Genomic DNA, 72,089 nt, shown 5'->3' with positions numbered 1-72,089 from the left:
TTGACTTAGCGACCTCACTCACCTCCGTTTGGCTACCTACTTGAGGCGGGCCTTCGCTTGGCACACGGGTCGGACGGTCCTCGGACGGTCAACGGACGAAGTCGTGGTGGAATACCACGAACGGAATCTCGATGAGATGATGAATGCCGCCGATTAGCGACAGAAAATCCAGCCGTACGAAAAAAGCGCAGGGCGCTGCGTGTCCAACACGAAATCACATTAAATTTAAGGAATTGCTCAACATAATTAGATTTAATTACCTTTTTTCGTATCAATTCACTTTAATAAAATTATCTGAGCAGAAAACGCAATCGATTGGACCTCGGTCCACTAAACTAGGAAGAAAAACACAGAACATTTAACACCACTTATTTTTTTAAAACTCACTCACTAATTTTACCTTCAAATTAAACTAAAACTACTCAAGCAAAATCTTAAACTTTCAAGAACTGAACGTAAGTATTTATTTCGCGCACTTCTGCTCTCCAGCCGATTCGTAGACGAAATGAGCGAGTCTGAGTCGTACTTGCGTCAAGAAATTTTGAATCTTTTGAAATTATTTTACTATTCAACTATTCAAACCTGAGCCATCATTCAATTTGATTGTAAAGCATATTCAAATAAAATTGCGCCAACCGATTGGCATGGCGATCGGAGGCATGGCGCCTGTTTGCCGCCTATTTGCAGCTCACATGCGTGCCATAATGAGTTGAGCTTTTATAACAAATACTATAAACTTGAAATTGATACAGGAACGAACAGATTTTACGAACGCAAACGAAACACGACACACGATCATAAATTTAAACTAAATTCAAAATTTATATTTGTTTTATCGGTTCTAATTGAATATTTTTATTTTTATTTTAATCGAAATAAACGTAAAACGTTACAAGAGTATACTGTTAGGTTTCATTCTGGTACAGTGTAAATACTAACCATTGCATGTATATATGCACAAGAATATTTGTATGATTCCAGATATAGATGCATTACTGATAAACATTTTAACGTTAGAAAAATAAATTATTTACTGGTACCAGTTGTGATGTTATTTTCCAGTTTTTAGAATGGATTCGGTCCGAAGAATTAAACCATTTGAAATGGTAGCCGATAGATCGAAGTTGCCAACGGAATGGCAGAAGTGGAAGAGGGAACTGGAGCGTTACTTCGACGCGACTGGAGTGTTTACTCAGTGGGAAAAACGTTCGATGCTGCTTCATCTAGCAGGACCGGATATCCAAGAAATTTTTGACCACTTGCCTGGAGTCGATGATATTCCGCAAGTATTAATTGATCCTCCATATTATGAAGTGGCGTTGAGGAAGTTGGACGAACACTTCGAGCACCGTTTAGCCTGGATGCGCAATTGCAGAACAAAATCAGCAAATCTTTCATCAGATTTTTGCAATATTTGTCTGAAAAGGTGTCTCTCATAGTTTTTCCTACGCATTGGCTCGAAGTGTTCGTCCAACTTCCTCAACGCCACTTTATAATATGGAGGATCAATTAATACTTGCGGAATATCATCGACTCCAGGCAAGTGGTCAAAAATTTCTTGGATATCCGGTCCTGCTAGATGAAGCAGCATCGATCGTTTTTCCCACTGTGCCGAGATCTACTGTGGCGTTCTGCAGCCAGAATCCACACAGAATCTATTTTTAGATTTTTCCATTATTCATTGTTGTTGTCGTTGCTGGTCCATCTCGTTGTGAGTCCATTGTGTTCGTTTTGTCCATGTCGTGTATCCAATGATCGTTGCATTGTCCGGTTGCGTTGGAGGAATGCCTCCGAGAAGAACAAGTTGTCAGTCGTCATCAGGCAGCCGTGACGGTGAGGCGTGCACCCCAATACGCCACCGCATAGGCTGCGCATCCGGCGACTGACGAGGGTTTTGGTGGAGGGGCTGGGAATCGAACCCATGACCATTCGCTTATAAGGCGAACGTGTAGCCAACTACGCTACGGGACCCCTCAAATAAAAGGAGTTCTCGTCGAAATTCCGATCGACACAAAAGTTCAACTGGTACAACAGGCTTATCGCCGAGCACCAATATCGTTGGAAGAGCGTATATTCGAGAAGTTACAGTATCTCTTGGACAGGGACATTATCGAAAAAGTCGAAGGACCTTCACCATGGGTATCTCCTCTTGTACCTGTACTGAAGGAGTCAGGCGATGTAATACTTTGTGTGGACATGCGTCAAGCGAATCGCGGAGTTCTACGAGAATATCATCCGTTTCCATTGATTGAAGAGTTACTCGGAAGCGTGAATGGAGCAGTCAAAGATGTAAAAGATGCATATCACCAGCTGGAGTTATCGGAAGGGTCCAGGGTTATAACAACGTTTATAACAAAATATGGCTTGTTTTGATATAAACGCCTAATGTTCGGTATTAGTTGTGCCCCTGAGATTTTTCAAAGGGTTATGGATACAATATTAGCAGGACTCGAAGGAGTAATCGTTTACTTGGATGATGTTATGGTTCACGGGAAAACACAAGAGGAACATGATAGAAGACTGGCGGCTTTACTAAATCGGCTAGATGAATATGGCGTCTTATTGAACAAAGACAAGTGCTTGTTCAATGTTGATAGTTTGGAGTTCCTTGGTCATTTACTAACTACCGAAGGTATCAAACCAACTGATAATCGAGTGTCAGCAATCAAGACCTTTAGGGAACCACGGAACGTGTCTGAACTAAGAAGTTTCTTGGGGCTTATAACTTACGTTGGTAGGTTCATCCCTCACTTGGCTACAAAAACAGAACCGCTCAGAGTGCTTTTGAGAACAGGGAAACAGTTTGATTGGACAGAAAAAGAACAAGCAGCTTTTGATGCGATAAAATCGGCCGTTTCCGAGATAAATTATCTTGGGTTTTTCAACCCTCGGGATGTCAGCATTCTCATTACTGATGCTAGTCCAACCGGCCTAGGTGCCATTTTGCTTCAGGAGGACGTTAATGGTGAACGACGAATTATCGCATACGCAAGCAAGTCTTTATCTGATCTGGAAAGAAAATACTTTCAAACGGAACGAGAAGCATTAGGACTTGTTTGAGGAGTGGAACATTTTGAGCTATATTTGCTCGGGACTAAGTTCAAATTAGTAACAGATTGTAAGCCTTTGCAATTTCTGTTTGACCACCGATCAAAACCTTGCGCACGGATAGAACGATGGGTTCTCCGCCTTCAGTCCTTTAACTATGAAGTGATTTACAAGCCAGGGATAACAAATTTAGCCGATGCATTATCCAGGCTTTCGACATCGGAGTCACAGTTATTTGATGTAGGGGGGAGGAGTATATTCAAATGTTAATCAAAGCACCAGCTCCTGTAGCAGTTCCTCAGGAAGAAATCATATCAGAATCTCATAAAGTCGATCAAATCAAAGAGGTTATCGAAGCATTGAACAGGATGCTGGACAGATATATCTAAAGTATTCAAACCATACTCAGCAGAACTTTATCAATGTGAAGGAGTACTATTGAGAGGTGATAGGATCATCATTCCTAAAGTATTGCGTCCACGGGTTTTGGAGTTGGGCCATGAGAGTCATCCTGGTATAGTAGTCATGAAACGCCGGCTGAGACAGAAGGTATGGTGGCCGGGAATGGATTCAGAGGTGGAGAATTTCGTAAAAAGCTGCAAGGAATGTATTCTTGTATCATCAACTGAACCACCAGAACCGTTGATACGAACAAAGATGCCTGACAAGCCTTGGACTCACAACGCCGTAGATTTTATGGGACCACTTCCTTCAGGTCACAACTTGTTTGTAATGGTAGATTATTTCAGCCGGTTTGTTGAGGTAGCTATAATGAAGGAAATTACAGCTAAATTAACGGTGCAAGCATTGCATGAGAGTTGCTGTAGGTATGGCATTCCAGAGTCTATAAAATCTGACAATGGCCCCCAGTTTGTGAGTGAATCGTTACAAAGTTTTTGTAAGGAGCATGGAATTGAACTACGGAGAACCACTCCTTACTGGCCGCAAGCAAATGGGGAAGTTGAGAGGACCAATCGGGCATTGAAAAAGCGACTTCAGATAAGCCAGGAGACCCCAGGAGCGGATTGGAAATGGGACCTTAGAATGTATACGCTCATGTATAATTCCACGCCCCATTCAACAACTGGAGTAGCGCCATCGCTGCTAATGTTCGGGAGAGTCTTCGTGATAAATTGCCTGCAGTGCTCCAGTCTGGCATGAAATTGATTGAAGAAATTCAAGATCGTGACCGTGAGAAAAAGGGAAAGGAAGCTGAATACGCCGATTCGCGGAGATATGCAAAACCTAACTTAATCAGAGAAGGTGATGTAGTTCTAGCCAAGAGGATGATTAAGGACAACAAACTGGCTAGTAACTTCAGCCCTGAAGAGTTAGTTGTGCTCAAACGCTATAGGGCAGATGTTAAACTTTACTCGAGAGAAACTGATAGAATATTCAACCGTAATGTATCTCACTTGAAGCTTATGGCAGCTGGAAAATACAACGATTCACTTGTTGCCGAATTACCACGAGTGCAAACAGAAAACATGTGGGAGATAACCAATGACCACCTTCTATTATTATCTTGGTAGGGTAAGTTGTAACACATAGATGTGTAAATTCCTATGAACTTGTAACTCGCGCGCAAATGGAGCGGCAGACATTTTGTGTTTAACACATCACAAGTTAAATTTGGTCGATACGGACGTAAATAAAGTTTGTTACTCTTTTAATCGAAAGTGCGCGTTCTTTATTCCGAAGTTCCTTTTTCATCTCTATCTGCAAGTACTTTCTGTTGGTAGGCGTTTCCGTCCACAGGTTATGGACCCGGCGCAGATAAAGTGACGAAAAGTGCTGAACCTGAAAAAGAACCGGTTTGTCGGGAAAAGTTTTGCGAGCGATTTTTTTTTCTCTACCGGACTCGCGTGTTCGTCGGTGCATCACAAAATGGCGGACGGTGCAAAAATTTCTTTCCCCAAGTTAAGCCAAGCAAATTGGGCTTCGTGGAAGCAACGTATGGAATGGTTGCTCGAGAAGGAGGATTTGTGGGAAGTGATAAGGGATGCAAAGCCGGAACCGGTTACCGACGAGTGGAAGTGACGAGTTCGGAAAGCTCGTGCGAACATTGGACTTTTTCTCGACGAAAGCCAATTTAAATTGGTGAAAAGTGCAAACAGTGCTCGTGATATGTGGAATGCTTTGCAGCAGCATCATGAAAAAGCAACCATGTCTACTGTAGTGCATTATTTGAACCAACTGTGCAGTGCAAATATGGCCGAAAACGGGAATATGGAAGAGCATTTGAATGCAATGGAAGATTTATTTGACAAGTTGATTGCTGCTGGACAAAACTTAGACGAGTCGTTGCAGATAGCAATGATTTTCCGTAGTGTTCCTCCCTCATACCGGAGCCTAGTGCAGAGTTTGCAGTGTCGGCCGGACGCTGATTGGACGGTTGTATTGGTAAAGGCTCGTTTTTTGGATGAGTACAGCCAGCGTCGTGAGAGAAGTGAAGTGTTGTCGAATGACATGAAAGCATTGAGGTTGGATTGTAACCCGTGAAATGGTTCCATTTGAGGTTTTGTAAATAATTAACATAAAACACTTAAATTATTTGAATATCAACTACATTTCTTGCGAATATCGAATTAATACTAAATTAAAGTTAAAACGTAGAAAAACTACTTAGAATAAAATAAATGAATAACTAGAATGAATTACAAAAAAAAAACATAAATCGAAATTGAATACGTCCCCGCACATCCCTACCTCCCTGGCAAAACTCGTTATGCATGCTGCGCACGACCCCCAACGAGCCACAGTACATCACAAACGCTATGACATTTTTTGACATCGTCATCGGCGGGTCAGCCTCGACCAAAGAAGACTAAAGGGAATAAAAACGCCTGTCATCCCTGGAACAGGTCTCTAGTAGGTGGTCCCTTTTGACGCCATCGTGCTCGTAGTTGCCGCGGGTACCGGATGAAAAAGCAGTGAATTGTAGTGCCACGTTTCGTTTGGCTTGCCCGGTGTAATCAAAAAGTGTTCAGTGTCCATCGCGCTCCCCGTCGGTCGATCACAGCAGAGGAGTCACGTTCGTTTTTGGCCAGGCCCGCTACGAGAAAAAGCTGTGTACCAACTCCGCCATCTTGGGAGTACTTTGTCCGTTCGCCGCCGGAGAGCCACGTGTTGATTTTGGCCCGGCCGCCTCGAAAAGGAAAGTGACCTGGTGAAAATCATCAGAAGCAACTCCGGGAATCTCTCCATCCAGGCCGTGGAGCCCGAACGCCTTTTCCCGAGTGCCGAAGAAGGGACACCGAGTGCTGAAGGTCTAACATCCCGTGGAATCGACCGACCGTCGTCGGCGGGTTCCGAGTCAAGGCGACTGGCAGGCTACGCCATCCCATTCCAGAGGTTTGGAAAGTTGTAAGACGAATCGCCTACGGTGTCCGAAACCAAGTCTACATTGTTTCCCGGCATCATCATGTCATCTCGACCAGTTATTCCTCGGCGGGAAGGCACGACAGGACTCACCATGAAGCACCGGAGGGGGTCGATGTTTCGGTAATGTACTGATTTTCCTATTTCCCTGTGCATTCACTTAAATTGAATGAATTGACTACAAATTATTAAAATGATGAATTGATTAAGAAATGTAAAAATTTATGTTATCAATTACAAACTCAATTCTATTCCCACTCGATTTGGTTTCTGCTTGGTCCACTTTGTTTCTTTTTTTTGGGAAGTATTTCCGCCTTAACCCGCCACCACCCCTCCAATTTCTCCAGAGAGCTACCGTGGTCCATTCTGTTCTAATAGCCAGACTCTATCAATGAGAGTTAAGTGATTTTGCGAAATAGAGCTCCTCTCATTGGAACGGAAAAATCAATTCGCCAAATCAATCTAACTCTAATTGAAAAGAGAGCTACTAGGACAGATTCCATGACTTTGACTTCCCTCAATAAAAAAAAAAAAAAAATTATTAATTTTTTTTTTACTCGAGGTGGGGGATGAATGTAACCTGCCAAATTGCTTACATTAGAAATTTACCTAAATTTACTATACATAATTAATTATTCATAAAATTCTACTTACTATTTACATAAACTACTACTTATTATTGCTCTAAAATTAGATTACTTAGAATGAACTTAAAGGTAACAGAACAGAATTAAAATAAAACTGAACATTAAAACATCGAATATTGGAATACGAAAATCATCCTGCACATCCCTAAACCCATCCCGAATCACACCCGTAACGCACCGTTGACGGCGACTGTCAACGCGACAGTTCACCAACACTGTCTCACTGGTCCATCAGCACGAACCGGAGGGAACAATTAAAAATCAACGGACGAACGAGGAGCGAGCTCTCTACTAGGTGAACCGTGAAAGAAAGAACACCTGTTGTGCGTGGCCTAACCAGTTAAAAATCTTTTTTTCTTTTGCGAATAGTGAACCGACTACTTTCATTCCCGGACAAGTGTGCGCTAATAATTGCCGGATTGTGAAGTGTGTGACCGTCGATAAAGCGCTACCGGAAAAACAGTTGACACTGACAATCGGATCGGGTGAACCCTCACGAAAGTATTAAGTGATCTACGTTTTGTGTCCGCCATTGATACTGGAAAGCCTCGTTTAGTGCCCGCAATCACCGCAAGCGTTACCGGAGTGCCACCATTGGCCCGGTGGGGCGTCTCAAGTGGAAGTTCCCGCGCCAAAAATCTCAAGCGAACCTCGTTTCTGCCCGCCATCATCGCCAGTGCCACCAGAGTGCTAACATCGGCCCGGTGGGGTGTTTCAAGCGAATTGCTGCACAAAATTCTAAGTGGACCTCGTGTTGTGCCCGCCATCATACCAAGCGTCATCGAAGAGCCGCGCTCGGCCCGGTGGAGTTTGCTTTGGGTCCGCCATCGTAAAAATCGTCTCCGGCGTGCCACTCCAGCCCGTTGGAGCGTAGCGAGGTTAGTGGAGCAAGCCAATCCGGAAGCAAGGTGTGCTCGATTAAGGTCAAGTCGGCGAACAACACATTCCCTGTGGAATCCGAGGACACCGGCGTGCCTTGCCATCCCGCTTCCTGCCATCTCCCAAAGTCCGGCGCTTGGACCCCTATTTTTGAAGAATGTTGCATGCAGGTGTGCCCGCGTCCGACCGGGACCATGCCACAGATCGATGGGCTGCACCGCTTGAATCTACGACAAAAACGGTATGTGAACCCTTTTCCCTTCAAAACCGATCTTGGTGAAACATGAATTTATAAGAAACTAATGAATCATGCAAAATTGATATAATACATAATGTAAACCTAAATTCTCCCTATTCGCTTATTATTTAAAGAAATCATTCCTTTTTTGTCATAATTTGCATTGATTGCTCCACCTCGTGCACTATATTAGGGAAGTCTTTCCGCCAGTACCCCTCCAATTTCTCCTGAGAGCTACCAGTAAAACGACCCTGAGGTCACTGATGGGCAGACAAAAGTCCCCAGCAAAAAAGTTTCACTAACAATTGGCGCTCAACGCAAAAGAAAATTAAAAGAAAAGGTTTCCACTTTAACCCTAAAGTGGAACCCTTTTCAAGTAAGCTCCGGGAGGAATTGGAATCCTTTATTCCAATTGTTCTTATAAAGTGAAAAGGTATGTATTCATTATAATCATTGCATTCATTAATTCATTTTCTGGTATGGGTTCGGATGATGAGAAATCTTTATAATTGTCGCCTTTCAATCGGCTTTAGAAATTTAATCTATTATACATTGATACATTGTAAATAATTAAGCTTTTAATAAGTGATTCTAAATAACATTCTCATTTACACAGTGCTTCAAATTGTAAATTTTATTTTTATAATTTATGCTAGGGTTTAGTTTAAGAAAACAGCATAACTTGTGCGCGTTTTCTTTATTTCGCATAATTCCTGACAGCATAGGCTTGAATTTAGCCTTCTTTTTATTTTAGCTACTTTTCTCACATTCTTTGAGAATAATAGCTAATTAGGGTAAATTTTGTAGGTTTAGATTGTTTGGTAGAATTTATTGTATATATTTTACGCATTTAATATATTTTTAAAGCATTTTCGGTTTCGAAAATGGCCGAAGCACTGATGGATTATTCCCAGGCAGTCGACAAAATTCTAGAATGGTACCACTCCTTAATGGTGGACCATTTAATGCCCTATGAGCTCGAATTTGAGCTCAATATCCGATCGATAGTGATCCGCGACGATCCCACCTATTCTCGAAGGCGGAGAAGCCTTCGAGATCATTTAAAAAACGAGAAGGAAACCCAGAAAACTATCGAGGTAGCACTTGATGTGGATTGGGAGGAAACAATCCAATTTTTGCCGACGGAACTTTGACGAAATCGTAGAAGGTCTGAAGGAGAATGATAAGATTCTCAAGGTGAGAGGACAAGCAAGGTTGCTGCATTTTGGCCACCGAATTGTCCTTCTAGTTAACAATGCTAGGGAATTGGGAGAAGCGGAAAACTTTTTAAAGGCGATGTTGATAGACGTGGTGAAACTTCTATTAAATAACTTTTATGGGAGTTCTGAGGAACCAAGAGCGGAAAACAGGGAGGATCCGGAGGACCATTCGTTGGTGGATCTGTTCAGGGCAGAGGGTTTTGCTGCACCTCCTGTTTTGCCCACTCCAGTGATTGGTACCGGGGCTATTCCTAAGGGAACCGTGCCTGCAGAAAGTAATTCTGCGGGTTCTCAACTTGAAGGTGCCGTATGTGTGAACTCGTTGATGGCGAGGATTAAAGAGCTTGAAGCAGAGCTGAATAGAAGAGATAAGCAACGGGATGAGAGTTCTGTATTGTATATATCCGGCGTTCCGAGTGGAACCCAGCCGAATATATCGAATGTACAGCCCGGAGTACCTAGTATTCCGATGATTAAACCTCCGTTCACTCCCTATCCAGCTCATCTTCAAGTCTCTGATGACTTAAACAATACCGGCGTTGCGCGCTCCGGTAAATCGGTGCCATCCACCGAGCATTATGCTTACAGTTCCGCCTATTCTACGAATTCACAAGCCCATACGGTGGCTTCTCACTCAAGACCGGCTACTAGTGTCACATTCTCGCTTCCTCAGAGCTATTCGTCAGCACTTCCTCAGTGTTCTACCTCGTGGCAGGACCATCTTCAGAAGGCTTCGAGTATTCAGCCTTTCAGTAGCTCCTCCGCTACTAGTTCGTGCCTCGGAAATCCAGCCATAGGTGCGGCGTCGGTTTCAATGCCGTGGTCAGTCCATTCGGCTGTGAATAGCACGCCGAGTTTCAATCCCTGGCTCGGAAATCCGGCACTGAGCAGTGCCTGTACGAACCCTTCGTGGTCTCAGAATCCGACTTTGAGAAATACTCAATCGACCAATCCATGGACGGGAACTGCTCCCTCGACTTCATTTCCTTATGCCAACCCATCTTTCACTCCCTACAGTGCAACGCTGTCGGGTAATCAGGGGCGTCACAGCTTACCTGTGTCCAAGTGGACAATCTCCAAATACGATGGTGAGGATCAAGGGTTGAAGTTGAACCAGTTCCTTGGAATGGTCCATGCCATGGCCGTATCTGAGCATGTCTCAGAAGTCGAGCTATTCGATTCAGCGATTCACCTTTTCAAGGGACCGGCCTTGCGGTGGTATATGACCATGCGGGCCGCCGGTCGCTTGATGAATTGGCAGCACCTGGTTCTAGAGCTCAGGAGGACATTCATGCACCCCGATCTAGATACCATGATAAAAATGAAGGTTTATCAGCGTCACCAGTTGCGGAACGAGACGTTTCTCCAGTACTACCACAGTATGGAGGAACTGTTCGGAACTATGAGTGTTCCCATTCCGGAACATGAAAAGGTCCAAATTCTGATGCAGAATGTCCGGATCGATTATAAAAACCGCTGAATTTCCTGTTTATCGCCGACCTCCAGACATTGGTGTCTGCCGGTCAGAAGATAGACGCTGTCAACTTCTCCGTGTACAATAAGGTCTTTGGACCGGAGAAGTCGGTGAATGCGATAGAATATTCTGAGACCCCTAAACCGAAAAGGAGAAGCAAGCGAGCAAGCAACGCTCGTCCCAGCCGGCGTCCCAATCCGGCCACTCCTTCTCGCTATCGAACCAGCAACAAAAGGGTTCCCAAGGCGGAACCGCTGGTCCCCGTGGGCCAACTCGGTCGCACGCGACACTCGAAGACATGATCGAGTCCCATCAGCCTCTCTCCAGTCGCCACTGCTTCAATTGCGGCAAGTTTGGGCATCGGATGGACCAATGCCGACTTCCGAAAGGAGTACTGTGCGAGAACTGTGGATTCCGAGGCTATCCGTCCAACAATTGTCCGTTCTGCGTAAAAAACGCCATCGCAGCGAGCCAAAACCGCCGGCCGCTGAACCAAAACTTCTAGGCGTAAAACCTCCCGCTTGTTTCGAGCCGGCTTCGGATGATCTTTACCAAGTATCTCCGGCTTCGTACACCATTTCATATCCATTCCCCAACGATAATCGTCCTTACACTTCTGTACAAGTTTACGGTGTAAACTTTCGCGCTCTTCTTGACAGCGGTAGTAATCTTACCCTGATCAATGACAGCGTCTTCAATTCACTCAAACCGAAGCGGTTATTTCCACTTCGGGATCCCGTCCGCCTACGCACAGCGAGCGGAGAAGCGCTCAATGTCCGCGGACGAATTTATTTACCTTTTTCATGGAACGGTACGGTCAAGGTTGTTCCGACTCTGGTAGTTCCTAACCTGGCCATCAGCTGCATCTGTGGCATGGATTTCTGGAAGACCTTCAGTATCCAGCCCACAATCACTGATTGCGCCATGCTGGAGAACTCAGAGGAAGAAAGGAGCCGCGAGTCACCACCGTCTCCGACTGTTCTGACTGCTATCGAGCAGCAGACCATAGAGCAGATCAAAACGCTGTTTATAGCAGCCCACCCCGGACGATTGTCAACCACTCCGTTGGCGGAACACAAAATCGAACTCAGTGAAGAGTGGCGGAGAAAACCGCCCGTTCGACAGTTCCCATACGTCATGTCCCCCAAGACACAAGGTCTGGTGGCTGTAGAACTACAGAGATCGTTGGACGCTGGCATAATTGAACCCAGCAACTCTGATTGGTCGCTGAACTGCGTACCAGTCGTCAAGCCTCATAAGGTTCGGCTCTGTTTGGACGCGCGTAAGATTAACGAACGTACTGTTCGTGATGCTTACCCCTTGCCGCACCCCTGTTGAATCCTAGGCCAACTTCCGAGGGCGAAATACCTATCCACCATAGACTTGTCGGAGGCCTTCCTGCAAGTTCCGCTGGAGAAGTCCTCGAGGAAGTATACGGCCTTCAGTGTGCAAGGTAAGGGGTTGTTCCAGTATACCCGGATGCCCTTTGGTCTTGTCAACAGTCCTGCTACGCTGGCAAGACTGATGGACCGAGTTTTGGGTCACGGTGTACTGGAACCCTATGTCTTCGTCTACCTCGACGATATCGTCGTGGTAACGGAGACATTTGAGCATCACGTTCAGTTGCTTCGTGAAATTGCGCGTCGACTGAACAGAGCCAACCTTATGATTAACTTGGAGAAGTCTCAGTTCGGGGTGCCGGAGATTTCCTTCCTAGGATATCTCTTGAGCTCGGAAGGTCTGCGTGGAAATCCGGACAAGATCCGTCCAATCGTCGAGTACGAGAGACCGACCACGATCACCAAGCTCAGGAGATTCCTAGGAATGGCAAATTACTACCGCCGGTTCATCCCGAACTTCAGTGAGACTTGCGGGCCCCTGTCGGACCTCCTCAAGTCCAAATCCAAGGTCATCGGCTGGAATCCAGCCGCGGAGAGCTTTCTGCCAGATAAAGAGCAGCTGATCGCCGCTCCGATTCTGGGAAGTCCTGATTTCTCTCGGGAGTTCGTCATCCAGACAGATGCCAGCGATGTCGCTGTTGCGGGAGTGCTCACTCAGCAGCAGGAGGAGGGTGAGCGGGTAATTTCCTATTTTCCTAGGAAGCTCACCACTCCTCAAAAGAACTATCACGCTGCCGAGAAGGAAGCTCTAGCCGCCTTGCTCTCCATCGCCGCGTTTCGGGGTACATTGAAGGTTACCACTTCACCTTAGTGACGGATTCGTCGGCGTTGACCCACATCCTAAAGACGAAGTGGAAGGTTGGGTCCCGGTGTAGTCGGTGGAGCTTGGACTTTCAGCAGTTCGACATGACCGTAGTGCACCGGAAAGGCAAAGAAAATGTCGTCCCGGATGCATTGTCGAGAAGCATAGCGTTAGTCCAGGATTCACCGACTTCTCCGTGGTACGCCTCCTTGATGGATAAGGTCAGCAGCCGCCCAGACGACTTCGTCGACTTCAAGGTTGAAGATGGCAGGCTGTATAAGTTCGTCACTGCCCGGGATGTACCTTTCGACTCGCGATTCGAATGGAAGCAAGTAGTTCCAGCCGATGATGTTGCGGAGATTTTGAGGCAAGCTCACGATGAGCACTTCCATCCTGGGTTTGACAAAACGATAGCTCGTGTCCAACAGCGCTATTATTGGCCCAAGATGGCCAAGGACGTCAGGGCATATATTCACGCTTGCTCCACCTGCAAGGAGGTCAAGCCGTCTTACGTCCAAACAACCCCGGAAATGGGGAAAATGCGCTGTGCGCATTTCAATGGATTTTGTTGGTCCGTTGCCACGGAGCCGGAAGGGAAATCAGCACATTCTAGTGATTTGTGACTATTTCTCGAAGTGGGTAATGATTCACCCGATGAAAAAGCTGGATAGTTCAGCCATGTGTGTGATTTTGAAGAATCAGTGGTTCTACCGGAATTCTGTCCCTGAAACCATTATCACCGACAATGGCAGTACTTTCACTTCAAAAGACTTCAAAGAATTATTAGATCACTTCAAAATCACACACTGGCTGAACTCCCGCTACCATTCGCAATCGAATCCGGTCGAGCGCGTCAACCGGACAATAAACGCGGCCATACGCACTTATGTCCAGGAAGACCAGCGTGTATGGGATATGAAAGTGCCCGAAATTGAGCTAATGCTCAACACCAGTATCCACGCCTCGACCGGGTTCACTCCGTATTTCATTACCCACGGACAAGAGCTATCGGAGCAGGGGTCCGACCACCGTCTATCTCGTCACGGAGACGAATTATCCGCGAAAGAGAAATCGGAAAGACGCAAACAGATGTTCACGAACATTCACGAGATCGTTCGTAAAAATCTCGAAAAATCCCACGACGTGTCCCGAAGCCGTTACAATCTGCGTAACCGTACGTTCGCCAAGTCCTTTGCGGTAGGACAGTTAGTCTACCGGAAGAACATGAAGCAGTCTTCGGCCGTCGAAAATTACAATGCCAAACTAGGCCGACAATATCTACCCTGCCGGGTGAAGGCTAAAATCGGCTCGTCCTCCTATGAGCTGGAGGACCTAAGTGGAAAAAACCTAGGAATCTGGCCAGCCGTTCACCTGAAGCCAGGGTAGTGCCGATTTGAACATCTGTTTTGCTTTCTCTTCCTTGCTCAAATCCCCTAGAATGATTATTGAAAATTCGGTAAATTGCCTCTCACCGGAGAAAAATAAATAGAACAAATTTAAAAAAAAAAAAAAAACTTACGTCATTCATGCTTCTCGGTTCTCGTCGTCGTCAGAGTGTCAATGGTTGTTTCCTCCTGATACACATCATATGTTGTCTCTTCCTCTCATTCATCTCGTTTTCTTCTTTAGTGACAATCGCTGGCGTTGCCAGTGTCACATTTAAGGTGATTGTTTACTAAAATAGTAACGCCTCCCAGGTGGTAAATTTCGTTGATCGAATGATACCTACGATCGAGTGGGTCTAGCAAGAACGCTAGACCTTCTCAAATTTATAATAAGGGCCCTAGAATTAACAAAATAGTCGATAACTGGTGTGTGTGCGTGTGAGTGTGTTGTTCTTGGTAGGATGGTTTTTAGCCAGACAACCGTGTGAATGGAAGGTGTGAATGGAAATTGTATGAAAGGTGGGGGGGAATGAACGAAAGAGTGAATGAGATTTTTTTAATCCCGAATTTCACTTCGGTGATGATTAAATAAAATGAAGAGGTGTCTAGAATACTTATTTCTCTCTTCTTAGCTTAAGTTAGATTTACAATAAAAGTATCATTTAACTAAATAAAAGCTTAATATTTCTAAAGATTTGATTTCGAGAGGTTGGACCTGTTTTTTTCTGACGAACCCTTATGCCGGAAGGCCATGATTCCCGGTGATGCATATTATTTTGATTCATTTCGTTCACTAGCTGAGCAGCCAGACTCTATGGTTTAGAGTTAAGTGATCTGATGGAAAAGAGCTCCTCTCATAAGCACGGTCAAATCATTCCACCAAATCTAGTCAACTCGTAACCAAAAGAGAGCTGCAACAGCGAGAACTCCTGACCAAGACCTATTTCCTTCGTAGCTAGACTCTATAATTGAACGGTTTGTGATCTGGTGGAAAAGAGTTCCTCTCGTCAGAACGGACAAATCATTCCACCAAATCAGTCCACCGCTGAATTAAAAGAGAGCTACTTGATGTAGAACCCAACATCCTTTACCAATTAGGTAACCAGACTCTATTACGAAATGGTGTGTGATTTCGCGGAAAAGAGTTCCTCTCACAAGAACGGACAAATCATTTCGCCAAATCCGTTCACCTTTCAGTAAAAAGAGAGTTATCGCCTTTCACCCATGACTTCCTTTCAGGTAGCCAGACTCTATTGTTGAATGGCGTGTGATTTTGCGGGAAAGAGTTCCTCTCATAAGAACGGACAAATCATTCCGCCAAATTTATTCACCATTCAATGAAAAGAGAGCTGCCATTATCCATTCTATCCCAGTAGCTAGACTCTATCATGGATAGTCGTGTGATTTCGCGAAATAGAGCTCCTCTCACTAGAACGGAAAAATCAATTCGCCAAATCAATCTCACTCTCCATGAAAAGAGAGCTACTGGCAAAGAATATTCCAATCTCCAGCTTTCTTAAAAAAAAAACAAGTTTTTTTTTTTATCCGGAGTGAGGGATGAATGTAACCCGTGAAATGGTTCCATTTGCGGTTTTGTAAATAATTAACATAAAACACTTAAATTATTTGAATATCAACTACATTTCTTGCGAATATCGAATTAATACTAAATTAAAGTTAAAACGTAGAAAAACTACTTAGAATAAAATAAATGAATAACTAGAATGAATTACAAAAAAAAACATAAATCGAAATTGAATACGTCCCCGCACATCCCTACCTCCCTGGCAAAACTCGTTATGCATGCTGCGCACGACCCCCAACGAGCCACAGTACATCACAAACGCTATGACATTTTTTGACATCGTCATCGGCGGGTCAGCCTCGACCAAAGAAGACGAAAGGGAATAAAAACGCCTGTCATCCCTGGAACAGGTCTCTAGTAGGTGGTCCCTTTTGACGCCATCGTGCTCGTAGTTGCCGCGGGTACCGGATGAAAAAGCAGTGAATTGTAGTGCCACGTTTCGTTTGGCTTGCCCGGTGTAATCAAAAAGTGTTCAGTGTCCATCGCGCTCCCCGTCGGCCGATCACAGCAGAGGAGTCACGTTCGTTTTTGGCCAGGCCCGCTACGAGAAAAAGCTGTGTACCAACTCCGCCATCTTGGGAGTACTTTGTCCGTTCGCCGCCGGAGAGCCACGTGTTGATTTTGGCCCGGCCGCCTCGAAAAGGAAAGTGACCTGGTGAAAATCATCAGAAGCAACTCCGGGAATCTCTCCATCCAGGCCGAGGAGCCCGAACGCCTTTTCCCGAGTGCCGAAGAAGGGACACCGAGTGCTGAAGGTCTAACATCCCGTAGAATCGACCGACCGTCGTCGGCGGGTTCCGAGTCAAGGCGACTGGCAGGCTACGCCATCCCATTCCAGAGGTTTGGAAAGTTGTAAGACGAATCGCCTACGGTGTCCGAAACCAAGTCTACATTGTTTCCCGGCATCATCATGTCATCTCGACCAGTTATTCCTCGGCGGGAAGGCACGACAGGACTCACCATGAAGCACCGGAGGGGGTCGATGTTTCGGTAATGTACTGATTTTCCTATTTCCCTGTGCATTCACTTAAATTGAATGAATTGACTACAAATTATTAAAATGATGAATTGATTAAGAAATGTAAAAATTTATGTTATCAATTACAAACTCAATTCTATTCCCACTCGATTTGGTTTCTGCTTGGTCCACTTTGTTTCTTTTTTTTGGGAAGTATTTCCGCCTTAACCCGCCACCACCCCTCCAATTTCTCCTGAGAGCTACCAGAAAAAGACCCTGAGGTCACGACAAGGGCAGATGAAAGTCCCTAGCAAAAAGAATCTCTAACAGGATGCAAGTGACAACAAGCGGGAAAAAGTGTGTTATTTTTGCAAAGAGCCGGGACATTCTCGGAAGCACTGCAAGAAGCTGCAGTCGAAGAAAAGTTTGTATGCCAATGAGAAAAAGCAGCGATATCGGAAGGATGACGACCACAAAGGTGGTAGTGCGAAAGCAAAGCAAGCCCATGACGCGCGCGGATCGGGTGGATCGGTGTGCTTTATGGTGGGAGACTCGATGCCGGACTGTTGGGTAATTGACAGTGGTGCCACACGTCACATGACGAGTAATCGGTCGTTTTTTACGTCGCTAGACAGAAGCGAAAACTCGCGGGTTACGCTCGCCGATGGGAACAAAACCAAAGTGTACGGTGTCGGCGAAGGTGTCGTGTTTGGCGAAAATGGGCGCGGTGAACGGATGGAAGTAACATTGAAAAACGTTCTATTTGTGCCGGAACTGGATGGAGGTTTGATTTCGGTGAGTCAATTGGCTGCGAAGGGATTCGTTGTAAAGTTTGGCGTAACAGTATGTGAGATTCAGAATGCAGAAGGTGAGATAGTGGTGGTCGGAGATAAAGTGTAACCTGTACCGGTTGCGGATTCACGAAAGTTCGTTGAAAGTTGGTGGCGAACATCATGAGCGGTGCCAACATACTTGGCATCGTCGGCTCGGCCATCGAGATCCTGACGTGTTGCGGCGAATTGCAGCGGAAGATCTGGTAAGTGGTTTCACTTTACATGACTGTGGGGCTCGCATTGTTTGTGAATGTTGCCTGAAGGGAAAATTTTCGAGAAAGCCATTTCCTCCTGTCACTACCCGGAAAACGTCATAGCCCTTGGAGCTGATCCACACTGATCTATGTGGACCGATGGAAAACGCTACACCATCCGGCAACCGCTACCTGATGACGCTCATAGATGACTTTAGTCGATATACCACCGTATACCTACTGAAGAAGAAATCAGAGGCGTCCAGTAAGCTCCAGCAGTTCGTCCGCTCGGTACAGAATAGCTTCGGTCGAAAGCCGCTCGTCATACGATCCGATGGAGGAGGAGAATATGTCAGCCGGGAGCTACGAGAATTTTATGAGGCTGAAGGTATAAAGGCTCAGTATACTACCCCGTATTCCCCACAGCAGAACGGCGTTGCGGAACGGAGAAACAGGTATCTACAAGAGATGGCAATATGTATGTTGACTGATGCCGGCCTTGAGAAATTGTATTGGGGCGAGGCTGTCATGACTGCGGCCTATCTGCAGAACAGGCTGCCATCCAGGGTTGTAGCGAAGAAGCCTTTTGAACTCTGGACGGGGTACAAGCCTAAATTTGATCATATCCGTGTGTTTGAGTGCGATGCTTATGTGCATGTACCAGACGTAAAGCGATCAAAATTTGATGAGAAAACTATCAAGCTAACGTTCGTTGGCTACTCCGAGGAGCATAAAGGGTATCGTTTCCTTGATCGATTAACGTGTCGTGTGATAGTTAGTAGAGATGCAAGATTCATCGAGCTAGGCAATGAATCGGAACATATGGATAACAGGAAATCTGAAATCGTACCGGAGCAAATGGACGATTCTATCGAAATAACGTTCAATTCATCGAAAATCGATAGTGTAGCAGCAGAATTTGACAACTCTTCGAGTGAATCAGCAGGCTGGGACTCTGCGGAGGATGATGATCACCAGGAGCAAGCACAGATAGAGCCAGTGGGACAGCGTGAGCAACGGAGAACGAGAAGTGTATTACCGAGCCGGTATGATGACTTCGTTGTCGGTATTGCTGAGTTTTCTTCGACCGAGCCAAAAGATTACCGGAAAGCGTTAGAGATCCAAAATGGAAGGAAGCAATGGATTCGGAAATTGAATCGCATGGTACCAATGAAACATGGAAACTCGTGAGTCTACCTGAGGGAAGAAAAGTGATTGGGTCAAAATGGGTATTTAAACTGAAACGTAGTGAAAGTGGTGAAATAGTGAAGCATAAGGCAAGACTGGTAGCCCAAGGCTACAATCAACGCTACGGAATAGACTATGTGGATGTGTTTGCTCCAGTAACACGGCAGGAAACATTGCGTGCCTTGTTGGCAGTAGCGGGAAAACGACAGTTGATACTACAACATTTGGATGTTAAAACGGCGTATCTGCACGGAACAATAGAAGAGGAGATCTACATGAGGCAACCACCCGGATATATTGTTGCGGGATCAGAGGATATGGTATGTCGCCTCAAGAAAAGTATATACGGGCTCAAGCAGTCAGCACGCTGTTGGAATCGTGCCCTACATGCAACATTGATAAAGCTGAAGTTTGAACAGTGTGAATCGGATCCCTGCTTATATGTGCGGCGAGATGGTGAAAAGACAGTATATCTTCTTGTTTACGTCGACGATATTTTGATAGCCTGAAAGGAAGTAGATGTGATAGATGCGGTATTTCAAGCTCTTCAGAAGGATTTCGACATTACGAACCTAGGAAGGGTAAAACAGTTTTTGGGACAAGAAGTTCGATGTAATGGTGGATTCTACAGTCTTCGTCTGGCAAGCTATATCGATGGCTTGATCGAGAAATTTGGTATGAAGGATTGTAATCCAGCGAAAACACCGATGGATCCAAGTTACATGAAATTGGATAACAGCAGTAACAGCAAACCGTTTGCAGACATTACTCGGTACCGCAGCCTAGTCGGTGCACTTCTGTACGTGGCGGTGAATGCTAGACCAGATGTGGCTGTAAGCGTTTCGTCGCTGGGAAGAAAAGTGAGTAGTCCCACAGAAATGGATTGGACGGCAGCAAAGCGGGTTGTCAGATACCTGAAAGGAACACGAGGCTATAAACTACAGTTTGGACCTGGAAAAGGGTGGTCACTTGAAGGCTACTCTGATGCGGACTGGGCAGGCGATCAAGCAAGCCGGAAGTCTACAAGTGGCTATATATTCTTTTTCGGAGAAGGTCCGATCGCGTGGATAAGCCACAAGCAGTCATGTGTAAGTCTGTCTTCTATGGAAGCGGAATATGTAGCCTTGAGCGAAGCATGCCAGGAACTTCTCTGGCTGCATCGATTGATGGAAGACTTGGGAGAAGTTAAGCAGTGCACAACGGTATGTGAGGATAATCAAAGCTGCCTTAGTTTCATCAACACCGAACGAACAAGCAAGAGATCAAAGCATATTGATACGAAGCGGCACTTCATCAAGGATTTGGTCGAACAACGTGTTGTGAACTTGCAGTTTTGTCCATCAGAGAATATGATAGCAGATACACTAACGAAGCCGTTGGGTACTACAATGTTTCGTAGGATGCTGGAGAATATTGGACTTAAAGGTGAATCATAAGGTGTGATCATTGAGGAGGAGTGTGGGAGATAACCAATGACCACCTTCTATTATTATCTTGGTAGGGTAAGTTGTAACACATAGATGTGTAAATTCCTATGAACTTGTAACTCGCGCGCAAATGGAGCGGCAGACATTTTGTGTTTAACACATCACAAGTTAAATTTGGTCGATACGGACGTAAATAAAGTTTGTTACTCTTTTAATCGAAAGTGCGCGTTCTTTATTCCGAAGTTCCTTTTTCATCTCTATCTGCAAGTCCTTCCTGTTGGTAGGCGTTTCCGTCCACAAAACAGTCCCACACAAGTTTCAGCAAACCCAGCTGCAACAAATTCTCAAGAATTGACAAGTGGCGAATCAACAACAGATAGACCACGCCGAGAAAGTAAGCGACCAGGGTACTTGGACGATTACACTTTGGGAGCAGTTATGGACTATTCAGAAAGAGGGGAGTTGTAGAATACACGTATGCATACGTAGAGTGCATTATATACTTAAGCATTATATACTTGTAGACATGTAGAGTAGAAGAGAAGAAGATGAAATAATGATTGTTAGCTACGAAGCGACGCGGTTGTTCTTTATTTAATCCGACACTACAGGTGGTGCGGATAGAATCGATTTGGTTGTCAAACTGAAGCCAAAATTTTCTATTGTGCCGGAGCCAAACATTGAAGATTGTGGTTATGTTCGTTTCTGATCTAATATTGAGAAGTATTGTTATTTTTGAGGAAAAAATAAAATAAAATTTGTTTGAATTTTGTATTCTTTGTAACAAGTATTCTCACATTATATTCCGAGTGGAAAATTAGTAGGAATGCAACTAAAAAGCACTAGTTACGAAATTTCTTGAGATTCAGCAGCTGATTGGAGCATGAATGTATGTAAACAATCGTAAAGTCATGTAGAATCTCCGGAGACGAGCCAGCCTCGGGCTGAAAGTCTCTTTAATAAAGACACAAAAAAATGTAGAATCTAGCGCATTTGTGCGCCCTCATGCAGCGTGGAAAGCGAAATTCGAAGAGCGGGAAATGTTTGACAGCCACGTAACTGCAAAATAATTTTGTTTATGGGAGTGATTTCAAAATATCCCTCTACTCGCTTGAGCGCAGAAAAGTGGCTTACCCAGGTTTAGGGTATTTTCATATGGCGAAACTTGGGCCATATGGCGAATTATTAACTCAAATGTTTCCGAACAAAACATGAATATTTTTTCATGGAGCATATGTATAATCGTACGAAGAATCCATATCCGCAAAAAAGTGTGTTTTGGTAATTTTGGCTTATACGTCAACTATGTGATCATGGGCAATATGCTGCTCAAGCACTTCGGCGCCAACAGCACTTTTTTCGTGGTTCTTGTGACGACCGCCAGACTTCAAAATGATCTACTATGCACTGTGATTCGAAACTATCCAAAATCAAGATAAAAAGCAGGGATGGGAAATATCAAATTTTCAAAAAATCGAGGATGATCAAAACTCACCCGCGATCTTACTTTTAAATTAGCGAATTTTTTTAGCCAGCGAATAAGAATCATTTGGAAATCGTATCTTGATTTAAAGCAATTACCGTTATATTTTGAACTCTTGTCCTTACTACCATGAAACCATAACGCCAAATAGAAGCTATAACGGGACTGTTGACAATTAGCTGATATTAGTAAAGAATAATGTTTGAATGAAAATTCTGTGTTTATTATCGTTTGAGTGCAAAGTTTGAGAAGTTGTCGCCAGCGACAACACGCCTACTGTTTTCGCGTGAAAATTTTTCGCATGAAAATTGCAATCATTATCGTCTGATAATGATTCAGCACAACACTGATAAAAAGTGCTCAAATTTAAGTACTCTCCCAACACTCACATTTTGGATACCTTTTTGTTTTGGTTGATGGGTGTTTATAACTTAATTTCGTAGTTTACCCCCAACACTCCCTATTGAGTTCTTTTGTTTATAAGAAAGTATCCAAAATGAAGTTTTGGAGCTATACCTGGTTTTGGCTGAAAATTCACTTGCAACCATAATCAACGACGCTTAATACGTTTGTAAAGATTGTAAAGTAAATATTTAACTGAATTTGATGAAATTTAAAGTTGCCTACAATGACACAGAATGGAAAGTGCTTCGCTATACGGGTGAGTTACAATTGGTTCCTCATTAATGAATGAAATATTAATTTATTCTGCATACAGTTTTAGGACGAAATAACTATATTTTCCGGCTATTGACGAGAGGGACGACACTTCTGCTTATGAGGAACATAAGGAACATAACAGTCCTACAAAAAGACATTTGATTCTGCCACACGTTCCACAACGTAAGTACAAAATTATCAATTCTTATTATATGGGGCACACACTTGTGGTATTCGTACCATGGTACAAGGCGACAAGAAAATTATTTCAAGGCTATCTTTAATGAAGACAATAATTGGTATGGCACTCATTTCAAGATTTTTGTACCATGGTACGAATACCACAAGTGTGTCATATTACATGTAAATACATATGCCGATCATTTGCTGGATTTGCTGGACAGGACAGAAAGTGTGGAAAAGCGGGCATCGAGCGGCTAACTTCTACCAAAGCTGTGGCACCACCAACGAGCTGGGAACCGGCTTCATAGTGCTGGGTAAGATGCGCCAACGCGTGATTGGGTGGCAGCCAATCAACGCAAGGATGTGCAAGCTGAGGATTAAAGGCCGTTTCTTCAACTATAGCATCATCAACGTGCACTGCCCACACGAAGGGACACCCGACGACGAAAAAGAAGCGTTCTACGCACATCTGGAGCAGACATACGATGGATGCCCACTGCGGGACGTTAAAATCGTCATCCGTGACATGAACGCACAGGTAGGAAGGGAGGAAATGTATAGACCGGTCATCGGACCGGATAGTCTGCACACCGTATCGAATGACAACGGCCAACGATGCATAAACTTCGCAGCCTCCCGCGGAATGGTAGTCCGAAGCACCTTCTTTCCCCGCAAAAATATCCACAAGGCCACATGGAGATCACCTAACCAAGAAACGGAAAACCAAATCGACCACGTTCTAATCGACGGTAAATTCTTCTCCGACATCACGAACGTCCGCACTTACCGCAGTGCGAATATTGAATCCGACCACTACCTCGTTGCAGTATGCCTGCGCTCAAAACTCTCGACGGTGTACAACACGCGTCGAAGTCGGACGCCGCGGCTTAACATTGGGCGGCTACAAGACGGTAGACTAGCCCAAGAATACGCGCAGCAGCTGGAAGTGTCACTTCCAACGGAAGAGCAGCTAGGTGCAGCATCTCTTGAAGATGGCTGGAGAGATATTCGATCCGCCATTGGTAGCACCGCAACCGCTGCACTTGGCACGGTGCCCCCGGATCAGAGAAACGACTGGTATGACGGCGAATGTGAGGTGATCCAAAGGTGGCGGCAGCACTACGAAGAACACCTGAATGGCGATGTGGCAGACGAAGATGGCGGTATGGTGATGGACCTGAGAGAACGCGCGCAGGACATAATTCTACCGGCTCCGGATCTCCAGGTAATCCAGGAGGAGATTGGCCGGCTCAAGAACAACAAAGCCCCTGGGGTTGACCAACTACCAGGAGAGCTATTTAAACACGGTGGTGAGGCACTGGCTAGAGCGCTGCACTGGGTCATTACCAAGATCTGGGAGGAGGAAGTTTTGCCGCAGGAGTGGATGGAAGGTGTCGTGTGTCCCATCTACAAAAAGGGCGATAAGCTGGATTGTAGCAACTACCGCGCAATCACATTGCTGAACGCCGCCTACAAGGTACTCTCCCAAATTTTATGCCGTTGACTAGCACCAACTGCAAGGGAGTTCGTGGGGCAGTACCAGGCGGGTTTTATGGGCGAACGCTCCACCACGGACCAGGTGTTTGTCATTCGCCAAGTACTGCAGAAATGCCGCGAATACAACGTGCCCACACATCATCTATTCATCGACTTCAAAGCCGCATATGATACAATCGATCGGGACCAGCTATGGCAGCTAATGCACGAACACGGTTTTCCGGATAAACTGACACGGTTGATCAAAGCGACGATGGATCGGGTGATGTGCATAGTTCAAGTTTCAGGGGCATTCTCGAGTCCCTTCGAAACCCGCAGAGGGTTACGGCAAGGTGATGGTCTTTCGTGTTTGCTATTCAACATCGCTTTGGAAGGTGTAATACGAAGAGCAGGGATTAACACGAGTGGTACAATTTTCAATAAGTCCGTCCAGCTATTTGGTTTCGCCGACGACATAGATATTATGGCACGTAACTTTGAGAAGATGGAGGAAGCCTACATCAGACTAAAGAGGGGAGCTAAGCGAATCGGACTAGTCATCAACACGTCGAAAACGAAGTACATGATAGGGAGAGGTTCAAGAGAAGACAATGTGAGCCACCCACCACGAGTTTGCATCGGTGGTGACGAAATCGAGGTGGTAGAAGTATTTGTGTACTTGGGCTCACTGGTGACTGCCGAAAATGACACCAGCAGAGAAATTCGGAGACGCATAGTGGCTGGAAATCGTACGTTCTTTGGACTCCGCAAGACGCTCCGATCGAATAGAGTTCGCCGCCGTACCAAACTGACAATCTACAAAACGCTAATTAGGCCGGTAGTCCTCTACGGACACGAGACCTGGACGATACTCGTGGAGGACCAACGCGCACTTGGAGTTTTCGAAAGGAAAGTGCTGCGTACCATCTATGGTGGGGTGCAGATGGCGGACGGTACGTGGAGGAGGCGAATGAACCACGAATTGCATCAGCTGTTGGGAGAACCATCCATCGTTCACACCGCGAAAATCGGACGACTGCGATGGGCCGGGCACGTAGCCAGAATGTCGGACAGTAACCCGGTGAAAATGGTTCTCGACAACGATCCGACGGGCACAAGAAGGCGAGGTGCGCAGCGGGCAAGGTGGATCGATCAGGTGGAAGATGACTTGCGGACCCTCCGTAGACTGCGTGGTTGGCGACGTGTAGCCATGGACCGAGCCGAATGGAGAAGACTCTTATATACCGCACAGGCCACTTCGGCCTTAGTCTGAATAAATAATAATAACATATGCCGATCAATGTAAGCGGCAACGCGTTATCGAAGCTCAAAATATAAAGTCATCTGTTTTCAGTGGCATAACCGAATTAACTTTGATGGTCTCTTTCATGTTTAATTCCCCAATGTTTCTTCTCTTTTACAGATCGAAAGCTTTCGTTTCAAAGTATTTCATCGTGACAGCAGCGGACACTTCACATTCTGCAGAATCATTAAAAATCACATCAAAATATAATTTACCATTATTTATGTTTTACTTATTTTATGATATTCTTCACTCAAGCAAAAAGGCCATTCAATTCATGTGCCAACCCACATGGATTTTGCAATGGGGTTGTACTCATGATAAGTATGTGTGATATTAATGAATTGTCGCCAGTATGAATTTTTATCAAATACATGGGTTAACAAAATAGAATCCATAAAAATGACCCATACTTTTGAAAAATTCAGCTTATGGAGTATATGTGTAAGGAAAATGATTCTAATCGCTGGATTTTCGTGTTCATATACTGTTTTTTTTTTGGAATATTTGATTTTTTCAATCGAAACTACAAATATAATGGACGACAGATAATTTATTGATTAAATGTTTGCTTGCATAATTTGTGAGGTTTTTGGAGTGACCTTTGCTGATCCTGTACTTTATTGCATAGATAGCGGCAGCGAGTCATCCGACGGATGAAGCAACATATTTTTGCGAAAAGAAAGCTGGTAGGCAAATGGTCAACTGAAATTAAGACGAGTTAAGTAGCCTCTATTTAATTCCAACAATTATCGTAAGTCGAGTCAAGTACGAGACACTGAAGACGACCACACAGTTGTGGTCGAAATACGTATTTGCTAAGATATCGAAATAATTGGTGGAATTAAATGAAGGTTACTTAACTCCAATGAGCTAGACTTTACTAAGGTGGCACAGATCAGCGTTGCGTGGCACTGGTTGTCTCTTTTATTCTCCCGCTGATCTTATGAAACGCAATCATCTTAGACGGTTGAATACATTCCACTGAAAAGAGCTTTAAATATTTTTTTCTGAAAAAGGCAAATGGTGCTTCCGTGTCACGTGGAAGTAAATTCAACAGTGCCTGTAGTTATCCAATGAGCTGCTCAATTCCCACATGCCCTCTGCGAGTTCCGGTTGTGTTTGGCTTTTAGATCGGCTTCTAGACGCTGCTGGATCTTGACGATGGGAAGTATACGGTTGTGTGGATCGATATTGGCATCAGTTGTCGTGTTCCGAATGGAAAACTGCTTGCTAGAGCAGGAGTGCATGGTGGTACATGAGATACAAACAATGACTCCGGTTGACTTTCTTCGACGTATGCAAATAGCGGGACCTATAATTACAAATTCTACAAATAAAACTCCAATCGTCCTATATTGAATATATTAAGTTACTTACCAAATCACACAAAAATCAATTGCAAACGATACGGAACCGCTAATCTCCTAACGCACTCAAGTGAAAATTTTCACGGGACGCCATTTTTTATCATCTTGTCATCAACTTTGATGAGCGTTTCTGATGGTTGTCGAGTTGGTCGGTGAATGCCTAGGGGACTTTTAATTAGTCATTTAATTCAGTAGTTTGTTAAATACAAGGTATGTGCCGGACGTATGGTGGTTATTAGAATCAAATAAATTTAATGAGAAGGCGTCTTTTAGAAAAGTATGAGAAATTACACATACATTTAAGGGGTCAATTTTCTTGCGTGTTCTTAACAATATAAATATAATCATATGGATATCTCTGGGTTTTGATATAAACATACGAATCAATTTCCTGCAAACTTTCGCTTAAATTTGGCTACAATGGAAAACCCGTTTTTTAGTACTTTTCACTCAAAGTCGACTCTTTGACAAAAAGTAAAAATTATAGATAGTGGAATATATAGATGAGCGAAGATAAATCCTCTGTCTCCAAACGAACTGTCAAACGTGTCTCCAAACGAGCATGACGTCACTTTCAATGGAAACGTTAAGGGCTGTGACGTCATATGCGCGTGTGCACGGGCAAAAAAATTGACTCAGCCATGCTTTCGCTCATCTATAGATTCTACTATCTATAGTAAAAATCACCCGACCAAAGGTTTTTCAAAATAAATCAAAATTGAGTTATTGCTGAAAAACTCAATTTTGAGTGGTTGCACTTAGCTGTCAAGTTGAGTGAAAAAGACTCAATTTTGAGTTGTTTCGCATCTCCGTGTGTGCTTTCTTGCCTCATTGGTATTTACCAGAGTCTATTATATATTTATAGAGTTGCGCAAAGAGTGAAGCCAAATCTACCTATTGAACTGTCAAACCGTCTACCTATCGAGCAAAGTAAACAAATGCTTGTTGGTGAGGCGAAAGTATTGTTATCGCCTAATGATTATTATTGCGAATTAAAACGCATGAATTAAAATGGATTAGATTTGATCTAGAAACAGCTTCAAAAAACATCAATATATTCCCCAATAAAGTAGCAACAAGAAATTCACGTGTTTGCACTCTGTGGGTAACTAGGTTATCGAATTAAAAAGCTTTAGAAGAGGACGCTCCCGTGAAGTCACTTGAAGGGTTGAACAAAAGTGAAAGTTAGAAATAGAATAACAAGAACAGCATTCAGAATAAGTGTAAGAAGTAGAGGCCTTGATAAGAGAAACGCGGATTGGCATAAGCCGCCAATCGAACCGTCAAAATACAGCAGCCAATCGAGCAAGAGACCTGTCAAGCAACCAAAACATCGGCTCAAATACTGAAAACGACTAAATTCGATTTAATGCCATTTATGAATGAACAAATTTTAATGCATTTTACATTTGTTATCAATAATATATGCAAATCAATGATAGGTTATGAAACGCAATTGCTTTGTTTATGGGATTTTATTGTCATGTGATGTGAACACATTAAATAGAGGTGTGTAAAAATTTACCTGGATAAACCATTTCTTCCTTTTCATGTGTTGTTCTTACATGAAGAAGTTTGGCTGCAGTGTTGGCAGAGCCATATTTTCTATCCGCGTTTCTCTTATCAAGGCCTCTAGTAAGAAGATCCTCTTTGCGTAACTCTATATAATAGACTCTGGTATTTACTTCTATCAGTGCTAAAAATAGAACAGAAGCATGCCTTGCTGTACGCGCTGTACGGGCTGTGTACAATGCGATGCCTGATGCAAGACGAAAATAAACAGTCAAAGCTTGTGTTGCTGATGCTAAAGACACTATAAACAAAGACGGGAAATGTTCCAATTGGAATTCCAAATTTACTGTCAGTGCTATTCCAATCGAGCAGAAGACCTGTCATTCCAAAAAATCACGCAGAATATTTGGCAAGGGCTAATTTAACTTCCGCAAATAAACATGTTTAAATTATTGTTGTAATATTTTTGGATCAATGTAGCCTAATAAACCCCTACAAATGGTAGAAAATGACTCTCAACTTGTTCATATTGTATTTGCTATCTGATTTGCGTGGGTATAAGCGTTACTAATCATTTTTTTTTTAAATTAGGAAAATCACTTACATCAATTTGAAAACTTTATGCAATATGAGCATTGTTGCGCATTCAGGGTTGCCTGTCGAATTATTTGCTCAGGGATCAGATTTCGCGTCTTTGTATATAGTGTCTTTAGCTGATGCTACGATGCTTAAGCCGACCGATGCGCAGTGGCGGAAACCCGTACAAAGAAAGATTCGTTTTTTCGCGTAGCTCACACATATTGTGAATGAGCTAATTCCTTAATTTATTGATTGTAGCTTGTAAATTTAATTTTTGGTGACTTGGTTAAAAAGTTGATGCTGTAAAGCATCTCCTAAAAAAATGTGTATGGGCAAATTAAATTCGAATAAATCTTTTAGTCTGACATTTATATGGGGGCCCGCCACTGTGCGACGGCACATTGCCATTCCTTCTTTCACGCGCATCCGTACGGGAAGCAGACCCTACACGACGGAAAAAGTTTGACAAACTCTTGATTATTGAAGAAAAAGATTGATCGTGTGAGTGCGAACCCAAAATATTGAAGTAAATATTGAGGGAAATCAGAAAAGTTTGATATTCTTTTCAATATTTCCCCTCATCTCCCCCCGCAGTTTGCCCACAGTAAAGACACTATATACAAAGACGCGAAATCTGATCCCTGAGCAAATAATTCGACAGGCAACCCTGAATGCGCAACAATGCTCATATTGCATAAAGTTTTCAAATTGATGTAAGTGATTTTCCTAATTTAAAAAAAAATGATTAGTAACGCTTATACCCACGCAAATCAGATAGCAAATACAATATGAACAAGTTGAGAGTCATTTTCTACCATTTGTAGGGGTTTATTAGGCTACATTGATCCAAAAATATTACAACAATAATTTAAACATGTTTATTTGCGGAAGTTAAATTAGCCCTTGCCAAATATTCTGCGTGATTTTTTGGAATGACAGGTCTTCTGCTCGATTGGAATAGCACTGACAGTAAATTTGGAATTCCAATTGGAACATTTCCCGTCTTTGTTTATAGTGTCTTTAGCCCACAGGAGTCGATGACGGTTGAGTGTGGGCGTGTTTTGTGCGTTATACCGCTATTTGATTCATATTAGTTCAAGAAAAAATTGAGTTTTTCTTCAGCTACGGCCATGCCGGCTAATCAGTGAAAATATTGAAGAAAAGTTTGATGAAAAGTTTGACGAAAAAAGTATTGTCAATATATGCCTCGTGTAAGGTCTGCTGGAGAGTGTTGAACAAAGCACGATGCATTTTGAAATGGCTATTTACATGAGTATGTGATATACACGCTTAGACTGGATTATCTAAAAGTCGGTAAAAATTACCGATAATCGAACTAAAGTGCACATACCTAAAATGTAGGTAATCATCGATTACCTAAATGTAGGTAATAGTGGTTCACAAGAATTATCGTTATAAATTACCAATCAGGGTCGTTATTTTTTACCGAAAAATAGGTTTTTATTTTTTGTTTTGGTTTTGCGAAAACGATAAAAATTACCGCTTGAAGTCGGTATATTTAACCGAAAATTAGGTTAAAATTCATTATTTTGATTTGAAAAAAAAATAAATAAAATGACATTTATTTTCCGGATAAAATTTATTGTTATCAAAAAAGGAAAAAATATTCCATTATTTGTCTCATATTGCCAGTTTCATCCTATCCAGGGAGATTTGAACAAATATGCCAAATTTTCTGGAGAGATGAAATTGTGACAGTTTGATGACAAATGGAAGCCCAACCCAATTTATATTTTATTTTTCTATAATAATTATAACATTTATCACTTCTAAAAAGGGACCGACGATATGATGCAGGTGATGGTGAATTACGGAGCACTGTATATGCATATTCATGGCTTAAAAGGTTTCCAAAAACAAAAGTTTTGTCGAAACTGCACATAAGAAAAGCCAGAAAACCTTGGGTAAAGTTGATAGGATTTCTGTAATGAAAAAAGTTCCTAAATATTGCATTTCGAAACCGACTTTGAGAATTGTCCACTCACCTTGATTTTTGGAAATCGGCAGCTGGAAAGAAGATCTTAGCATCTAGAAGGGACGGAACTAGATGATCAGATGTCACAATAAGCGGATATAAAAATATGCCGGAAAGGCCTGCAGAAAGCAAAAATGTTCTTTTATATTGTGATCCAAAAACGTCGCTATAGAATATTTGCCACTTACCTTTATATCTAATTACAAGAAATCCGGAAGCCTGAGAGCCAGAAAGAGGTGCCTGGAGAGGCCAACCGAGAAGACGCCAAGAAAATTCTCCGAATCTGGAACCTCATCTGGAACAGCAACTCAATATACCGGCAGTAGACTCGATTTTAACAAAGACAATAATAAACTATTTTTAAGTAAAAAATAGCGTCGTTACTGGAAAAGACACAATACTCTAAATTAGGTAAAAATTAGTGAAAATAATCGTTAATTTTTACCGATTATTCAAGTAAACATCCATTACCTAATTATAGGTAAAATAAAAACCTAATTTTAGGTAATCAAATCTAAGCGTGTAGGGTATTTCAAGACAAAATTTTCAAAACGACTTATCTGTTTTTGTAAATAAAGATTCAAACGACGATTTGACGAATCTGATAGCTCTCCCACGCAAACCAACACCATCAATAGGTAGATGAAGGTTTCCGCTACCTGTTGATGGTGTTGGTTTGCGTGGGAGAGCTTTCAGATTCGTCAAATCGTCGTTTGAATCTTTGTTTACAAAAGCAGATAAGTCGTTTTGAAAATTTTGTCTTGATTTGTGTTTTTCTTAGCGCATGATAGCAATAAGACATGAGAAAAGTTATGTATGCATAGGAAAGGGTTTTCAATTACTGATCGGATATCGGATAACGGATATTTTTAATTTCCATAGGGCACCCGTACCATGAGTGGGGGTAGTGGGTTCTTATTGATATTTCCCATTATTATACACATATGTTTCCTTTCGTTAGCTGAAGCGGTATGATGTAATTATGATATCCCACCAATATAATTTTTCATAACAAAATTGACTTTCTCACATCAATGGTTAAGCAACTTTTACCTCCATTAAAGGAAAAATTTATCCATAGGGTACGAAGCTATTTTGAATAATTGGTTAGGTGAAATAAATCTTAATTTACTATCAATATTTTATCTATTAGTTAATGTAATGTAACTATATATTTTCAATCACGAAACGTAAACTTCGAGAATAGTTGGTAAATCCCAACCACTATTCACTTGGATGGTAGTGCAATTTGCACCAATTCTGATCAATCACGGAGTAGCAACCATTGATATGTACAGTCAGTCTAAGCTAAGCTAAGCTGAAACTGTATATTTTCAATCACCAACGTTAAAAACAAATATTTTCTTTTCTCAATTCATTAATACTTCCAGTATAGCAACATTTACCCTAGCGGGATAAACTCTAATGCTATATATAGAGGCAATAAACATATCTCCAATTCGATGATTCATCTTAGAGTAAAATCAGCAGTGATTCAAATCGTTCGGGGCTGTCAGTTTGAATATGAATCTGAAACATTGAATTTCCCAGCAGCTGTTCTAGATTCACCCCATAAAAAATCCTCCCTACTTTCCCCCCGACTAAATCGATTCACGTCGGTAGGATCGACCGACTTTGGTCCCGACGAATTTATAGATTGTTTCACCGAGCCTTATGGGAATTTTACAGGGGAGACAACCGACGCGACGATAAACTAAATCGGTGGACTAACATCGATTAAATCGAATGAATAATAGGTCGACTTTGTTGTAAATGATATGTGACGAAACCAGACGAAATATAGTGATTAATCATATTATTACGTATAATCATGGAGCGAATTAGATTAAACCTATAGATAAATCGGTTGACCAAATAATGAAATCAGACGAAATAGGGTGTTTAATCAATTTATTAAATTTCATCAAAGAGCAGATCAGACTAAATCTATAGATAAATCGGTGTGCCAAATAATGAAATCAGACCAAATAGGGTGTTCAATCGGTTTAATAAATTTCATCCAGGAGTGGATCAGAATAAATCTATAGATAAATCGGTGGATCAAATAATGAAATAAGACGAAATAGGGTGTTTAATCGTTTTATTAGATTTCATTAAAGAGCAGGTTAGACTTAATCTGTAGATAAATCCATGTGCTAAATAATAAGATTAGATAAAATAGGGTGTTTAATAGGTTTATTAAATGGGGGCATGGCATAACCCGTAAATATTTATGGATCCAGGTCCGAGTACATGAACAATTAGTTATAGAGCGGGATCTTCTCAAACTTATCGATTCTGCAAGAAAAAGAAGCAATTAGAAAATTTTCTAGTAGTATTTATTCCATTCAATGAAATCGCGGAACAACTTTTCGATACTCAATCTCCTGAGGAAGTAATTATTGTTCGGTGCTAAATTGTGGCATAAGATAGTTTCACCATGTTTCACACTTCGCGTAGTACGCGGATTTGGTCCCCATGCATTTTCAACGGGACTGATGGGATATCGAACGGAATATAAATAATCAGGACGCTTAAATACATGGATACCCAAACTTCATGACTTTTTAAAATAAGTTCATGTAGATAGGTATTTTGTCTACTTGGTGACATTCCGAAAAATATCCCAAAGGGTTAAAGTAGTCGCTTGTATATTGTGAGGAGCGCGGTTCGCAAAATTTTGGCATGATCACCCCTTTCAAATTTTTTTTTCACTTTACGGCTCTAAACTGTGGAACTGGACATCTTCATCTGCAATTCCACCCTACGGGAAATTTTTCTCCGTATTTTGTCCTCATGTATTTCTTGAGGAAAACACAAGTAAAAAAAACCTTCTCGTTAATTCGGTAATTCAAAGTACGCCGAAATGATAAATCTTCAATGAACTTCCTCTGGGATCTTACAGACGGTAAAATCAACATGAACTAATAACTTACCTAGTTATCGGAGAACCAGTTTTTCGGATACCGAACTACAAGACGAACCAACAGCCATTATCATGATGGCGAAGGAAACGGCGGTCCACGCCAAGGCGGCCGCCTTCAACCCAGAGAGCAAAATTTCCACTCCCTGGGAGCTCCTACCCACGGACATGTTCCTCTCGACCGGGTCCGAGGAGGAGGAGTTTTTCACTGGGGTCGAGTGCAACTCACTACATTCCGGGCGGTAGCTGATGCACACTATTCTTCCGATCAACTATTCGAGCTTTCTCAAAATCTAAATACTAACAAATTAAATCATATTCAATTAATTAAAAATCAAATAAATACAAATACTCACTTTTGCTTTGTTTTGTATTTATAAGCACAAGCACCTGACTTCATCTGTTAATTAATCGGACGATCAAAATAAGCACCAAATACCACCCCAAATAATCTATCGATTATTTTACCGATGAAATCGGATACCGATTGCACCCGACTTCATTGTTCAATGAGTCTGGCGACGAAATTAAGTATGCTACGACAATCGACGTCGTCGGTGTGAAAATAGGTAGATTTGGTATGCACTCGATTTCGTCGGGGGATGGTGAAATTTCAGAACTGTCAAACTTTTTATGGGGCAGTTTTTATACCAGTCAACTGTCAAAAAAATAAAACTGGTATAACGCTCCGTTCTATTTTCTGCAGATTTGAACCACGATTGAATCACGAGATTCAAATATTTTTCAATTGTTTTGGTGTATAGATGCGTCATTTTATCTACGGATCAATCCACTTTGCAATTCTGGCGCCTTTCTTGGTAGTAACATAATGATTTCAATTAATTGAAAATTTGAAAAACATGAATAGAACACTGCTGGGGAAACCAGCGAGTTTGTTCTATTTTGCTCCAGATGCAAACTAGAATAGTGGTCGAAAATTTAGAATCAAACTGAATCACTCCTGATTTCACTCTTAGTATGTATCTTCTCTCATGTTAAGTGTATTGATGGTGCTGTGGTATAGTATGCTCTTCCCACCCCAGAGATCACAAGTTCGAATCCGGGGTGGGGCGTTTTGCTTTTTTTTTTGCACGTGAAAACAGTTTTTTGGCCATAACCATTAATCGTTTTATTAGATTTCATTAAAGAGCAGGTTAGACTTAATCTGTAGATAAATCGATGTGCCAAATAATAAGATTAGATAAAATAGGGTGTTTAATAGGTTTATTAAATGGGGGCATGGCATAACCCGTAAATATTTATGGATCCAGGTCCGAGTACATGAACAATTAGTTATCGAGCGGGATCTTCTCAAACTTATCGATTCTGCAAGAAAAAGAAGCAATTAGAAAATTTTCTAGTAGTATTTATTCCATTAAATGAAATCGCGGAACAACTTTTCGATACTCAATCTCCTGAGGAAGTAATTATTGTTCGGTGCTAAATTGTGGCATAAGATAGTTTCACCATGTTTCACACTTCGCGTAGTACGCGGATTTGGTCCCCATGCATTTTCAACGGGACTGATGGGATATCGAACGGAATATAAATAATCAGGACGCTTAAATACATGGATACCCAAACTTCATGACTTTTTAAAATAAGTTCATGTAGATAGGTATTTTGTCTACTTGGTGACATTCCGAAAAATATCCCAAAGGGTTAAAGTAGTCGCTTGTATATTGTGAGGAGCGCGGTTCGCAAAATTTTGGCATGATCACCCCTTTCAATTTTTTTTTTCACTTTACGGCTCTAAACTGTGGAACTGGACATCTTCATCTGCAATTCCACCCTACGGGAAATTTTTCTCCGTATTTTGTCCTCATGTATTTCTTGAGGAAACACAAGTAAAAAAAACCTTCTCGTTAATTCGGTAATTCAAAGTACGCCGAAATGATAAATCTTCAATGAACTTCCTCTGGGATCTTACAGACGGTAAAATCAACATGAACTAATAACTTACCTAGTTATCGGAGAACCAGTTTTTCGGATACCGAACTACAAGACGAACCAACAGCCATTATCATGATGGCGAAGGAAACGGCGGTCCACGCCAAGGCGGCCGCCTTCAACCCAGAGAGCAAAATTTCCACTCCCTGGGAGCTCCTACCCACGGACATGTTCCTCTCGACCGGGTCCGAGGAGGAGGAGTTTTTCACTGGGGTCGAGTGCAACTCACTACATTCCGGGCGGTAGCTGGTGCACACTATTCTTCCGATCAACTATTCGAGCTTTCTCAAAATCTACAAACTATCAAATTAGATAATATTTAATTAATTAAAAAATAAATAAATACGTATACTCACTTTTGCTTCGTGTTATGTTTATAAGCACAAGCACCTGACTTCATCTGTTAATTAATCGGACGATCAAAATAAGCACCAAATACCACCCCAAATAATCTATCGATTATTTTACCGATGAAATCGGATACCGATTGCACCCGACTTCATTGTTCAAAGAGTCTGGAGACGAAATTAAGTATGCTACGACAATCGACGTCGTCGGTGTGAAAATAGGTAGATTTGGTATGCACCCGATTTCGTCGGGGGATGGTGAAATTTCAGAACTGTCAAACTTTTTATGGGGCAGTTTTTATACCAGTCAACTGTCAAAAAAATAAAACTGGTATAACGCTCCGTTCTATTTTCTGCAGATTTGAACCACGATTGAATCACGAGATTCAAATATTTTTCAATTGTTTTGGTGTATAGATGCGTCATTTTATCTACGGATCAATCCACTTTGCAATTCTGGCGCCTTTCTTGGTAGTAACATAATGATTTCAATTAATTGAAAATTTGAAAAACATGAATAGAACACTGCTGGGGAAACCAGCGAGTTTGTTCTATTTTGCTCCAGATGCAAACTAGAATAGTGGTCGAAAATTTAGAATCAAACTGAATCACTCCTGATTTCACTCTTAGTATGTATCTTCTCTCATGTTAAGTGTATTGATGGTGCTGTGGTATAGTATGCTCTCCCCACCCCAGAGATCACAAGTTCGAATCCGGGGTGGGGCGTTTTGATTTTTTTTTTGCACGTGAAAACAGTTTTTTGGCCATAACTTCGGAACGCAATGTCCGATGGATCTAATTTTCAATAGCAAACAATGGGATTGAATTCTACGTCGAATGGAACTTGTTGCGAGCAAATTGGATAATGCTAAGTACCAAAAAGTGTGTCTCACATTTTTGTACACACACACATACATACACACATACAGACATCACCTCAATTCGTCGAACTGAGTCGATTGGTATATAACACTATGGGTCCCCGGGCCTTCTATCAAAAGTTCGGTTTTGGAGTGATCCTATAGCCTTTACGTATACTTAGTATACGAGAAAGGCAAAAATAAAAATAAAAATGATTATGAATAATACCATCTGGCATCTTGTTGTCGTGGAACGTGCATATTTTTGTTTACGTCGCATTTTCTACCGTCCCGAGAGAGAATGAGAGTAAAATGTTTGAGAGATTGAGTGAAATTTTGCTTTTGCCAATCGCTATGACTGAAATTAGTGCTGCACCTCGTTAATTTAAATCAAATAAAAGCTTTTTTGAACGACATTTAGCGCGAATAGCTATTTTTTAAGCAGAAATGAACCCCAATGCAGTATTATACATCCCAAAAAAATCAGGAAAAGTTGTTTCCTGTCATAAATATCAATTAAATAATGCAGTCGTACGCTTGTTAGGCCGGTAAACGATTTTAATCGTACATTCTTATGCGATGTGTGGTTGTCTGGGGCATTGATCAATCTTGATCAAATTAAATAGCATGAAATAAGTAGAGTGGCTTTACGAAATGCAACTTGTTGCGATAAAATCAGTTAAGTCTAAGTACATGAAAATCGTGTGAGTTTTTGAGGTTGAAAAAGTGACCATTCCGACCAGAAGAACCAATTCAAAAGGGCCAAAAACGACGAAAAGGAAACAAAAGGGCCAAAATTCAAAGTGACCTTATTTCAAAAAGGCCAAAAACCACGAATAGCTTAAGTTTTACAAGATTAGTATAAAAGGGCCTCATGCAGGAGCTAAAACGGCCTAAAATAGAAGGGCCAAAATTCAAAATGGCCTTAGATCAGAAGGGCCAAAATTCAAAATATATTACTTTACAAGGGCCAAAAACCAGAAATAGCTTGAATTCCGAAAGATGAGTGCGAAACGACCTTACATCAGAAGGGCCAAATTTTAAATGGACCAAAAACCACACAGAGAAAAAATAAATTGTGTTTCTAAAAGTTTCACACTTTTATTATAAAAAGATAGAAAATGTAGTTAATTTGATTAATGAAACTCTAAATGTGAGAGAAAAACTTTTTATTTGAGAAATTGTTTCTAAACAAAAAACTGTTATTTCAACAGTTGAAATTTTTCTTTTTACAGATCAAATGTCATTCTATACTTTTTGTTTTTTCATTTGTTAGTGCAAAAACAGTTTTAGCTGTGGAGAGAATTTTGAAAAATTGAAGAAATCAATGGTAAAAATTTAAGTCAGTATAACAAGAAACCGAAATACATTCCGTTTTAATTACGGATAATCTTCGAAACTTCGGTTATAACCGGTCAGCTGCGTGAAAGACGAATCTCTAGCGGGGTTTCTAAACACCAGCAGAAGATGTCCTCTCTGATGGGTCCGGAATCGGCACGGCAAATGAAAATTCTAAGGTGGGGTTTGTAAAATACTTTTGTTATCGATTGATTTATTATTTTACTATTTACATTTTAGGAAAGTATACACACACACTATAAAAAAATACACGAGAGGACCGTGTGTTCTACACATGAATTTGCGCATAGCCCTCTCCATCCCCATCAGTGTTGGTGCCGTGTTTACAAAATTTTCCTTTGTTTGCTGTTAGAACTGCCATATTTTTCTTGTTTGCTGTTAGAAAACAACAAACAATCCGTTGACACACTAAAAAAATATCGCAAAATATTTTAACTAAACATCAGGTGAAAATGAAAATTTTCATTTTGATTCAGTGTGCAGCGAAAAAAAATAATGTGTGGTAGTGTTGGTAAGATCTGTTTAGAGACCTCGATGTTGTCAATGCGAATCAATATCACGTGTAAAGCACATGACATGGCTCATTCAAAACTGAGCATTTTTTTATAAACAAACCACACGGTATTAACGTGTAAAACAAATCGAATTCGGTTGCTCGACTTGTCATAGTCGCTTGTTTGATATATGATATCTAAGAATAATTGTGTTGATTTTCATTTGAATTGTGAGTGAATTTCGTGTTTTCTTTCACATTTTAATAATGATAATGATTGCATATCCGTCCGGATTCCGATTTCCGTCATCGGATCGAAATCCATTTCAAGAAACATAGTTTTCCTATAACTTCGACGAATCAACGGTGGAAGTATAGAAAAACGTCTCGTTGGTTTTCGAACCTCTGACGGAAATTGATATCCGGACAGATAGAAAAAAAAATCAAGTTGGTAAAAATGTAATATCCACAGTGGGAGGTTGCATTTATTATTTTAAAAGAAGTTGAACCACACCAACTAATACTATTTTACGAGCTGAGGCCGGCGATTTTGTCTTCGAACAGGTAAAGTGCTTTTATTTTCCGAAATCTGCAACCGGTAAATAAGGTTTTATTATCCACACAGATCACAAAAAAATCAAGTTACCTACATCTAAAAGAGCTGCTGCCGGAGAACATGATCGGTTCGGTGCTTATTCCTGCTAGCAAGAAGCCGCCACGAAGTACATACGTCGCAAAGGATAGTCGGAAGAGGCCAGTATTGACGATGCGTCTTCGCCGTTTTGAGTATAATTCCATCTTATTTGATCCTGCTGCTGCTAAAGCAGGAAGGGAACATGCAATCAATTAGAAAAAGTACCAAATTAGTATGCTCTGATGCGATTCAACATAAACGAGGAGCCACAGCAGGTCAGCTAGGTTTTCCAGAGCAAGAAAATTTATTTTAAAATATTAATATATATGTATTAAATTAATGGGATTCAACCGTATAACGAAAGTCGTATTCCGGATAGATTAAATTAAACGAAAACAAATTATTAAAAAGAAGTAAAAAATCTACATTTCCTGTCGTTTAATTACAGTTCCGAAAAATATGGATTAATTTTTTTTGAGAGTTCCTTCCTTCCTTCCTTCCTTCCTTCCTTCCTACTATACTTCTCGGGTACTTATTCAAAAGGACGTATGTGATTTTGTAAACAAAGATTCAAACGTCGATTTGTCCAATCTGAGAACATTCCCACGCAAATCATCACCACAGACAGGAAGGGGAAGCATTCGGCTACCTGTTGGTGGTGTTTGTTTGCGTGAGATTGTCGTCAGATTGGACAAATCGACGTTTGAATCTTTGTTTACAAAATCACATACGTCCTTTTGAATAAGTACCCGAGACTTGTTTTTACTTAAGATAGCAGGTGAACTTCACTTTTTTCATTTATTTGGCAGGGTTGCATGTTCCACACATCTTCTGCCCTCCCGGTCACTCAACAATAAAAAATCCCTTCTTTTTTACCCTTCTTACACCCTAAGAAGGGTATAAAGATCGCTTGAAAAACCGACTTTTTATCCGAGGCTCGGAGACCCAAGTCGTATATACCAATCAACTCAGCTCGACGAACTGAGCACATGTATGTATGTGTGTGTGTGTGTGCGTGTGTGCGTATGTGTGTGCGTTACAAAAATCTCACATCAAGATCTCAGCCGTCCGTGGACCGATTTGCACGATTTTAACACTAAACGAAAGCTATGACTTTGTCATTGTACGAGTTCAATTTTTTTTGCAATCGGACATTTGGTTCCAGAGATATGTGAGAAATACGAACATGAAGTGTATTTTCAGAAAACTAACAAAATACTGTCACATGAATATCTCAGCCGTCTGTAAACCAATTTGCATGATTTTATCTTTAAACGAAAGCTATGACTTTGCCATTGAACCCATTGTATTTTGTTTTTGCAATTAGACATTGGGTTCCGGAGATATCTCTGAAATACGAACATAAAGCATTAGACGTATCAACTTCACACATTGGTAAAATATGTCCCATCAAGATCTCAGTCGTCCTTGGACCGATTTGTGCGATTTTATCTTTAAACGAAAGCTATGTTTTTGTCATTGGACCCATTATTTTTTTCTGCAATCGGAAATTCGGTTTCAGAGATATCTGTGAAATACGAATATGAGACATATTTTCAGACTACTAATGAAGAATTGTCACACCAATATCTCAGCCGTCTATGACCCGATTTGAACTCTTTTGGGCTTAAACAGAAGCTGTAATATTGCCATTTAAGGCGGCAAATCAAATTTACAGTCTTTTTGTATTTTTTTAAAATTGTTAAATTTCCAGAAATATCCCTTTTTTTATTTTTTTTATTTTGAAATCGATAAAAGCATGATAATATCAGTAATTTTATATACAATTGAAGGTCATATGCATAGAAATTGTAATATGCACTGGGCACACACAACCATTCAAAAGTGTAAGAAGGGTTGCGTTCACTGTAGGTGGATTAAGTCGGGTTTTTATTCATAAATTAATAAGTGCAAATTAATATAAAATCAGTTCACTATTTACCGATAATTGAAATTGAAAAATGTTGCGGCCTTTCAAAACATGCATGAACATGTCCGTTTTTATTGAAATAATGACATATGGAGGATCGTCTGAATCGTCTGAATGCATACTCAAATTCGTTTGAAGTAAAACATAACATGTTTTAGATAAACATATGACATCGTGGTGTATCAATTATACAATTTGCTATAAACATAGTCATTTGAACTGAGTTTGTGAAGAACATCTCAGTGATGTGAAATACATCAGACTTGATGGTGTAATTTGGAATGAAATATCAACATTCTGAAACACACGAGTCGAACGTGTATTTGTTATGGTTATTCATGGATGTGCATATCATATGGTAGTGTATCAATAATGAATTTGGATGTATACAATGACATTTGAACTGAGGATGTCAAGAACATCGTAGTGATGTGGATTGCACTAGAATTGATGGTGTAAGCTGATTGAAAATATCCATATTCCGAAAAACATGAATCGAACGTGTATTTTTTTATCAGTGCATGGCGAGAACATGAAAAGCTTGGCAAGAGCTGCGGTAAGAATCTCGAACCGGAACGAACAGCACTCGACTCCCGTGATCTTGTCACTGCGCAAAAACAATTGGACGCCGCGAAAGATGGCCTTCGGCGTAGGACCGTCTCCCACCGCTTACCATGAAGTACGATCTGCTGCTGCGTCCGCGGTTTAGCTGCGAGTGAATGGGATCTGGCACCGCAATTCCAGCGCTATAACATGCTACCCTAGAACCCGGATCCCTTACAAGACGCAGAACATAAACATGACGATATAATAAATAAAAGTTTTACTATAAGTCTTAAAATTTATTTTGGCATTTATTTGGAATTAAAAGTACACAAACCTTGTTGCTTTGAAAGTATCACTGTTGATTTCAATGTAATATATACAATTTGTTTTGAGAGGAAAATGTCATTTGAAAAGTAAAATACACATTTAGTTTTGAGAGAAAACTGTTATATTGAAAAGTCGGCTCTTGTTAAAGTTCTTCCCGATGTGACATTTTTGCAATTGTAGATTTAACAATTCTATACTTTCTACTGAAAATCACTAACGAATTTTCTTGTTTTTACTAACGTTTCTTTGGATTTTACCAACGATTTTTTTTTGTGTGCACGAGTAGCCTGATTTCGACAGAATTAGTGCAAAAGGGCCTTATGAAAGGAACTAAAACGACCTTAGTTCAGAAGGGCCCAAATTCAAAAGGGCCAAAAACTACGAATAGGGACTAAAACGACCTACAAACAAAAGGGCCAAAATTCAAAATGATCCTACATTAAAAGGGCCAAAAAGGACGAATAGCTTGAGTTCGAAGGGATTTGTGCAAAAGGGCCTTATGGCAGGAGCTAAAACGACCTTAGACCAGAAGGGCCATAATTCAAAAGAGCCCTACTTCAAAAGGGCCAAAAGCGATAAATAGCCTGAATTTGGAAAGATGAGCGCAAAAGGGCCTTGTGACAGGGACTAAAACGGCCTTATTACAGTAGGGCCAAAAACCGAGAATTAAGTTTAGTGCAAAAGGGCCTAAAACGAGCTTGAAACAAAAGGGCCAAAAATCAAAAAGACCTTTCTTTAAAAGGGCCAAAAACCACGAATAGCTTAAGTTTGAAAGGATTAGTACAAAAGGGCCTTATACAGGAGCTTAAAATAGAAGGGCCAAAATTCAAAATGGCCTTAGAACAGAAGGGCCAAAATTCAAAAAGGTATTGCTTTACAAGGGCCAAAAACCACAAATAGCTTGAATTCCGAAAGATGAATGCAAAACGGCCTTGCATCAGAAGGGCCAAATTTTAGAAGGGCATTACTTAAAAAGGGCAAAAAATCACGAATAGCCTGATTTCGACAGAATTAGTGCAAAAGGGCCTTATGAAAGGAAAGAAGCGCCCAAATTCAAAAGGATAAAATACCACGAATATTAAAAAAAACGCGAATAGGGACTTAAACGACCTACAAACAAAAGGGCCAAAATTCAAAATGATCCTCCATCAAAAGGGCCAAAATCGACGAACAGGAAACAAACGGGCCAAAATTCAAAGTGACCTTATTTCAAAAGGGCCAAAAACCACGAATAGCTTGAGTTTTACAATATTAGTATAAAAGGGCCTCATGCAGGAGATAAAACGGCCTAAAATAGGAGGGCCAAAATTCAAAATGGCCTTAGATCAGGAGGGCCAAAATTCAAAGGGTATTACTTCACAAGGGCCAAAAACCACAAATAGCTTGAATTCCGAAAGATGAGTGCGAAACGACCTCACACTAGAAGGGCCAAATTTTAAAAGGGCCTTACTTAAAAAGGGCTCAAAACCACGAATAGCCTGATTTCGTCAGAATTAATGCAAAAGGGCCTTATGAAAGGAACTAAAACGACCTTAGTTCAGAAGGGCCCAAATTCAAAAGGGCCAAAAACAACGAATAGGGACTAAAACGACGAATAGGGTCTAAAACGACCTACAAACAAAAGGGCCAAAATTCAAAATGATCCTACATCAAAAGGGCCAAAAACGACGAATAGCTTGAGTTCGAAGGGATTTGTGCAAAAGGGCCTTATGGCAGGAACTAAAACAACCTTAGACCAGAAGGACCATAATTCAAATGAGCACTACTTCAAAAGGGCCAAAAACGATAAATAGCCTGAGTTTGGAAAGATGAGCGCAAAAGGGCCTTGTGGCAGGGACTAAAACGGCCTTAGTACAGAAGGGCCAAAATCCGAGAATTGTTTAGTGCAAAAGGGCCTAAAACGAGCTTGAAACAAAAGGGCCAAAATTCAAAGTGATCTTACTTCAAAAAGGCCAAAAACCACGAATAGCTTAAGTTTGAAAGGATTAGTACAAAAGGGCCTCATGCAGGAGCTAAAACGGCCTAAATAGAAGGGCCAAAATTCAAAATGGCCTTAGATCAAAAGGGCCAAAATTCAAAAGGTTTAACTTTACAAGGGCCTAAAACCACAAATAGCTTGAATTCAGAAAGATGAGTGCAAAACGGCCTTACATCAAAAGGGCCAAATTTTAAAAGGGCATTACTCAAAAAGGGCCAAAAACCACGAATAGCCTGATTTCAACAGAATTAGTGCAAAAGGGCCTAATGAAAGGAAAAACCCAGATTAATCCACCTAGCAGTGATGATGCCTTTCTCGTGCATTATAAAATATATTGAAAAAATCACATTAGAAAGGTCAAAAAAGCTCTTTGGGGGAATAGATCACATTTTTCGATCATTTTAATATTTTTGCCTTGCCACCATTCAAAAAAATTGTTCTTTGAATTTTCAAGGGGACCTTTGGGGAAAAACAATGTTTTTCAATAATTCCGAAAAGCAATGATCGGGCCCATTTCCAATAGCAAACAATTCCCCGTCGAATGCAACTTGTTGCGAGTAAATCGGATAATTCTAAGTTCTAAAAGTGTGTCTACAAAATTTGTACACATACACACGCACACACACACACACACACAAACATACATCACCTCAGTTTGTCGAGCTGAGTCGATCGGTATATAACACTATGGGTCTCCGGGCCTTCTATCAAGTTTTTTTGAGCAATCATATAGCCTTTCGGTACAACTTTGTTGTACGAGAAAGGAAAAAATGCATATGTTACAAATATGCGATCGTGCGGTAGTACAATGATTAGCGATATTGTCGCGCTTATCTTTTTCTAGAATGCTGCGGCGGTCTTACACTCGCAGGCTCGACTGCGAAGGTAAACGTCAAGATAGCCGCCGTGTTAAAAGATAGGCAGAATTTTCCCGCTCAAAACAAAACCACTTGCTTTTCGCGAAATGACAGCAGTGTTCGATTGTATTAGTGAGAGGCAACCGGAGTCACTGAGTACGTGGAGAGTGTTTATCATGGCAAGTGCATATGGTGGGTGAGATTTTCATTGACTCTGTTGTGCTTAGTGACCGCTGCGATTACCTGAGAAGTAACCAGCAGGAAGCCGCAGTATTCTATTTTATCTCGAGATGCATAATACACGGTGCGAAATTTATTCACCGCATGCAGAAATGCTACACCCTTAATTTGTTTTACTCAATATTGTGCGGTTACTTGCTAAGTTTTTTTTAAACTTTATTAAGTGTTATTTTAATCTCCAGATTATGTTCAACACCGTACTTGCTAAATGGACACGGTCGGTTAAAGTAGCTGTTCCTTAAATAGTTCGTTAAAGTAGTCGCTAGATTATTCGCTGTTGGTTTGAGCGAGACAGAGTATATGTCAAAAAAAAATTAACCAGCAATCTGCGGTGTATTGTTCGAAATGAACGTTTATCAGCAATGGACTTTCTGCTGTACTATAGATCTCGCATAATTTATCAAAAGGACCTAAGTAACATTCGCTTGTAAGGTATGTAGCATATTGTCGTCCCTTTACGAAAAGATATTTTTAAGTGAAATTGTTCGAGGTTTAGTAGTTTTTTGCTTTTCTTTCGCCTGTGTTGCGTTCGGGATATTGTTTAAGTGCAATTATGTTTAATTTGTGATGTAATATTCTACACTAAAATTGAGTAAAGTACCATAATATGACACAATACCTTAGCGGCGCACAACTAAGCGAGGCAGAGGTGAATGAGCAAAATGCTATAATATCTCGAGAATCACAATATTGATTGCAGTATTCAAATTAATTCATGAAAAAAAAATGTTACTTACGTCCTTTTGAAAAGTTAAGCGAGAATTCATCAGGCTTGCCAAAAACTCCTCGCCGAGTAGAAAATGAGCAAGAGCAAGAGTTTTTTTGAGGAGCAGAAGTAAGCATCAAAACTCACAACATTGTGCATCATTAAACCCGAGCATGTGCGTCGCAAAACAAGAGCGAGTCTATCTGTTCATCTTTTTCTTGTGGTGCGTCACTCACTTACACTCACACTCAAAACAGCCTCCAAGGTTTTTTCACATACAAAGCGTCGCTCCGGAGGCTCAATGAATGCTCTTTCGCCTGACGCCTCACTCACATGTGTTTTTATTTTGCTTTTCCTCACTCTGCGTTTTTGTACCTCTGCTTTTTTACGCTTCCACTCAATTGTGAGCATGCGAAGGCAGCATTTTGCTGATGGTGATTTTATTTGACTCTAGCAAGGGTGAGGAGTTTTGTCAAGCCTGGAATTCATGAAAAAAATTTACTTAGGTCCTTTTGAAAAGTTATGCGGGAAATGTAATAAAATGCGTAAAGCCAAAATAGAACTTTTTGGGAACTTGCAAGTGTTCTGATTGTTTAAGTTGACTTTTTGTAAATTTATTGGTCAATATTTAAGAAGTGCAGTTAAAAGAAAAGTGCATACTTAGTTTATTCAAATTTGATTCAGACTATCTTTTGAAAAGGGTCAAACTTGTTTTTACTGATTTTTTCAAATGGATATAATCGAAAACGACCCTTCCTACAAAAAGAGTTGTATGGGTGACTATCGCAAAATCAGTCAAACTTTCTAGTAAAACTTTTTGAAAAACTCTAAATTGAACCCTACACTAAAAAATCGATTTTGAAAATTAAAAGTCGATCTGCAAAAAACCGCCTTTTTCGATTTGGACGAAATTTTGTCTCAAGATAGGTGGTTATGTTCCCTACCAACCGTCCATACATCGCAAGCTGGGCACTTTAAAGGGAAACAAATTTTTCTAACAAAAACTTTTTCTTGACGGAATTGATTTTTCAGTGTCTTTAAGGGTGGATTTAACATATGTATACATAATATACTCATATTGAGTATTCCTGTACAGACAGGCAGAGTACAATGTTTTGGTCGTAACTGGTCGCAACTAAAGAAGCTAATAATGGAATATAATATTTTTTTGAAGATATAAACCCCTTCTTAATATTACTCTTAATTTAAAAACAAACTATATTTAGTGATTAAATTAGACAATGTATCATAAAAATAGATTTGCTTGGGGTTCTATAACGATGGCTTTCATTGGTTTAATTTCAGATGAAAATACACTGAAAATAATTCCGACAAGAAAAAGTTTTTGTTAGAAAAACTTTTTCCTTAAGAGTGCCCAGCTTGCGATGTATGGACGGTTGGTAGGGAACATAATCACCTATCTTGAGACAAAATTTCATTTAAATAAAAAAGGTCGTTTTTTCGCAAATCGACTTTAAAATTTTGAACTGATTTTTTCAGTGTAGGGCTCAATTTGGATTGTTTCCGATATTTTCACTAGAAAGTTTGACTGATTTTGCGATGGTCACCCATACAACACTTTTTGTGGGATGCGTCGTTTTTCTATTATATCCATTTGAAAATATTAGCAAAAAATTTCAGCTCTTTTCAAAGGATAGTCTAGAATAAATTTGGAAAAACATTTTTGTTTTCATTTCGGATCATCAGTTGATTTTCATTTCTCATTTTCATTTCTTACTTCTTACTTTTCACTCCTCACTTCGCACTTCTCACGTCTCACTTTTCACTTCTCACTGCTCACATCGGCCCATAGGGAAAGAAATGGCAGAAATGACGCTTAACTTTTAAAAGAACATATGTCACCTTTTATTCATGAATTAATTTGTGTACTGCAATCAAAAGCTATCATATTGGTCTGTTGATCGCAATAGACTAACGCAAAATGAACTCCCCCAAGAAATTATGACGTTTGAGCGGGTCGCATAATGAACGCAAAATGAATTTTTGTTCGAGAAGACGACCCGCTCAAATGTCAAAATCCATCAGGTGAGTGAATTCGATGAACCCCTGCATAAGTCTATATTAAAATTCATTCATGAAAATATGTTTCTTAGGTCATTTTGAAAAAATAAACGAGAATTTTCAGTGTATACATGAAATCTTAAAATAGGTACTTTTTAACTCATTAATGGGTTTCTATGTTTCTTTGTGAAGTTTTTTCTTCCGTGCAAGCTGTGTATTCTATGCTGTCAGTGTGCCGGTTTCGAATAAATTGTGTCTTGGGAGAACATAACCTAGAAAATCGATAGCTTATTTGTTACGAAATAATGATGTCTCATAACTCTTTGAATATTTACTATTTTTTGAGAAGTGCCATCATTATGAAACTCAATAGTGAACAAGAAGAAAACATTCCCCATCGAATGCAACTTGTTGTAGCAAAATCGATTCAGGTTTAGTACTAGAAAAATTGGCTAATGTTTCAATGTGCACACACATACGCACACACACACACACGGACACACACACGGACAGACAGACATTTGCTCAGTTTGTCGAGCTGAATCGAATGGTATATAATACTATGGGTCTACAAGCGCTCTATAAAAAGTACGTTTTGGGAGTGAAATGAAAGCCTTTCTGGTACAACTTTGTTGTACGAGAAAGGCAAAAAGGTCTCAAATTCAAAAGGGCCAAAAACCACGAAGGCCAAGGGCCAAAATTCAAAATGATCCTGTTTCAAAAAGGCCAAAAACGACGAATAGCTCGAAGGGATTTGTGCAAAAGGGCCTTATGGTAGGAACTAAAACGATCTTAGACCTGAAGGGCCATAATTCAAAAGAGCCCTACTTCAAAAGGGCCAAAAACAATAAATAGCCTTTGAGAATTGAGATTAGTGCAAAAGGGCCTAAAACGGGCTTGTAACAAAAGGGCCAAAATTCAACGGGACCTTACTGTAAAAGGGCCAAAAACCACGAATAGTTTAAGTTTGAAAGGATTAGTACAAAAAGGCCTATGCAGGAGCCTAAAATAGAAGGGCCAAAATTCAAAATGGCCTTAGATCAGAAGGGCCAAAATTCAAAGGGGTATTACTTTACAAGGGCCAAAAACCACAAATAGATTGAATTCCGAAAAATGAGTGCAAAACGGCCTTGCATCAGAAGGCCCAAATTTTAAAAGGGCATTACTTAAAAAGGGCCAAAAACCACGATTAGGGACTAAAACGACCTACAAACAAAAGGGCCAAAACGAATAGCTTGAGTTCGAAAGGATTTGGGCAAAAGGGCCTTATGGCAGGAACTAAAACAACCTTAAACCAGAAGGGCCATAATTCAAAACAGCCCTACTTCAAAAGGGCCAAAAACGATAAATAGCCTGAGTTTGGAAAGATAAGCGCAAAAGGGCGCATAGGGACTAAAACGACCTACAAACAAACGGGCCAAAATTCAAAATGATCCTACATCAAAAGGGCCAAAAACGACGAAAAGGAAACAAAAGGGCCAAAATTCAAAGTGACCTTATTTCAAAAGGGCCAAAAACCACGAATAGCTTAAGTCTTACAAGATTAGTACAAAAGGGCCTCATGCAGGAGCTTGAACGGCCTAAAATGGAAGGGCCAAAATTCAAAATGGCCTTAGATCAGGAGCGCCAAAATTCAAAATATATTACTTTACAAGGGCCAAAACCACGAATAGCCTGATTTCGACAGAATTAGTGCAAAAGGGCCTTATGAGAGGAACTAAAACGATCTTAGTTCAGAAGGGCCCAAATTCAAAAATGCCAAAAACCACGAATAGGGACTAAAATGACCTACGAACAAAAGGGCCAAAATTCAAAATGATCCTGTTTCAAAAGGGCAAAAAATGACGAATAGCTTGAGTTCGAAGGATTTGTGCAAAAAGGGCCTTATGGCAGGAACTCAAACGACCTTAGACCAGAAGGGCCATAATTCAAAAGAGCCCTACTTCAAAAGGGCTACTTCAAAAGGCAAAACGATAAATAGCCTGAGTTTGGAAAGGTGAGCGCAAAACGGCCTTGTGGCAGGGACTAAAACGGCCTTAGTACAGAAGGGCCAAAAACCGAGAATTGAGTTTAGAGCAAAAGGCCTAAAACGAGCTTGAAACAAAAGGGTCTAAATTCAAAGTGACCTTAATTTAAAAGGGCCAAAAACCACGAATAGCTTAGGTTCGAAAGGATTTGTACAAAAGGGCCTTATGCAGGAGCTAAAACGGCCTAAAATAGAAGGGCCAAAATTCAAAATGGCCTTAGATCAGAAGGGCCAAATTTTAAAAGGGCCTTACATAACAAGGGCCAAAAACCACGAATAGCCTGATTTCGACAGAATTAGCGCAAAAGGGCCATATGAAAGAAAAGAAGGGCCCAAATTCAAAAGGGCCAAAAACCACGAATAGGGACTAAAACGCCCTACAAACAAAACGGGCCAAAAGAAAAATGATCCTTTTCAAAAGGGCCAAAAACGACGAATAGCTTGAATTCAAAGGGATTTGTGCAAAAGGGCCTTTTGGCAGGAAGTAAAACGACCTTAGACCAGAAGGGCCATAATTCAAAAGAGCCCTACTTCGAAAGGGCCAAAAACTATAAATAGCCTGAGTTTGGAAAGATGAGCGCAAAAGGGCCTTGTGGCAGGGACTAAAACGGCCATAAAACAGAAGGACCAAAAACCGAGAATTGAGTTTAGTGCAAAAGGGCCTAAAACGAGCTTGAAACAAAAGGGCCAAAATTCAAAGTGACCTTACTACAAAAGGGCCAAAAACCACGAATAGCTTAAGTTTGACTGGATTAGTACAAAAGGGCCTTATGCAGGAACTAAAACGGCCTAAAATAGAAGGGCCAAAATTCAAAATGGTCTTAGGTCACAAGGGCCCAAATTCAAAAGGGCCAAAAACGATAAATAGCCTGAGTTTGTAAAGATGAGCACAAAAGGGCCTTGTGGCAGGGACTAAAACGGCTTTAGTACAGAAGGGCCAAAACCGAGAATTGAGTTTAGTGCAAAGGGCCTAAAACGGGCTTGAAACAAAAGGGCCAAATTTCAAAGTGACCTTACTTTAAAAGGGCCGAAAACCACCACCAAATCATGTGCAAAAGGGCCTTATGAGAGGAACTAAAACGACCTTAGTTCAGAAGGGCCAAAAACCACGAAAAGGGACTAAAACGACCTACAAACAAAAGGGCCAAAATTCAAAGTGATCCTTTTTTAAAAGGACCAAAAACGACGAATAGCTTGAGTTCGAAGGGATTTGTGCAAAAGGGCCTTATGGCAGGAAGTAAAATGACCTTAGACCAGGAGGGCCATGATTCAAAAGAGCTCTACTTCAAAAGGGCCAAAAACAATAAATAGCCTGAGTTTGGAAAGATTAACGCAAAAGGGCCTTGTGGCAGGGTTTAAAACGGCCTTAGTACAGAAGGGCCAAAAACCGAGAACTGAGTTTAGTGCAAAAGGGCCTAAAACGAGCTTGAAACAAAAGGGCCAAAATTCAAAGTGACCTTGCTTCAAAAGGGCCAAAACCACGAATAGCTTAAGTTTGAAAGGATTAGTATAAAGAGCCTTATGCAGGAGCTAAAACGGCCTAAAATAGAAGGGCCAAAATTCAAAATCGCCTTAGATTAGAAGGGCCAAAATTCAAAAGGGTATTACTTTACAAGGGCCAAAACCACAAATAGCTTGAATTCGAAAGACGAGTGCAAAACGGCCTTACATCAGAAGGCCAAATTTTGAAAGAGCCTTACTTAAAAAGAGCCAAAAACCACAAATAGCCTGATTTCGACAGAATGTGCAAAAGGGCCTTATGAGAGGAACTAAAACGACCTTAGTTCAGAAGGGCCAAAAACCACAAATAGGGACTAAAATGACCTACAAACAAAAGGGCCAAAATTCAAAATGATCCCTTTTCAAAAGGCCAAAAACGACGAATAGCTTGAGTTCGAAGGGATTTGTGCAAAAGGGCCTTATGGTAGGAACTAAAACGACCTAAGACCAGAAGGGCCATAATTCAAAAGAGCTCTACTTCAAAGGGCCAAAAACAATAAATAGCCTGAGTTTGGAAAGATTAACGCAAAAGGGCCTTGTGGCAGGGTTTAAAACGGCCTTAGTACAGAAGGGAGAAAACCGAGAATTGAGTTTAGTGCAAAAGGGCCTAAAACGAGCTTGAAACAAAAGGGCCAAAATTCAAAGTGACCTTACTTCAAAAGGGCCAAAAACCACGAATAGCTTAAGTTTGAAAGGATTAGTACAAAAGGGCCATATGCAGGAGCTAAAAAGGCCTAAAATAGAAGGGCCGAAATTCAAAATGGCCTTAGATCAGAAGGGCCAAAATTCAAAAGGGTATTACTTTACAAGGGTCAAAAACCAAAAATAGCTTGAATTCCGAAAGATGAGTGCAAGACAGCCTTGCATCAGAAGGGCCAAATTTTAAAAGGGCATTACTTAAAAAGGGCCAAAAACCACGAATAGCCTGATTTCGACAGAATTAGTGCAAAAAGGCCATATGAAAGGAAAGAAGGGCCCAAATTCAAAAGGGCCAAAAACCACGAATAGGAACTAAAACTACCTACAAACAAAAGGGCCAAAATTCAAAAGGGCCAAAAACGATGAATAGCCTGAGTTTGGAAAGATGAGCGCAAAAGGGCCTTATGGCAGGGACTAAAACGGCCTTAGTACAGAAGGGCCAAAAACCGAGAATTGATTTTAGTGCAAAAGGGCCTAAAACGAGCTTGAAACAAAAGGGTCAAAATTCAAAGTGACCTTACTTTAAAAGGGCCAGAAACCACGAATAGCTTAAGTTTGAAAAGATTAGTACAAAAGGGCCTTATACAGGAGCCTAAAATAGAAGGGCCAAAATTCAAATTGGTCTTAGATTAGATGGGCCAAAATTCAAAGGGTGTTACTTTTAAGGGCCAAAACCACAAATATCTTGAATTCGAATGATGAATGCAAAACGGCCTTGCATCAGAAGGGCCAAATTTTAGAAGGGCATTACTTAAAAAGGGCCAAAAACCACGAATATCCTGATTTCGACAGAATTGATGCAAAAGGGCCTTATGGAAGGAAAGAAGGGCTCAAATTCAAAAGGGCTAAAAACCACGAATATTCAAAAACCACGAATAGGGACTAAAACGACCTACAAACAAAAGGGCCAAAATAAATAGCTTGAGTTCGAAGGGATTTGTGCAAAAGGGCCTTATGGCAGGAACTAAAACGACCTTAGACCAGAAGGGCCAAAATTCAAAAGAGCCCTACTTCAAAAGGGGCAAAAACGATAAATAGCCTGAGTTTGGAAAGATGAGCGCAAAAGGTCCTTGTGGCAGGGACTAAAACGGCCATAGTACAAAAGGGCAAAAACCTAAAATTGAGTTTAGTGCAAAAGGGCCTAAAACGAGCTTGAAACAAACGGGCCAAAATTAAAGTGACCTTTCTTTAAAAGGGCCAGAAACCACGAATAGCTTAAGTTTGAAAGGATTAGTACAAAAGGGCCTTATACAGAAGCCTAAAATAGAAGGACCGAAATTCAAAATGGCCTTAGATCAGAAGGGCCAAAATTCAAAAGGGTATTGCTTTACAAGGGCCAAAAACCACAAATAGCTAGAATTCCGAAAGATGAGTGCAAAACGGCCTTGCATCAGAAGGGCCACATTTTAGAAGGACATTACTTAAAAAGAGCAAAAAATCACGAATAGCCTGAATTCGACAGAATTAGTGCAAAAGGGCCTTATGAATGGAAAGAATCGCCAAAATTCAAAAGGGCCAAAAACCACGAATATTAAAACAAACGAAAAGGGACTAAAACGACCTACAAACAAAAGGGCCAAAATTCAAAATGATCCTACATCAAAAGGGCCAAAAACGACGAAAAAGAAACAAAAGGGCCAAAATTCAAAGTGACCTTATTTCAAAAGGGCCATAAACCACGAATAGCTTAAGTTAGTATAAAAGGGCCTCACGCAGGAGCTTAAACGGCCTAAAATAGAAGGGCCAAAATTCAAAATGGCCTTAGATCAGGTGGGCCAAAATTCAAAAGGGTATTACTTTACAAGGGCCAAAAACCACAAATAGCTTGAATTCCGAAAGATGAGTGCGAAACGACCTTACATCAGAAGGGCCAAATTTTAAAAATGCCTTACTTAAAAAGGGCCCAGAACCACGAATAGCCTGATTTCGACAGAATTAATGCAAAAGGGCCTTATGAAAGGAACTAGAACGACCTTAGTTCAGAAGGGCCCAAATTCAAAAGGGCCAAAAACCACGAATAGGGACTTAAACGACGAATAGGGACTAAAACGACCTACAAACAAAAGGGCCAAAATTCAAAATGATCCTATATCAAAAGGGCCATAAATGAGGAATAGCTTGAGTTTGGAAAGATAAGCGCAAAAGGGCCTTGTGGCAGGGACTAAAACGGCCTTAGTACAGAAGGGTCAAAAACCGAGAATTGAGTTTAGAGCAAAAAGGCCTAAAATGAGCTTGAAACAAAAGGGTCTAAATTCAAAGTGACCTTAATTTAAAAGGGCCAAAAACCACGAATAGCTTAAGTTTGAAAGGATTAGAACAAAAGGGCCTTATGCAGGAGCGAAAACGGCCTAAAATAGAAGGGCCAAAATTCAGAATGGCCTTAGAACAGAAGGGCCCAAATTCAAAAGGATTAACTTTACAATGTCCAAAAACCACAAAAAGCTTGAATTCCGAAAGATATGTGCAAAACGGCCTTACATCAGAAGGGCCAAATTTTAAAAGCGCCTTACTTAACAAGGGCCAATAACCACGAATAGCCTGATTTTTACAGACTTAGTGCAAAAAGGGCCTTATGGAAGGAACTAAAACGATCTTAGTTCAGAAGGGCCCAAATTCAAAAGGGCCAAAACCACGAATATTCAAAAGCCACGAATAGGGACTAATACGACCTACAAAACAAAAGGCCAAAATTCAAAATTATCCTACTTCAAAGGGCCAAAAACGACGAATAGCTTGAGTTCGAAGGATTTGTGCAAAAGGGCCTTATGGCAGGACCTTCAAAAGGCCAAAAGCGATAAATAACCTGAGTTTGGGAAGAGGAGCGCAAAAGGGCCTTTTGGCAGGTACTAAAACGGATTTGGTACAGAAAGGCCAAAATCCGAGAATTGAGTTTAGTCTAAAAAGGGCCTAAAACGAGCTTGAAAAAAAAGGGCCAAAATTCAAAGTGACCTTACTTCAAAAAGGCCAAAAACCACGAATAGCTTAAGTTTGAAAGGATTAGTACAAAAGGGCCTTATGCAAGAGCTTAAACGGCCTAAATAGAAGAACTAAAATTCAAAATGGCCTTAGATCAAAAGGGCCAAAATTCAAAAGGTTTAACTTTACAAGGGTCAAAAACCACAAATAGCTTGAATTCCGAAAGATGAGTGCAAAACGGCCTTACATCAGAAGGGCCAAATTTTAAAAGGGCATTACTCAAAAAGGGCCAAAAACCACGAATAGCCTGATTTCGACAGAATTAGTGCAAAAGGGCCTTATGAAAGGAAAAAAGGGCTCAAATTCAAAAGGGCCATGCCTTATGGCAGAAGCTAAAACGACCATAGACCTGAAGGGCCATATATCAAAAGAGCCCTATTTCAAAAGGGCCAAAAACGATAAATAGTCTGACTTTGGAAAGATGAGTGCAAAAGGGCCTTGTGGCAGGGACTAAAACGGCTTTAGAGCTTGAAACAAAAGGGCTAAAATTCAAAGTGACCTTACTTTAAAAGGGCCAAAAACCACGAATAGCTTAAGCTTGAAAGGATTAGTACAAAAGGGCCTTATACAGGAGCCTAAAATAGAAGGGCCAAAATTAAAAATGGTCTTATATCAGGAGGGCCAAAATTCAAAAGGGTATTACTTTACATGGGCCAAAAACCACAAATAGCTTGAATTCAGAAAGACGAGTGCAAAACGGCCTTGCATCAGAAGGGCCAAATTTTAGAAGGGCATTACTTAAAAAGGGCCAACAAGCACGAATAGCCTGATTTCGACAGAATTAGTGCAAAAATGCCATATGAAAGGAAAGAAGGGCCCAAACAAAAGGGCCAAAAACGATATATAGCCTGAGTTTGTAAAGATGAGCACAAAAGGGCCTTGTGGCAGGGACTAAAACGGCTTTAGTACAGAAGGGCCAAAACCGAGAATTAAGTTGAGTGCAAAAGGGCCTAAAACGGGCTTGGAACAAAAGGACCAAAATTCAAAGTGACCTTACTTTAAAAGGGCCAAAAACCACGAATAGTTTAAGTTTGAAAGGATTAGTACAAAAGGACCTTATACAGGAGCCTAAAATAGAAGGCCCAAAATTCAAAATGGCCTTAGATCAAAGGGCCAAAATTCAAAAGGGTTAACTTTACAAGGGCCAGAAACCACAAATAGCTTGAATTCCGAAAGATGAGTGCAAAACAGCCTTGCATCAGAAGGCCCAAGTTTTAAAAGGGCATTACTTAAAAAAGGCCAAAAACCACGAATAGCCTGATTTCAATAGAATTGATGCAAAAGGGCCTTATGGAAGGAAAGAAGGGCTCAAACTCAAAAGGGCCAAAAACCACGAATATTCAAAAACCACGAATAGGGACTAAAACGACCTACAAACAAAAGGGCCAAAACGAATAGCTTGAGTTCGAAAGGATTTGTGCAAAAGGGCCTTATGGCAGGAACTAAAACAACCTTAAACCAGAAGTGCCATAATTCAAAACAGCCCTACTTCAAAAGGGCCAAAAACGATAAATAGCCTGAGTTTGGAAAGATGAGCGCAAAAGAGCGAATTCTGACTAGAACGACCTACAAACAAACGGGCCAAAATTCAAAATGATCCTACATCAAAAGGGCCAAAAACGACGAAAAGGAAACAAAAGGGCCAAAATTCAAAGTGACCTTATTTCAAAAGAGCCAAACCACGAATAGCTTAAGCTTTACATGATTAGTACAAAAGGGCCTCATGCAGGAGCTAAAACGGCCTAAAATGGAAGGGCCAAAATTCAAAATGGCCTTAGATCAGGAGGGCCAAAATTCAAAATATATTGCTTTACAAGGGCCAAAAACCACGAATAGCCTGATTTCGACAGAATTAGTGCAAAAGGGCCTTATGAAAGGAACTAAAACGACCTTAGTTCAGAAGGGCCCAAATTCAAACGGGCCAAAAACCACGAATAGGAACTAAAACGACCTACAAACGAAAGGACCAAAATTCAAAATGATCCTGTTTCAAAAGGGTCAAAAACGACGAATAGCTTGAGTTCGAAGGAATTTGTGCAAAAGGGCCTTATGGCAGGAACTAAAACGACCTTAGACCAGAAGGGCCATAATTCAAAAGAGCCCTACTTCAAAAGGGCCAAAAACGATAAATAGCCTGAGTTTGGAAAGATGAGCGCAAAAGGGCCTTGTGGCAGGGACTACAACAGAAGGGCCAAAAACCGAGAATTTAGTTTAGTGCAAAAGGGCCTAAAACGAGCTTGAAACAAAAGGTCCAAAATTCAAAGTGACCTTACATCAAAAGGGCCAAAAACCACGAATAGCATAAGTTCGAAAGGATTAGTACAAAAGGGCCTTATGCAGGAGCTAAAACGGCCTAAAATAGAAGGGCCAAAATTCAAAATGGCCTTAGATCAGAAGGGAAAAAATTCAAAAGGGTATTACTTTACAAGGGCCAAAAACCACTAATAGCTTGAATTCCGAAAGATGAGTGCAAAACGGCCTTCCATCAGAAGGGCCAAATTTGAAAAGGGCCTTACTTAACAAGGGCCAAAAACCACGAATAGCCTGATTTCCACAGGATTAGTGCAAAAGGGCCTTATGAAAGGAACTAAAACGACCTTAGTTCAGAAGGGCCCCAAATTCAAACGGGCCAAAAACCACGAATAGGGACTAAAACGACCTACAAACAAAAGGGCCAAAATTTAAAATGATCCTTTTTCAAAAGGGCCAAAAACAACGAATAGCTTGAGTTCGAAGGATTTGTGCAAAAAGGGCCTTATGGCAGGAACTAAAACGACCTTACACCAGAAGGGCCATAATTCAAAAGAGCCCTGCCCAGAGCCCAAGAGCCCAAAAGGGTCAAAAACTATAAATAGCCTGAGTTTGGAAAGATGAGCGCAAAAGGGCCTTGTGGCAGGGACTAAAACGGCTTTAGTACAGAAGGGCCAAAAACCGAGAATTGAGTTTAGTGAAAAGGGCCTAAAACGAGCTTGAAACAAAAGGGCCAAAATTCAAAGTCATCTTACTTCAAAAGGGCCAAAAACCACGAATAGCTTAAGTTTGAAAGGATTAGTACAAAAGGGCCTTATGCAGGAGCTAAAACGGCCTAAAATAGAAGGGCTAAAATTCAAAATGGCCTTAGATCGGAAGGGCCAAAATTCAAAAGGGTATTGCTTTACAAGGGTCAAAAACCAAAAATAGCTTGAATTCGAAAGATGAGTGCAAAACAGCCTTGCATCAGAAGGGCCAAATTTTAAAAGGGCATTACTTAAAAAGGGCCAAAAACCACGAATAGCCTGATTTCGACAGAATTAGTGCAAAAAGGCCATATGAAAGGAAAGAAGGGCCCAAATTAAAAAGGGCCAAAAACCACGAATAGGAACTAAAACTACCTACAAACAAAAGGGCCAAAATTCAAAATGATCCTGTTTCAAAAGGGCAAAAAATGACGAATAGCTTGAGTTCGAAGGGATTTGTGCAAAAGGATCTTACGGCAGGAACTAAAACGACCCAAGCCCAGAAGTGCCATAATTCAAAAGGGCCAAAAACGATAAATAGCATGAGTATGGAAAGATGAGCGCAAAAGGGCCTTGTGGCAGGGACTAAAACGGCCTTAGTACAGAAGGGCCAAAAGCCGAGAATTGAGTTTAGTGCAAAAGGGCCTACAACGAGCTTGAAACAAAAGGGTCAAAATTCAAAGGGACCTTATTTTGAAAGGGCCAAAAACCACGACTTAGTTCAGAAGGGCCCAAATTCAAAAGGGCCAAAACCACGAATATTCAAAACCACAAATAGGGACTAAAACGACCTACAAACAAAAGGGCCAAAATTCAAAATGATCCTACTTCAAAAGGGCCAAAAACGACGAATAGCTTGAGTTCGAAGAGATTTGTGCGAAAGAGCCTTATGGCAGGAGCTAAAACGACCTTAGACCTTAGGCCATAATTCAAAAAAGCCCTACTTCAAAAGGGCCAAAAACGATGAATAGCCTGAGTTTGGAAAGATGAGCGCAAAAGGGCCTTATGGCAGGGACTAAAACGGCCTTAGTACAGAAGGGCCAAAAACCGAGAATTGAGTTTAGTGCAAAAGGGCCTAAAACGAGCTTGAAACAAAAGGGTCAAAATTCAAAGTGACCTTACTTTAAAAGGGCCAGAAACCACGAATAGCTTAAGTTTGAAAAGATTAGTACAAAAGGGCCTTATACAGGAGCCTAAAATAGAAGGGCCAAAATTCAAATTGGTCTTAGATTAGATGGGCCAAAATTCAAAAGGGTGTTACTTTTTAAGGGCCAAAAACCACAAATATCTTGAATTCCGAATGATGAATGCAAAACGGCCTTGCATCAGAAGGGCCAAATTTTAGAAGGGCATTACGTAAAAAGGGCCAAAAACCACGAATTTCCTGATTTCGACAGAATCGATGCAAAAGGGCCTTATGGAAGGAAAGAAGGGCTCAAATTCAAAAGGACCAAAAACCACGAATATTTAAAAACCACGAATAGGGACTAAAACGACCTACAAACAAAAGGGCCAAAATAAATAACTTGAGTTCGAAGGGATTTGTGCAAAAGGGCCTTATGGCAGGAACTAAAACGACCTTAGACCAGAAGGGCCAAAATTCAAAAGAGCCCTACTTCAAAAGGGGCAAAAACGATAAATAGCCTGAGTTTGGAAAGATGAGCGCAAAAGGTCCTTGTGGCAGGGACTAAAACGGCCTTAGTACAAAAGGGCAAAAACCTAAAATTGAGTTTAGTGCAAAAGGGCCTAAAACGAGCTTGAAACAAAAGGGCCAAAATTCAAAGTGACCTTTCTTTAAAAGGGCCAGAAACCACGAATAGCTTAAGTTTGAAAGGATTAGTACAAAAGGGCCTTATACAGAAGCCTAAAATAGAAGGACCGAAATTCAAAATGGCCTTAGAAGGGCCAAAATTCAAAAGTGTATTGCTTTACAAGGACCAAAAACCACAAATAGCTAGAATTCCGAAAGATGAGTGCAAAACGGCCATGCATTAGAAGGGCCAAATTTCAGAAGGGCCTTACTTAAAAAGGGCCAAAAACCACGAATAGCCTGATTTCGACAGAATTAGTGCAAAAGGGCCTTGTGAAAGGAAAGAATCGCCCAAATTCAAAAGGGCCAAAAAACAACGAATATTCAAAAACTACGAATAAGGACTAAAACGACCTACAACTAAAAGGGCCAAAATTCAAAATGATCATACATCAAAAGGGCCAAAAACGACGAAAAAGAAACAAAAGGGCCAAAATTCAAAGTGACCTTATTTTAAAAGGACCATAAACCACGAATAGCTTAAGTTTTACAAAATTAGTATAAAAGGGCCTCATGCAGGAGCTTAAACGGCCTAAAATAGAAGGGCCAAAATTCAAAATGGCCTTAGATCAGGTGGGCCAAAATTCAAAAGAGTATTATTTTACAAGGGCCAAAAACCACAAATAGCTAGAATTCCGAAAGATGAGTGCAAAACGGCCATGCATTAGAAGGGCCAAATTTCAAAAGGGCCTTACTTAAAAAGGGCCAAAAACCACGAATAGCCTGATTTCGACAGAATTAGTGCAAAAGGGCCTTGTGAAAGGAAAGAAGGGCCCAAATTCAAAAGGGCCAAAAACAACGAATATTCAAAAACTACGAATAAGGACTAAACGACTTACAAACAAAAGGGCCAAAATTCAAAATGATCCTACATCGCTTCCGCTTGCTGAGCCGTCTTTAATGTTTTTATTGTTTGACCACCATTAGATTTAAGAATTTCATGTAGACAACACAGTCCGATGGAAAAAAAACAAATACAAATACAAATACAAAAGGGCCAAAAATGAGGAATAGCTTGAGTTCGAAGGGATTTGTGCAAAAGGGCCTTATGGCAGGAGGTAAAACGACCTTAGACCTTAGGCCATAATTCAAAAGAGCCCTACATCCAAAAGGCCAAAATTGAGGAATAGCTTGGGTTCGAAATGATTTGTGCAAAAGGGCCTTATGGCAGGAACTAAAACGACCTTACACCAGAAGGGCTAAATTCAAAAGGGCCAAAAACGATAAATAGCCTGAGTTTAGAAAGATGCGCGCAGAAGGGCCTTGTGGCAGGGATTAAAACGGCCTTAGTACAGAAGGGCCGGAAACCAAAAATTGAGTTAAGTGCAAAAGGGCCTAAAACGAGCTTGAAACAAAAGGGTCAAAATTCAAAGGGACCTTATTTCAAAAGGGCCAAAACCACGAATAGCTTAAGTTTGAAAGGATTAGTACAAAGGGCCTATGCAGGAGCTAAAACGGCCTAAAATAGAAGGGCCAAAATTCAAAATGGCCTTAGAACAGAAGGGCCAAAATTCAAAAGGGTTAACTTTACAAGGGCCAAAAACCACACATAGCTTGAATTCCGAAAGATGAGTGCAAAACGGCCTTACATCAGATGGGCCAAATTTTAAAAGGGTCTTACTTAACAAGGGCCAAAAACCACGAATAGACTGATTTCGACAGAATTAGTGCAAAAGGGCCTTATGGAATGAACTAAAACGACCTTAGTTCAGAAGGGCGCAAATTCAAACGGGCCAAAAACCACGAATAGGGACTTAAACAAAAGAGCCAAAATTCAAAATGATCCTACAAACAAAAGGGCCAAAAACGACGAATAGCTTGAGTTCGAAGGGATTTGTGCAAAAGGGCCTTATGGCAGGAGCTAAAACGACCTTAGACCTTGGGCCATAATTCAAATGAGCCCTACTTCATAAGGGCCAAAAACGATGAATAGCCTGAGTTTGGAAAGATGAGCGCAAAAGGGCCTTGTGGCAGGGACTAAAACGGCCTTAGTACAGAAGGGCCAAAACCGAGAATTGAGTTCAGTGCAAAAGGGCCTAAAACGAGCTTGAAACAAAAGGGTCAAAATTCAAAGTGACCTTACTTCAAAAGGGCCAAAAACCGCGAATAGCTTAAGTTTGAAAAGATTAGTACAAAAGGGCCTTATACAGGAGTCTAAAATAGAAGGGCCAAAATTCAAATTGGCCTTAGATTAGATGGGCCAAAATTTAAAAGGGTATTACTTTACAAGGGCCAAAAACCACGAATAGCTTGATTTCGAATGATGAATGCAAAACGGCCTTGCATCAAAAAGGGCCAAATTTTAGAAGGAAATTACTTAAAAGGGCCAAAAACCACGAATAACCTGATTTCGACAGAATTGATGCAAAAGGGCCTTATGGAAGGAAGAAGGGTCCAAATTAAAGAAGGGCCAAAAACCACGAATAGGGACTAAAACTAGCTACAAACAAAAGGGCCAAAATAAATAGCTTGATTTCGAAGGGATTTGTGCAAAAGGGCCTTATGGCAGGAACTAAAACGACCTTAGACCAGAAGGGCCATAATTCAAAAGAGCCCTACTTCAAAAGGGCCAAAAACGATAAATAGGCTGAGTTTGGAAAGATGAGCGCAAAAGGGCCTTGTGGCAGGGACTAAAACGGCCTTAGTACAGAAGGCCGAAACCGAGAATTGAGTTTAGTGCAAAGGGCCTAAAACGAGCTTGAAACAAAAGGGCCAAAATTCAAAGTGACCTTATTTCAAAAGGGCCAAAAACCACGAATAGCTTAAGTTTTACAAGATTAGTATAAAAGGGCCTCATGCAGGAGCTAAAACGGCCTAAAATTCAAAATGGCCTTAGATCAGACCACAAATAGCTTGAATTCCGAAAGATGTGTGCAAAACGGCCTTACATCAGAAGGGCCAAAAACCACGAATAGCCTGATTTCGACAGAATTAGTGCAAAAGGGCCTTATGAAAGCAACTAAAACGACCTTAGTTCAGATGGGCTCAAATTCAAAAGGGCCAAAAACCACGAATAGGGACTAAAACGACCTACAAACAAAAGGGCCTAAATTTAAAACGATACTTTTTCAAAAGGGCCAAAAACGACGAATAGCTTGAGTTCGAAGGGATTTGTGCAAAAGGACCTTATGGTAGGAACTAAAACGACCTAAGACCAGAAGGGCCATAATTCAAAAGAGCCCTACTTCAAAAGGGCCAAAACTATAAATAGCCTGAGTTTGGAAAGATGTGGCAGGGACTAAAACGGCCTTAGTACAGAAGGGCCAAAAACCGAGAATTGAGTTTAGTGAAAAGGGCCTAAAACGAGCTTGAAACAAAAGGGCCAAAATTCAAAGTGATCTTACTTCAAAAGGGCCAAAAACCACGAATAGCTCAAGTTTGAAAGGATTAGTACAAAAGGGCCTTACGCAGGAGCTAAAACGGCCTAAAATAGAAGGGCCAAAATTCAAAATGGCCTTAGATTAGAAGGGCCAAAATTCAAAAGGGCCTTACTTTACAAGGGCCAAAAACCACAACTAGCTTGAATTCCGAAAGATGAGTGCAAAACGCCTTGCATCAGAAGGGCCAAATTTTAAAAGGGCCTTACTTAAAAGGGCCAAAAACCACGAATAGCCTGATTTCGACAGAATTAGTGCAAAAGGGCCTTGTGAAAGGAAAGAAGGGCCCAAATTCAAAAGGGCCAAAAACCACGAATATTCAAAAACCACGAATATTCAAAAACCACGAATAGGGACTTAAACGACCTACAAACAAAAGGGCCAAAATTCAAAATGATCCTGCATCAAAAGGGCCAAAAATGAGGAATAGCTTGAGTTCGAAGGGATTTGTGCAAAAGGGCCTTATGGCAGGAACTAAAACGACCTAAGACCAGAAGGGCCATAATTCAAAAGGGCCAAAAACGATGAATAGCCTGAGTTTGGAAAGATGCGCGCAAAAGGGCCTTGTGGCAGGGACTTAAACGGCCTTAGTACAGAAGGGCCAAAAACCGAGAATTGAGTTTAGTGAAAAGGGCCTAAAACGAGCTTGAAACAAAAGGGCCAAAATTCAAAGTCATCTTACTTCAAAAGGGCCAAAAACCACGAATAGCTTAAGTTTGAAAGGATTAGTACAAAAGGGCCTTACGCAGGAGCTAAAACGGCCTAAAATAGAAGGGCCAAAATTCAAAATGGCCTTAGATCAGAAGGGCCAAAATTCAAAAGGGCCTTACTTTACAAGGGCCAAAAACCACAAATAGCTTGAATTCCGAAAGATGAGTGCAAAACGGCCTTGCATCAGAAGGGCCAAATTTTAAAAGGGCCTTACTAAAAAAGGGCCAAAAACCACGAATAGCCTGATTTCGACAGAATTAGTGCAAAAGGGCCTTGTGAAAGGAAAGAAGGGCCCAAATTCAAAAGGGCCAAAAACCACGAATATTCAAAAACCACGAATAGGGACTAAAACGACTTACAAACAAAAGGGCCAAAATTCAAAATGATCCTGCATCAAAAGGGCCAAAAATGAGGAATAGCTTGAGTTCGAAGGGATTTGTGCAAAAGGGCCTTATGGCAGGAACTAAAACGACCTTAGACCAGAAGGGCCATCATTCAAAAGAGCCCTACTTCAAAAGGGCCAAAAACGATAAATAGCCTGAGTTTGGAAAGATGAGCGCAAAAGGGCCTTGTGGCAGGGACTAAAACGGCCTTAGTACAGAAGGGCCGAAACCGAGAATTGAGTTTAGTGCAAAAGGGCCTAAAACGAGCTTGAAACAAAAGGGCCAAAATTCAAAGTGATCTTACTTCAAAAGGGCCAAAAACCACGAATAGCTTAAGTTTGAAAGGATTAGTACAAAAGGGCTTTATGCAGGAGCTAAACGGCCTAAAATAGAAGGGCCAAAAATTAAAATGGCCTTTTAGATCAGAAGGGCCAAAATTCAAAAGGGTATTACTTTACAAATAGCTTGAATTCCGAAAGATGAGTGCAAAACGGCCTTGCATCAGAAGGGCCAAATTTTAAAAGGGCCTTACTTAAAAAGGGCCAAAAACCACGAATAGCCTGATTTCGACAGAATTAGTGCAAAAGGGCCTTGTGAAAGGAAAGAAGGGCCCAAATTCAAAAGGGCCAAAAACCACGAATAGGGACTAAAACGACTTACAAACAAAAGGGCCAAAATTCAAAATGATCCTGCATCAAAAGGGCCAAAAATGAGGAATAGCTTGAGTTCGAAGGGATTTGTGCAAAAGGGCCTTATGGCAGGAACTAAAACGACCTAAGACCAGAAGGGCCATAATTCAAAAGAGCCCTACTTCAAAAGGGCCAAAAACGATATATAGCCTGAGTTTGGAAAGATGCGCGCAAAAAGGGCCTTGTGGCAGGGACTTAAACAGCCTTAGTACAGAAGGGCCAAAACCGAGAATTGAGTTTAGTGAAAAGGGCCTAAAACGAGCTTGAAACAAAAGGGCCAAAATTCAAAGTGATCTTACTTCAAAAGGGCCAAAAACCACGAATAGCTTAAGTTTGAAAGGATTAGTACAAAAGGGCCTTATGCAGGTGCTAAAACGGCCTAAAATAGAAGGGCCAAAATTCAAAATGGCCTTAGATCAGAAGGGCCAAAATTCAAAAGGGCCTTACTTTACAAGGGCCAAAAACCACAAATAAGCTTGAATTCCGAAAGATGAGTGCAAAACGGCCTTGCATCAGAAGGGCCAAATTTTAAAAGGGCCTTACTTAAAAGGGCCAAAAACCACGAATAGCCTGATTTCGACAGAATTAGTGCAAAAGGGCCTTGTGAAAGGAAAGAAGGCCCAAATTCAAAAGGGCCAAAAAACCACGAATATTCAAAACCACGAATAGGGACTAAAACGACTTACAAACAAAAGGGCCAAAATTCAAAATGATCCTGCATCAAAAGGGCCAAAAATGAGGAATAGCTTGAGTTCGAAGGGATTTGTGCAAAAGGGCCTTATGGCAGGAACTAAAACGACCTAAGACCAGAAGGGCCATGATTCAAAAGGGCCAAAAACGATAAATAGCCTGAGTTTGGAAAGATGCGCGCAAAAGGGCCTTGTGGCAGGGACTTAAACGGCCTTAGTACAGAAGGGCCAAAAACCGAGAATTGAGTTTAGTGAAAAGGGCCTAAAACGAGCTTGAAACAAAAGGGCCAAAATTCAAAGTCATCTTACTTCAAAAGGGCCAAAAACCACGAATAGCTTAAGTTTGAAATGATTAGTACAAAAGGGCCTTACGCAGGAGCTAAAACGGCCTAAAATAGAAGGGCCAAAATTCAAAATTGCCTTAGATCAGAAGGGCCAAAAACCACAAATAGCTTGAATTCCGAAAGATGAATGCAAAACGGCCTTGCATCAGAAGGGCCAAATTTTAAAAGGGCCTTACTTAAAAAGGGCCAAAAACCACGAATAGCCTGATTTCGACAGAATTAGTGCAAAAGGGCCTTGTGAAAGGAAAGAAGGGCCCAAATTCAAAAGGGCCAAAACCACGAATATTCAAAAACCACGAATAGGGACTAAAACGACTTACAAACAAAAGGGCCAAAATTCAAAATGATCCTGCATCAAAAGGGCCAAAAATGAGGAATAGCTTGAGTTCGAAGGGATTTGTGCTAAAGGGCCTTATGGCAGGAACTAAAACGACCTTAGACCAGAAGGGCCATAATTCAAAAGGGCCAAAAACGATAAATAGCCTGAGTTTGGAAAGATGCGCGCAAAAGGGCCTTGTGGCAGGGACTTAAACGGCCTTAGTACAGAAGGGCCAAAAACCGAGAATTGAGTTTAGTGAAAAGGGCCTAAAACGAGCTTGAAACAAAAGGGCCAAAATTCAAAGTCATCTTACTTCAAAAGGGCCAAAAACCACGAATAGCTTAAGTTTGAAAGGATTAGTACAAAAGGGCCTTACGCAGGAGCTAAAACGGCCTAAAATAGAAGGGCCAAAATTCAAAATGGCCTTAGATCAGAAGGGCTAAAATTCAAAAGGGCCTTACTTGACAAGGGCCAAAACGACAAATAGCTTGAATTCGAAAGATGAGTGCAAAACGGCCTTACATCAGAAGGGCCAAATTTTAAAAGGGCCTTACTTCAAAAGGGCCAAAACGATAAATAGCCTGAGTTTGGAAAGATGAGCGCAAAAGGGCCTTGTGGCAGGGACTAAAACGGCCTTAGTACAGAAGGGCCAAAAACCGAGAATTGAGTTTAGTGCAAAGGGCCTAAAACGAGCTTGAAACAAAAGGGCCAAAATTCAAAGTGACCTTATTTCAAAAGGGCCAAAAACCACGAATAGCTTAAGTTTTACAAGATTAGTATGAAAGGGCCTCATGCAGGAGCTAAAACGGCCTAAAATAGAAGGGCCAAATTTCAAAATGGCCTTAGATCAGAAGGAAAAAATTCAAAAGGTATTACTTTACAAGGGCCAAAACCACAAATAGCTTGAATTCGAAAGATGTGTGCAAAACGGCCTTACATCAGAAGGGCCAAATTTTAAAAGGCCTTACTTAAAAGGGCCAAAAACCAGGAATAGCCTGATTTAGAAAGAATTAGTGAAAAAGGGGCTTGTGAAAGGAAAGAAGGGAATAAATTCAAAAGGGCCAAAAACCACGAATATTCAAAAACCACGAATAGGGACTAAAACGACTTACAAACAAAAGGGCCAAAATTCAAAATGATCCTGCATCAAAAGGGCCAAAAATGAGGAATAGCTTGAGTTCGAAGGGATTTGTGCAAAAGGGCCTTATGGCAGGAACTAAAACGACCTAAGACCAGAAGGGCCATAATTCAAAAGGGCTTCAAAACCAAAACGATATAAATAGCCTGAGTTTGGAAAGATGCAAAAAGGCCTTGTGGCAGGGACTTAAAACGCCTTAGTACAGAAGGGCCAAAATCCGAGAATTGAGTTTAGTGGGCCTAAAACGAGCTTGAAACAAAAGGGCCAAAATTCAAAGTGATCTTACTTCAAAAGGGCCAAAAACCACGAATAGCTTAAGTTTGAAAGGATTAGTACAAAAGGGCCTTACGCAGGAGCTAAAACGGCCTAAAATAGAAGGGCCAAAATTCAAAATGGCCTTAGATCAGAAGGGCCAAAATTCAAAAGGGCCTTATTTTACAAGGGCCAAAAACCACAAATAGCTTGAATTCCGAAAGATGAGTGCAAAACGGCCTTGCATCAGAAGGGCCAAATTTTAAAAGGGCCTTACTTAAAAAGGGCCAAAAACCACGAATAGCCTGATTTCGACAGAATTAGTGCAAAAGGGCCTTGTGAAAGGAAAGAAGGGCCCAAATTCAAAAGGGCCAAAAACCACGAATATTCAAAAACCACGAATAGGGACTAAAACGACTTACAAACAAAAGGGCCAAAATTCAAAATGATCCTGCATCAAAAGGGCCAAAAATGAGGAATAGCTTGAGTTCGAAGGGATTTGTGCAAAAGGGCCTTATGGCAGGAACTAAAACGACCTAAGACCAGAAGGGCCATAATTCAAAAGGGCCAAAAACGATGAATAGCCTGAGTTTGGAAAGATGCGCGCAAAAGGGCCTTGTGGCAGGGACTTAAACGGCCTTAGTACAGAAGGGCCAAAAACCGAGAATTGAGTTTAGTGAAAAGGGCCTAAAACGAGCTTGAAACAAAAGGGCCAAAATTCAAAGTCATCTTACTTCAAAAGGGCCAAAAACCACGAATAGCTTAAGTTTGAAAGGATTAGTACAAAAGGGCCTTACGTAGGAGCTAAAACAGCCTAAAATAGAAGGGCCAAAATCCAAAACGGCCTTAGAACAGAAGGGCCAAAATTCAAAAGGGCCTTACTTTACGAGGGCCAAAAACCACAAATAGCTTGAATTCCGAAAGATGAGTGCAAAACAGCCTTGCATCAGAAGGGCCAAATTTTAAAAGGGCCTTACTTAAAAAGGGCCAAAACCACGAATAGCCTGATTTCGACAGAATTAGTGCAAAAGGGCCTTGTGAAAGGAAAGAAGGGCCCAAATTCAAAGGGCCAAAACCACGAATATTCAAAAACCACGAATAGGGACTAAAACGACTTACAAACAAAAGGGCCAAAATTCAAAATGATCCTGCATCAAAAGGGCCAAAAATGAGAATAGCTTGAGTTCGAAGGGATTTGTGCAAAAGGGCCTTATGGCAGGAACTAAAACGACCTAAGACCAGAAGGGCCATAATTCAAAAAGAGCTTCAAAAGGGCCAAAACGATAAATAGCCTGAGTTTGGAAAGATGCGCAAAAGGGCCTTGTGGCAGGGACTTAAAACAGCCTTAGTACAGAAGGGCCAAAAACCGAGAATTGAGTTTAGTGAAAAGGGCCTAAAACGAGCTTGAAACAAAAGGGCCAAAATTCAAAGTGATCTTACTTCAAAAGGGCCAAAAACCACGAATAGCTTAAGTTTGAAAGGATTAGTACAAAAGGGCCTTACGCAGGAGCTAAAACGGCCTAAAATAGAAGGGCCAAAATTCAAAATGGCCTTAGATCAGAAGGGCCAAAATTCAAAAGGGCCTTACTTTACAAGGGCCAAAAACCACAAATAGCTTGAATTCCGAAAGATGAGTGCAAAACGGCCTTGCATCAGAAGGGCCAAATTTTAAAAGGGCCTTACTTAAAAAGGGCCAAAAACCACGAATAGCCTGATTTCGACAGAATTAGTGCAAAAGGGCCTTGTGAAAGGAAAGAAGGGCCCAAATTCAAAAGGGCCAAAACCACGAATATTCAAAAACCACGAATAGGGACTAAAACGACTTACAAACAAAAGGGCCAAAATTCAAAATGATCCTGCATCAAAAGGGCCAAAAATGAGGAATAGCTTGAGTTCGAAGGGATTTGTGCTAAAAGGGCCTTATGGCAGGAACTAAAACGACCTAAGACCAGAAGGGCCATAATTCAAAAGGGCCAAAAACGATAAATAGCCTGAGTTTGGAAAGATGCGCGCAAAAGGGCCTTGTGGCAGGGACTTAAACAGCCTTAGTACAGAAGGGCCAAAAACCGAGAATTGAGTTTAGTGAAAAGGGCCTAAAACGAGCTTGAAACAAAAGGGCCAAAATTCAAAGTCATCTTACTTCAAAAGGGCCAAAACCACGAATAGCTTAAGTTTGAAAGGATTAGTACAAAAGGGCCTTACGCAGGAGCTAAAACGGCCTAAAATAGAAGGCCAAAATTCAAAATGGCCTTAGATCAGAAGGCCAAAATTCAAAAGGGCCTTACTTTACAAGGGCCAAAAACCACAAATAGCTTGAATTTGAAAGATGAGTGCAAAACAGCCTTACATCAGAAGGGCCAAATTTTAAAAGGGCCTTACTTAAAAAGGGCCAAAAACCACGAATAGCCTGATTTCGACAGAATTAGTGCAAAAGGGCCTTGTGAAAGGAAAGAAGGGCCCAAATTCAAAAGGGCCAAAAACCACGAATATTCAAAAACCACGTATAGGGACTAAAACGACTTACAAACAAAAAGGGCCAAAATTCAAAATGATCCTACATCAAAAGGGCCAAAAATGAGGAATAGCTTGAGTTGAAGGATTTGTGCAAAAGGGCCTTATGGCAGGAACTAAAACGACCTTAGACCAGAAGGGCCATAATTCAAAAAGAGCCCTACTTCAAAAGGGCCAAAAACGATAAATAGCCTGAGTTTGGAAAGATGAGCGCAAAAGGGCCTTGTGGCAGGGACTAAAACGGCCTTAGTACAGAAGGGCCGAAACCGAGAATTGAGTTTAGTGCAAAAGGGCCTAAAACGAGCTTGAAACAAAAGGGCCAAAATTCAAAGTGACCTTATTTCAAAAGGGCCAAAACCACGAATAGCTTAAGTTTTACAAGATTAGTATAAAAGGGCCTCATGCAGGAGCTAAAACGGCCTAAAATAGAAGGGCCAAAATTCAAAATGGCCTTAGATCAGAAGGGAAAAAATTCAAAAGGGTATTACTTTACAAGGGCCAAAAACCACAAATAGCTTGAATTCCGAAAGATGTGTGCAAAACGGCCTTACATCAGAAGGGCCAAAAACCACGAATAGCCTGATTTCGACAGAATTAGTGCAAAAGGGCCTTATGAAAGCAACTAAAACGACCTTAGTTCAGATGGGCTCAAATTAACCAAATATTCAAAAAACCACGAATAGGGACTAAAACGACCTACAAACAAAAGGGCCTAAATTTAAAACGATCCTTTTTCAAAAGGGCCAAAAACGACGAATAGCTTGAATTCGAAGGGATTTGTGCAAAAGGACCTTATGGCAGGAACTAAAACGACCTAAGATCAGAAGGGCCATAATTCAAAAGAGCCTTGCTTCAAAAGGGCCAAAACTATAAATAGCCTGAGTTTGGAAAGATGTGGCAGGGACTAAAACGGCCTTAGTACAGAAGGGCCAAAAACCGAGAATTGAGTTTAGTGAAAAGGGCCTAAAACGAGCTTGAAACAAAAGGGCCAAAATTCAAAGTGATCTTACTTCAAAAGGGCCAAAAACCACGAATAGCTTAAGTTTGAAAGGATTAGTACAAAAGGGCCTTACGCAGGAGCTAAAACGGCCTAAAATAGAAGGGCCAAAATTCAAAATTGCCTTAGATCAGAAGGGCCAAAAACCACAAATAGCTTGAATTCCGAAAGATGAGTGCAAAACGGCCTTGCATCAGAAGGGCCAAATTTTAAAAGGGCCTTACTTAAAAAGGGCCAAAAACCACGAATAGCCTGATTTCGACAGAATTAGTGCAAAAG

The 72,089-nt window shown here is 41.0% G+C and overlaps 4 long non-coding RNA genes across 5 annotated transcripts; 1 reads left to right on the top strand and 3 right to left on the bottom strand.

Annotated features, from left to right (window-relative positions):
* Positions 1 to 26,490: 26,490 nt before the first annotated feature.
* LOC134221158 (uncharacterized) lies at positions 26,491 to 27,582 on the bottom strand. Of its 2 annotated transcripts, none has more exons than XR_009982233.1 (3): positions 27,432 to 27,582; positions 27,145 to 27,302; positions 26,491 to 27,079 (listed from the first exon to the last, which is right to left on the bottom strand). It is a non-coding gene; the product is annotated as an uncharacterized LOC134221158 (long non-coding RNA). The 2 variants fall into 2 exon arrangements; XR_009982234.1 differs by having other exon boundaries at positions 27,145 to 27,294.
* A 3,242-nt stretch (positions 27,583 to 30,824) lies between these two features.
* On the bottom strand, positions 30,825 to 31,740 carry LOC134226646 (uncharacterized). Its single transcript, XR_009983528.1, has 3 exons — positions 31,410 to 31,740; positions 31,232 to 31,340; positions 30,825 to 31,168 (listed from the first exon to the last, which is right to left on the bottom strand). It is a non-coding gene; the product is annotated as an uncharacterized LOC134226646 (long non-coding RNA).
* Positions 31,741 to 35,263: 3,523 nt separating this feature from the next.
* LOC134221261 (uncharacterized) lies at positions 35,264 to 37,064 on the bottom strand. The gene is made up of 3 exons (XR_009982293.1): positions 36,451 to 37,064; positions 36,108 to 36,394; positions 35,264 to 35,470 (listed from the first exon to the last, which is right to left on the bottom strand). It is a non-coding gene; the product is annotated as an uncharacterized LOC134221261 (long non-coding RNA).
* A 2,239-nt stretch (positions 37,065 to 39,303) lies between these two features.
* LOC134220999 (uncharacterized) lies at positions 39,304 to 40,212 on the top strand. Its single transcript, XR_009982159.1, has 2 exons — positions 39,304 to 39,717; positions 39,779 to 40,212. It is a non-coding gene; the product is annotated as an uncharacterized LOC134220999 (long non-coding RNA).
* The last annotated feature ends 31,877 nt before the right edge of the window (positions 40,213 to 72,089 follow it).

This window comes from Armigeres subalbatus, chromosome 3 (genome assembly GCF_024139115.2).
Source record: "Armigeres subalbatus isolate Guangzhou_Male chromosome 3, GZ_Asu_2, whole genome shotgun sequence".
In the NCBI taxonomy this organism is placed as follows: Eukaryota; Metazoa; Arthropoda; class Insecta; order Diptera; family Culicidae; genus Armigeres; species Armigeres subalbatus.
The sequence above is the reverse complement of the archived record's forward strand: the minus strand, read 5'-3'. Positions and strand labels throughout refer to the sequence as shown.